Here is a 72089-nt window from a genome sequence, read left to right as displayed (position 1 = left end):
GCAAGGCGTTAAGATGTTTGGTAAAGAGGTTCAGAGATGGGCGTTCATGTATGGTGTTTGGTATTGAGTTCCAGGTATGTGACGTATGGACAGAGAAGGTGGTTTGGCTAAATGTATTCTTTCTGAAGGGAATCACACAGCCACCTCTAGAACCAGCTCTTGTTAATCTGTTGGAGATTTTTTTTACAAATTCCCAAATAAATTTTACAAATATCATTATTATTATTAATAGTAATAATTATTGTAATAAAGCAAATACGGTCAATTCCAAACCGATTTGACCACTGGCTTGCTGTATAATGTAACATAAAAGGGACCCACAATCAAAGGATTCCAAATAATTGCTATATTGAAATAATACTTACAACTAACAACTGACTTGCTAACATGAGGAATATCAGTGAAAGAACTGTACAGTTTCTGAACTTTAGGTCCTTTCATTAGTTTAAAGGATTTGATGTTGAATTCAAATCTTTTTTTAAAAGTCCTCATTCTGATTTTTCTTTTTGTATAAAAATGTGGGTTATCTTTTTTATTTCTCCTTTATTTAACCAGGAAAGTCCCATTGAGATTAAAAACCTCTTTTTGAAGGGAGTCCTGGCCAAGAGGCAGCAAGGGTAAACATATGGGTAAGCATAAAATAACAATAACACAGTTTTTCTGTTTTGTTGTCTAATATTAACCAAAAGTTATTTCATTACTTTAGAAACAACTTGGTGACGATGGATTTTTTTATTTTTTACCATTTTCTAATTTCAACCCAGATGGAATGACATGAGTCACTGGAGAGGAAAACACAGGCATTCCCAAAGAACTGCAGCTGTAGCTGTTATCTTTGATATTACAGCCTAACCTTTGTAATTCTTCAGTTGGGTAGATGTCATTCACTGCTTCATCCATTCTTCATCCATTACAAAACTGTAGTTTTGTAATCCATTACAAAACTGTAGTTTTGTAATGGATTTTTCATCATATTTATTTGTTTGTTTTCATCATGTTATCCAATGTCTTTTCAGTAAGATATTTTCTAATATTGCATTTCCTGTCCAGAGCAGTGAGGGCTATAATTGTATCCACTGATAAATCACTGTGTAACAATGCAGCCTCACGGAGGCATGAGCCGGTGTCTCCTTGAGCCAGCCTCTGGGTGCACAGGCCAGTGTCTCCCTTAGCTGGTTCCAAGCCCAGGTAAATGCAGAGGGTTGCGTCAGGAAGGGCATTCGTCGTTAAACTTTTGCCAAAACTAAACATACGAGTCAACCATAACTATATCATACCGGATCGGTTGAGGACCGGGTTAACAACGACCGCCATTGGAACCGATGACAGGATACCAATGGAAACTGGGTACTGTGGGTCAAAGAAGGAGAGGAATGAAGCGTGTTTCGAAAGCAGAGAGAGAAGAGGAAAGGCAAGAATCTGGGACTGAGAGTAGGGACTTTGAATATTGGGACTATGACAGGAGAAGGTAGGGAGTGGGTCGACGTGATGCAGAGAAGGAAAGTGGATGTACTGTGTGTCCAAAAGACCAGACGGAAAGGTAGTAAGGCCAGAAGCTTAGGAGCAGGCTTTAAGTTGTACTATCATGGTACTGACGAGAAGAGAAATGGAGTAGGAGTTATCTTGAAGGAGGAGTTTGTCAGGAACGTTCTGGAGGTGAAAAGACTGTCAGATAGACTTATGAGTCTGAAACTGGAAACTGAAGATGTAATGCTCAATGCTGTTAGTGGCTATGCCCTGCAGGTGGGATGTGAATCTGAAGAGAAGGAGAAGTTCTGGAATGAGTTAGATGAAGTGATGCAGAATATTCCCAGAGATGAGAGTGGTAATTGGTGCAGATTTCAAGGGACATGTTGTTGCAGCCAATAGAGGAGGTGAAGCAGTGATGGGCAGATTTGGTATACAGGATAGGAATGCAGAGGGACAGATGGTGGCAGATTTTGCAAAATGGATGGAAATAGTTGTAGTGAACAGCTTTATCCAGAAAAAACAGGAACATAGAGTAACTTATAAGAGCAGAGGTAGGAGCACGCAGGTAGACTACATCTGGTATAGACGAGGTAACCTGAAAGATATCAGTGACTGCAAAGTAATTGTAGGTGAGAGCTTAGCCAGACAGCATAGGATGGTGGTTTGTAGAATGACTCTGGTGACAAGGAAGATCAAGAGGACAAAGGCAGAGCAGAGAACAAAGTGGTGGAAGCTGAAAAGGGAGGGGTATTGTATGGTTTTCCAGGAGGAGTTGAGAGAGACTCTGGGTTGTCAGGTAGAGCTTTCAGATGTTTGACAACTACAGCTAGTGTTATCAGGGAGACAGGTAGGAGAGTACTTGGTGTGTCATCTGGAAGGAAAGTAGATAACAAGACTTGGTGGTGGAATGTGGAAGAGCAGGAGTGCAAGAGCTGATGAATGGGGAAAATGAAAGAGAGGCAAGGGTAGGAGAGGTGACCATTGTAGACCACAAAGTCCTGTACTGACTGTATTCTGTCCTGATGATATACCCGTGGAAGTGTGGGAGTGTCTAGGAGAGGCAGCGGTAGAGTTTCTGACTCGATTATTCAACAGGATCTTAGAGAGTGAGAAGATGCCTGAAGAATGGAGACAAAATGTAATGGTGCCTATTCTTAAGAATTAAGGGAATGTGCAGAATTGCTGCAACTATAGAGGGATAAAGTTGATGAGCCATACAATGAAGTTATGGGAAAGAGTAGTGGAAACTAGACTGAGAGCAGAAGTCAGCATTTGTGAACAGCAGTATGGCTTCATGCCTTGAAAGAGTACTACAGATGCAGTATTTGCGTTGAGAATGCTAATAGAGAAGTACAGAGAAGGCCAGAGGGAGTTGCATTGTGTTTTTGTAGACTTAGAAAAAGCATATGACAGGGTGCCAAGAGAGGAGCTCTGGTTTTGTATGAGGAAGTCTGGAGTGGCAGAGAAGTATGTTAGACTGGTGGAGGACATGTATGCTAGCTGTGAGACACTGGTACGGTGTGCTGTAGGGGTAACAGAGAAGTTCAAGGTGGAGGTGGGACTCCATCAGGGATCAGCTCTGAGCCCCTTCTTGTTCGCAATGGTGATGGATAGGCTGACAGATGAGGTTAGACAGGAATCCCCATGGACCATGATGTTTGCAGATTACATTTTGATCTGTAGTGAGAGCAGACAACAGGTAGAGGAAAATCCAGAGAGCTGGAGGAATGTTCTGGAAAGGAGAGGAATGAAAGTTTGTCGCAGCAAGACAGAATATATGTGTGTGAAAGAGGAACTCGGGTGGAACGGTGAGGCAACAGGGAGTGGAGATCAAGAAGCTGGAGGATTTCAGGTACTTGGGGTCAACATTCCAGAGCAACGGAGAGTGTGCAAAAGAGGTGAAGAGACAGGTCCAAGTAGATTAGAATGGGTGGAGAAAAGTGTTGGGGGTACTTTTACTATGTGATAGAAGACTATCAGCCAGAGTGAAAGGAAAGGTGCACAAGACAGGTGTACAAGACAACTGAAGTAGTTCAAGCCTTTCATTATTTTAATATTGATGATTTCGGCAAAAAGTAAAGAAAAAAACAAAAATCCCTATCTCAAAATATTACCATATGTCATCCGACCAATAAAGAAAAGTGTTTTAATAAAAAAAAAAGTCAACCTTCGAATAAAAATGTTCAGTTATGCACTCAATACTTGGTCGGGAATCCTTTTGCAGAAATGACTGCCTCAATGCAGCGTGGCGTGGAGGCAATCAGCCGGTGGCACTGCTGAGGTATAATGAAGGCCCAGGATGCTTTGATGGCAGCCTTAAGCTCATCCACAATGTTGGGTCTGGTGCCTCAACTTCCTCTTCACAATATCCCACAGATTCTCGATGGGGTTCAGGTCAGGAGAGTTGGCAGGCCAGTTGAGCACAGTAATACCATGGTCAGTAAACCATTTATCAGTGGTTTTGGCACCGTGAGCAGGTGTCAGGTTGTGCTGAAAAATGAAATCTCCATCTCCATGAAGCTTTTCAGCAAATGGGAGTATGAAGTACGACAAAATCTCCTGATAATCAGCTGCATTGACCCTGCCCTTGATAATACACGGTGGACTAACACCAGCAGCTGACATGGCACCCCAGAGCATCACTGACTGTGGGTACTTGACACTGGACTTCAGGCATTTTGGCATTTCTTTCTCACCAGTCTTCCTCTAGACTCTGGCACCTTGACTTCCGAATGAAATTCAAAATTTGCTTTCATCTGAAAAAAATACTTTGGACCACTGATCTAAGGTCCAGTAATTCTTCTCTGTAGCCCAGATCAGGCGCTTCTGCCGCTGTGTCTGGTTCAAAAGTGGTTTGACCTGGGGAATGCGGCACCTGTAGCCAATTTCCTGCAGACGCCTGTGCACGGTGGCTCTGGATGTTTTCCACAGATCCCCCAAGGTCTGGAATCGGCCCTTCTCCACAATCTTCCTCAGGGCCTGGTCACCTCTTCTGGTTGTGCAGCGTTTTCTGCCACACGTTTCCCTTCCCACAGACGTCCCTCTGAGGTGCCTTGATACAGCACTCTGGGAATAGCCTATTCGATCACAGGTTTCTTTCTGTGTCTTACCCTCTTGCTTGAGGGTGTCAATGATGGCCTTCTGGACAGCAGTCAGGTTGGCAGTCTTACCCGTGATTGCGGTTTTGAGTAATGAACCAGGCTAGGAGTTTTTAAAAGACTCAAGAATCTTTTCCAGGTGTTTAGAGTTAATTCGTTGATTCAGATGGTTAGGTTAATAGCTTGTTCAGAGTAAACCTTTTCATGATATGCTAATTTTTTGAGATAGGAATTTTGGGTTTTCATGAGCTGTATGCCAAAATCATCAGTATTAAAACAATAAAAGACCTGAAATAATTCAGTTGGTGTGCTATGAATCTAAAATATATGAAAGTTTAATTTTTATCATTACATTATGGAAAATGATGAACTTTATCCCGAAATGCTAATTTTTTGAGAAGGACCTGTAGTCGCTGACTAGAGAAATCGAATCATTATTATTTTTATTATTTACTGACTTATTTATGTATTTTCTTAATAATTATTAATTTGTTTATTTGTTTTTCCATCTTATTCTGTGAAAAAAATAAAAATAAAGAGATTGGAGAAGATTTGAATTTTTTTGACAAAACCTTTTGTCAGGGTTCACAGCTGATCCCCGTTGTAATCTGCGCCAGCTGCAGCAGATGCCGCTAATCGAGATCCCTATAAAGGGCAGCGGCACTCTCTGCCTGGCGCTGGGGGATTGTGGTCTTCATGGACTACTGTGGGACCCTGCCACGACCCGGACTTCACCCTTGCCAACCCGGACCTCACCCCTGCTATGACCGGACCCCAGGTGTGACCTCCTTTCCCTTCCCGAGTCACGGCCGAAACCCAGTTGGCCGGCGTGACCTCTATTCCCTTCCCGAGTCACGTCCGGGCCCAGACGGCCGGCGTGACCTCTGTTCCCTTCCCGAGTCACGGCCGGCGTGACCTCTGTTCCCTTCCCGAGTCACGGCCGGCGTGACCTCTGTTCCCTTCCCGAGTCACGGCCGGCGTGACCTCTGTTCCCTTCCCGAGTCACGGCCGGCGTGACCTCTGTTCCCTTCCCGAGTCACGGCCGGCGTAACCTCTGTTCCCTTCCCGAGTCACGGCCGGGCTCAGACGGCCGGCGTGACCTCTGTTCCCTTCCGCAACCCATACTGTTGAGGCCCAGCCTCTGCCGTTCAGTCTGCAACTCGCCTTGTCCGGTCTGCAACTCGCCTTGTCCGGTCTGCAACTCGCCTTGTCCGGTCTGCAACTCGCCTTGTCCGGTCTGCAACTCGTCCTGTCCGGTCTGCAACTTCAACCAAATAAAAGCGCTTTCCACCCATCTCTGCCCCGAAGTGTGGTTCCCTGCTCGAGTCCGCCCCAGCACATCGTGACACCTTTCTTGTGGAAAACCTGATGTGGCCCAGGGTCACCGAGACTCTGCCTCCAGTGGCCCCCAGGAAAATTGAGTCTGAGACCCCTGCTCTAAACTATATAATATAGTCCTGAAAGTCCACATTCTTCTGGCAGGGCCAAACAAGAATGAACCCTTTCCACTATATTAATTAGTATGTTATAAAGTGTAATGTAATTTGCTGTCACATCTTATGAAATGTCCCCGTCTTGCTTGTGTGCTAGCGTATCAAATCCAATTTCACCATTGGTGTTTCACACAAAAGCAGGAAAATTCTGTAGGGTTTACAATCCTTCTCCAACACCACTTCGGGCTCTTATGCTGATTGATAGCGTGCGTGTGCATCTGCTATTGTTTTGATTAAATATTCCCAGCCCCTGATGCTCAAATTGTGAGTTCTCGTGCTTGTTAACGACCATCATATTATTTTTGTTACAGTTGAATACTGCTTATTAACCTGCGGTTAGTCATGTCCCACAATAAAATCCACTGTTGAAAAAAGGAAGGTGGTGATGGGAGGTCAAGGGGGTAGGGTGGGGAAGTTGCGAAGGAAATAAAAAAAAAAGACTACAGTGCAAGATGTTTCACATTTAAGCTGAGACACACCAGCACATGGGTCAAAGCTTATACAGGCTCTGAAACTGGAGTTTTTTTCACCCTGTCCCATCCTGACCTCCCATTCTTCTTCCAGACTCATTAATAATTCAGCCATTCTTATATCAATTAAAAGGGGGCTGTGTTTTGACAGTGCATTGGATTTTATTTGATATTCATCCTTTTTTTGATTAATTTATTTTCTGCTTTTAACATGTGATGCAATGACAGAGCGACTTGGAAGGGCATGATTGGGAGGAACAGCCCCCCTGATCTGGCCAGTGGGGCTCTGGAGGCAGCTGACAGATATTGGCAGGACAAGCTGCATGCAGCTTTGGTAGTTGCCGAGTAAAAAACTTGGACTCGGTAGGAGTTTTGGGAGACCATGGGCAACTTCCAGTGGGCATCAAGGAGATCCACCATCCAGCGGTTCAGGAGGGGGAAGCAATGCAGTGCAGAGTGGATTGGTAGCAGGAATACTTCTGAGACCTCCTCAATCTCGTCAAAACACCTTCCAATGAGGAAGTAGAGCCAGAGGACTCTGGAGTGGACACACCTATTTCAGGGGCTGAAGTTGCTGAAGCGGTTAAAAAGCTTTTCAGCAGCGGGGCCCTGGGGGTGGATGAGGTCTGCTCTGGGTTCCCTAAGGCTCTGGATTCTGAAGGGCTGTCCTTGCTGACCTGGCTGCAGCATTGCATGGATGTTGGGGACAGAGCTGCTGGACTGGCAGACCAATCCCCCTTTTTAAAAATACAGTAGACCAGTTCTATACCCTCAGCAGGGTCCTTGAGGGGACATGGGAGTTTGCCCAACCAGTCTACATGTGTTTTGTGGATCTGGAGAAGGCATTCGACTGTGTTCTATGGGCAATCACGTTGGGAGTGCTCTGGGAATATGGGGTGATGAGCCCTGTCATACGGGCTGTTTGGTCCGTGTATGATCGCTGTTGGAGCTTGGTCTACATCGCCGGTTGTTAGTCAGACCCATTTCTGTTGAGAGTTGGACTCCGCCAGGGCTGCCCTTTGTCACCAATTCTTATCAGAACTTTTATGGACAGAATTTTAGGTGCAGCCAGGGCGTCAAGGGGATCTTGTTTGGTGGCCGCAGGATCGAGTCTATGCTTTTTGCAGATGATGCAGTTCTGTTGGCTTCATCAGCCCATGATCTCCAGCTCTCACTGGAGTAGTTCACAGCTGAGTGTTAAGCGGCTGGGATGAGGATCAGCACCACCAAATCTGAGACCATGGTGCTCAAGCAGAAGTGGGTGGAGTGCCCACTCCAGGTTGGGAAAGAGGTCCTGCCCCAAGTGGAGGGGTTCAAGTATCTCGGTGTCTTGTTCACAAGTGAGGGAAGGATGGAGAGGGAGATCGACTGGCGGATCGGCGCAGCACCTGCAGTGATGTGGTGAAGAGGGAGCTGAGCCAGAAAGCGGAGCTCTCAATTTACTGGTAGTGACCAAAAGAATTAGATTGCGGAATACATGCCGAAACAAGTTTTTTCCGCAGGGTGGCCAAACTGTCCCTTAGAGATAGGGTGCGAAGTTCGGTCACCTGGGAGGAGCTTGGAGTAGAGTCACTGATCCTCTGCATGGACAGGAGTCATATGATATGGCTCGGGGAACTGGTCTGGATGCCTCCTGGATGTCCCCTTGGGGAGGTATTCTGGGCATGTCCATCTGGAAGGAGGCAACAGTCATGACCCAAGACATGTTACAGAAACTATATCTCCAGGCTGGCCTGCGAACACCTTTGGGTCCCCCCAGGGGAGCAGGACCATGTGGCTGGGGAGAAGGAGGTCTGGGCCTCACTGCTGCGGCTGCTGGCCCTGTGACCCGACTCTGGATAAGTGGTAGAGGATGGATGGATGGATGCTTTTAACAAAACAAGTGATTTTCAGCACCTCCTCTTTTAAAGTTTAAATTTTAGATATTTTAAAAATTCCAAATCTTTCAGTTTTATTGATGGCTGAATATTTTTGCCGTGTTCTGCAATTCTGCCTTTCCTGCATTTAGCAAACTGTGTTAACTACATAAAGGGCATCTACCGATTACATGTGGCTTTCCACAAGGATGACTGACGGATGCTTCAAAGTTCCTCCCCCTTGAATGACAGAAGACCTGCTGTTTCCACTTTTAGGACAACATAAATAAGTCTTAAAGTTACGATACCCAAACATATTGAAAAGCGAAAATAAGATGAACAACCTTGCTGTAATCCTTAATGTATACAAGAATTGGATTATCATAGCAATGTGTCAAACCGATAACCATAAATGTAGCTGTCAGAGTTGTTACCAGCACCAGTTCCAGTGCCAGTACCGTACCAAATCTTATCCCTCCAAATTTCAGATTTAGTCACTGTACTGGCTTAGAATTCTGCTATTATCCCAGAAAATCCCTGACAAAAGTCAGTTCAGATGATTTGTTTAGATCCAAGATGATCCTTGTAGAATTAAAATCAAAGTGTGCTGAAGATTCTTTTTGCCACCTTGTTGCCGAACTTTGGTCCAAAATTCCAGAAGACAAAGGACTAGAAGCAGTGCTGAGAAACTCCAGGTTTCTCTTTGAATCAGGCTATTCCTCTGACATTACCGTTTTCTGGATTTGTGTATTTTATGACTTTCACAATAGCTGTGAGTTGCCCTGTCCAGGGTGAGACAGTGAATAAATAAATAGCTTGCCCCACCATTGAGTCCCAGACCAAGACAACGACTATTTATTTGACATACAGTTAAAATATATGTCTTTTGTGCGATTAGTAATTGGTGGTAGTGTGGGGGGGTTCTCAACCTCACCGAGGTCTTGGTTTTGGCCTCATTGTCTCGTACAAACATGGGAAGGTGTCGGTGTGTCAAATGCGTGGGGCCAGCATGTGGTAATCTGACAATCTGGCAGGCTGGAAATTGAAGAGAATTCACTGATCCACATCTCCCGTTGGCAGGACAACAAAACTGCGGCGGGTGTTTGCACAATACAGTTTTACGAGAAGGGGCAGGGTTGGTGGGGTTTGGCGCAGTGGTGCATGTTGATGTGAACTTAGTGGTGGTGGAAGAATGCAAAAATAAACATGTCAAACAGATTTTTTTCGAATTGCCATTTTCTGATTCTACTCATCTTCACTACCTTGTCCACTCCCCTACTGCTCGTCAGATCATCGCCACACCTTTGTTCAGACTGACAGAATCCCATATTCAGTAGGCTGTGCACTGATGTATGCAGAATGCCACTGTCAAGCTGTCATATGGCCACAGCTCGTCCTTGGAGTGAGATTCGATGAATGGGGTGGGGAAGGGAAGGGGTGCATGAGGAATGCATGCAATTGAATTGCTACAAGATGTAAAACCCTCCCTGTGGATGCACAAGCACATGCATACACATGATCACATATGTAAGCCTGGGGAACACACAGCAACCACAAAGTGCTATTAAGGTGTTATTAAAACAACAGATTACATCAGATGCAACAGGCCCTGGCTTTCTAAGCACATATATTACTGATGAAGCATTTGTTAGAGGCCACTACCCCAAGTTTGTGCTACACTCATCTCTCTTGCCCTCACTGAGCAAAGCGAATACAATCAAACCATATTTGGGTGATTGGAAACCCTGTGAGTTGTATGTCCTTCGAGCGTCTGCAGATGGTCTTACCCAACCTAACGGATGATAGATAACAATAATGCCAAGACGTGCTTGACATCTGCCGTCCAGGGGATGCTCGCCAGGCTTTTTTAGGTCCGGCAAAGCAAAGGAGCGGTAGTGGCTGCACCTGACCTGATCCTCACCCCAGAGCTCCATACCTTTTCATTGTGCCATTACAGTATCATATTTAGCTCTGTTTGATCATCGTATTTTTACTTCTAATGCCATTTCTTGCCTCCAGGAACCGTAAAGAAACTTTGTCTGTTGTGCCGGTTCCAGAAAGAATGGATTTGAAAAAAAATTGTAAGGGATGACCGTAACAATAAATTTTTATGCGTATGGCGAACTGGGATATAGTGACCCTTTGAAAGCTTGGTCCCCTCCTTGGTTGTTATCTGGCCTTTGCAGCAGAATGACATCACAATTTAAAACCTTGGGAAAAGAATGATCTGAAGGAGTACCATGGTGATGATATCTGATGTGATTTCCCAAATTGGGGTTGTGTCTTGCATCCAATGACATCACAGCTATGACCAGTGACAGTTGCCCGGGTCACCGAGGTACAGTTACACCCAGTGATTCCCTCTCAGACATGCTGCAAAGTCACTGTGTTCCAAAAAAACAAACCACAGACTGAAAATATCAGGGAATTTCCAGCAGTGATCCCTGGTTACATTGATTCCCTTAATCCTCCAGGTGATTTACAGCATCTTTCACATTAGAGGCACAGCGGGAGCGCCATAAATCTCAAATGGGAGCCTGGCGATATATAAATAATCTAAATTTATACATAATGTGTAATCAATAAGGAGGTGAGTGAGGGAGAAGTGAATCCTCCTCCTGATGTGAGATACTTGGCCTGGTTCCCCGATGTGAGAGGGTTTTGGCGACAGTTCCAAACCCCAGAGATGTTTATCCCTGCATCTGATTTAGTGCAAAGTGATTGCAGCGGTGCTGTCTGGAGGTGGGGAACCAGCGGTTGGCCAAACTTGGGGCCTTTGATCAGCTCATTTTCTTGTTTGTGATTTACATTATGGCATCCTGTAAGTATGCTGGTGGTGATGTCAGATGACCAGCGTCCCGCGCTGCGTTGGGTCTAAGGTACTGCACCGAGTCCTTGTAACGGTGTGATTTTGCTGTGGCTTGTACATTGTCAAACATTTGTGCTCACAATCATCTGGTGAGGGAGGGGGTATGCTTTGCTAAGATTAACCATGTTGAATCATGAGTTTCTTTTGGTTCTCGGCAGGCCCCCCTGGCCCCTTCCTATAAAGATCTCTTGATTTTTCCCAGCAGCCTGTGAAATTTCACATATTGCTGTATAGGTTCAGGTGCACTCAAACAGTGGTGTTGCTCCCCCTGTTGCATATACCGCTTCCCATTTCAGGCCGAGCCTCTCCAGCTTCACTCTGGGCCTCCCCTACATCAGGTTCTGATGAGCCTAACTGGAAACATGTGCTCCATGCTGCCTGCCCCCAACAGATGGGACAATATCAGATTATTAATGTCAGAGAAAGACACAGACGAGGGGGGTTAGCCCCCCCAAAAAAGGACTGCGCACTGAGCTGCTCCCATGCGACATATGAGGATGTTATTATAGGAAGGCAATATGTGTTTGTAGATGGAATATCCTCTCAATCTGCCACCACATTCGACAGGACTAGATCCGCCTTGTTCCTCCTAAAGCTGCTGAACAGTAGACCTCAAACACACTGTCTTCTGACAATGAAGAAAATTTGTATGAGGCGTACTACAAAAGAAACCGGAAAGACGCTCTGCGCGTTACCTATTTTTTCTCCCTGCCAGAGCTGTTTTGATTTGGGTTCTGCTTAAAAATATGATGGAGGGGACGGTTGTCTGAGATGAGCTCCTTCTAGCTTTGCCTATTGAAGAAAAGGTAAAATAGAAGTGGTTTAAAAACTCCCAGCAGTAAAGTAAATGAAGTTATATCACTAAAACAAGGCTTTTATTTTGACATTCAGGTATTTTTTCTTTCAGGTTTGTTCACATTTTCTTGCCGAGAGTCTCAGAAAAAGTCTTTTAGTTTTTGGCAACGTATCCAAGGAAAATCTTATTTACATTTTCATATACAAACAGATAAACATGTATGTTTCAGGGGGGATACGTTACCATGGGCTGATTTATTTCCATAACTCAGTGGCTCAATGCAAAAAGAAACAAAACTGATGGGATTTTTTTAACTTTGGCACATGAATGTATTTGATACAAGGAAATATATATATATATGTATATATATATACACACACACACACACACACACACACACACACACACACACACACACCTGTGTGTGTGTGTGTGTGTGTGTGTGTGTGTGTGTTTGTGTGTGTGTGTGTGTGTGTGTGTGTGTGTGTGTAATTTACATCTAAATATTACACTTTTCATTAATTTATTTATGTATTTATATAGATTCCAAATCAAAATATTGGGGGAAAAATCTGCCTGGTAGTCACTTAGTGGTCACTTGCTTGTTTTGTATTACAAAAAATGAAAAATTATGAACATGTGTTTACTCACACAACCCCCTCACTCTGTCCTGTTTTGGGTACGGTAGTTGTTAGAAGACTGGCTCTTGCACACCAGTTGCTGAGTGCTTGGGAACCACATGATTGTGGTGGCACAGTAATAGGTCTTTTCTGCCTCAGGTTTAAATGTTTCTTTAGAAAAAGGGGAAAAACACACAAATGGGGAGAATGAGGTGGGGGACGGGGGGTTTCATTGCAGTCCTTCAGCTATCAGTGCTTTTATCCTGGATCAGGAGGGAACCATCCTGGTGCTACAGGCTGAGCAGCTGAAAAATCAGATTCACCTGCACCACATTACAGCTGCAGTCTTGGGCTAAGTCAAAGTCTTCGAAAAATGAACGAGAGTGGTTGGGGGCATCAGGGGCAGACAAGTTTGTTTTCCAGATCATAGGGGGATAAGGGGGGCTGGAGACTTTGAAATGTTGGATAGTGAAGAATATGTACAATCAAGTTCTTAGTAGGAACACAAAAATAATGTCTACATGTTTCCCTACTTCTCCCCATGGCCTATGTAGGTTCAGCCAGGGTCCTGTCTGTGTGGCTTCTCTGGGTTCCCCTACTTAGGTTTTCTCCAGGTCCTCCATCTTTTTACCAACAGTAGATTCACTGAAGACTAAATTGTTCATAAGGGTGACTGAGAGAGTGAATGGTTGGGTGTTACTGTATCTGGATCTGTGATAGACGGGTCAAGGTTACCCCACCTCTTGTTCAACTATGGCTGTGATTAACTACACCCCCCTGACTTCGACCCTGTTTGCAGCAAAATGCATGAATGAATTTATATATTGTCAAAGCATTTATTGTTTTAGATAGAGGTTCCCACAATCGGTCAATCAATCAATATATGGACCTGAGATCATGTAAAATAACATGGGCCGTGTTATTGTATATGTGTATTTATATATACTGTATGTATATGATATAAAAATATGGTGTGTGTACATGTGTGAATGTGTACAGATTCATAAATGTAAAAATGTGAATGTATAATATATATATATATATATATATATATATACCCAAATAGAGAGCGAGAGCAAGAGAGCACTAGAAAAAAGAACAGAGAATTGAGGGATTAAAGCAGATTAGTAACACAACACACAACTTGAGTCACTGAAGTCTCTTGATCTGTACCGACCCTGTCAGTGGCAGCAAACTGAGAATCCAATCTGTGGTCTAATGGCTTTCTCAAACCCTCCACCCCCACCCCGTCTCCAGCCCCCTTGTGCTCCCTCTCCACCACCACTGATTCACTCCATATCAAAGTACAGGAAGTTACATTCAGAGTCACATCACCTGGAGAGGCTGTGTCTCTTTTATTTGACCTCTGTTTCACACACGTGCGCACACACACACACAAACACACACACACACACACACACACACACACACACATCTGTGTGTGTGAACTCAGCTATGTTTTTGTGGCAAATTCGTTTTTAAAATCAATGCGTTTTTTTTTTCCAATATTCTAATTCACGTTCAACTAAGGTATCCTCAGATCCAACTGCTTGTTGAAGTTATACATTTTTTTTTCCTGTTTTGAAAATATTTTACCAAAAGACCTGCAGTGCAGTGTGGTCAGACACTCTGTATGTGAGTGTTGGTGTCTGTTTTCATGTTTGTGACTGGGGCTTTACTGCCCTGTTTGTGAGGCTTTGGCGGACTTAGGCGAACATTGTAGGGCGAGAGAGATGGAAGAAAAGCTAACACTTGTCTATAAGCAGCCTTATTAAAAAGGTGAGAAGTGAGTACAGCGTGGGGGGAGGGTCTGGCTTAATTGTGCTCTTAAAGAGGGACTTCAAAGGGAAGCCCCTCAGGTCCCCACAGTCGGACCTGAGGGGCAGGGAGAGTGAGAGAGGATCAAGAGGCGATACAGTAGGGGATGTTAAAAGCTCATGGTTGGGTAAGCAGGGAGAAGAGTGTGGAGCAGAAGAGTGTGTGTGTGTGTATGTGTGTGTGTGTGTGTGGGGGGGGGGGGGGGTCGGAGGATGGTGATCCTGGGGCCAAAACTTGGTACAAAACTGCCATGTGATGAGGAAGGAAAATTTTTGAGAACATAAGTTGAGGACATGAAGCAACTGGAAGAAGCTTGCTTCCTAAGGATGAGGAACATTTAGCTCACTGAAAATTTTAATTCAATCAAAAAAAAATAAAAATTATAGGCAAGTTGGAGTCCAGTCTAAGATTGTGTTTTTTCATTATTTTTTTGGTGCAACGAAATGGTCACTATAACTGAATCTAAATGTACCACAAATTAATAGAGATTCTATTGAACAGGACATGACATCCAATATCATAATGTCACATCCTGTCCTCATCACCTTGTGTAGTTGTTTAGACTCCTGGACACCGACATCCCCTGAATCAACACAGTGAAATGTTTGGTGGCCTTTGAATACTTGACACTTTGTTGTCATAGCAACTTCCTCTGGCAATGAGTAGAAATATTGGGGCTACAAGCTTATAAAAACAAATGGATGTGGATGACTGCAAGGATTTGGAAGATTTTGGAAAATGTCAGATTTGACCAAAGTGGTCGAAAACCCTGGCTGCCACCAAGTTAACTTTTGGTGCAACCTGACTGTCCGTCATCGGAGACCCTGCTCCCTCTCTGTGAATGGTCGCCTTGCATGTTCGCTCAATTTGCAGGTTATGGCTGATAATAAGAGCTTCCAGCCAGCAGCTGTTGAGCAGATGGTGGGTGACACTCACAGACTAAACAAATCCGGAGCCTCAGACTTAAACACTTTCACTTTGTCTGATATCACTGCTACTGAGAACCCCCACGCCCCAACTCCTGCATAATTTTTCTTACCATTTTGTTACAGTAACGCTAATGGTTAGCTTTTTTTATGCATGAAAAATATTCCTTAAAGAAAGCGGACGTCGGTGAACTTGCTGCAGTTTGGAAGAATCATTCCTGTGCATTTTTTTTTTGTCATACGTCTTCAAGAAAATGTGTTTTCAGAGGTTCTTGCCATAACCCTGTCCACTGGAATATTACTAAAAGAGACTTTTAAACCACAATTACCTCTGAGAACCAGAGGGGGAGTGGAAACTTGCACACTGGATGCCAAAGTTCTTAAGAAAAAGGCAGCGTTCCTATGATATACTGATGATACCATTTATAACATTTTGTTTCAGTTTAGGAAGTATTTTGTTTCAGTTTATAAAGTAGTTCCCCTTCAGCCAGGGCAAGGAGGGGTGGGGGCTTTTGTCCACCATGAAATCGATGCCATTTCTTCTCAACTCAGACTGAATCATCAACAGCACTAATTTCAAAACCATTTTAGTTTGGTCCAAAGTTTATAATAATAGTAGTAAGACCAAGTGGAACCTTGACATATGAGTGAATCAACTTGTGAATTTTCCAAGATACGAGTCATTGCTCGCTAATTTTTTTGCTTTGTGATATGAGCCGAGATCTGAAATATGATCAAGCGGGATAAGTTTTTGAAACCAACGTGGCTGAAGTGACATTCAAAAAGATGGGCCACCCGACACAGGTAGCCCAGCGAAAATCATCAAAAAAAACGAGTGAGGTGTGCATATTGTCAACTTGTCTATGAGGAGATGGAGAAGCTGTTGTTGGTGAGTTACTGTGACAGGTAGTATCATCTGTGAGAAAGGCATGGGTATCTATCGGGGATTTAGTGCAGCAGCAATTGAGGATGATTTGATCATTTTTAGATTCACCACTGGCTAAATTAAGTCTAGCGATGAAGTGAAGCATTGTGTGCAAGTTAAATTTAGCAGAACATTTTAGCTTTAAGTGTGTAGCGAGAAAGTTAAATTAAGCAATAGCACACAAAAAGACAAACTCCCCTAACCTCCCCCAATCTCATCTTCCTCTGATCTTCAGGTGAATACACTTGATAAAATCAGTTGTTTTCTTTACACTCTCATTTTACATTTCACAATACATTTATAATGTATTGTTATTTTTCATACATTATATATTTATACAATATTGTTTTCTTATTTAAAAAGACATGACAAAATGGAGGCACTGGAACAGAATAATAACATTTTAATAAATTTAAATGGGGAATTATTTTAATATATTAGCTAACTGAGTTACAAAGTTACAAGCACTATCACAGAATTAATCAAACACTTATGTCAAGATATTACTGTAATTCCTTTATTCATTTTTTAGCAAGAGGCAGGGTTTAACCAGGACTGGTCACCTGTCAACCCGTACTCACATGTGTCGCATATGGACATCTAAGGACATCAAAGATGGGAGTGCTAACCACAGCAACAGCCGCAAATGATAATAATAATAATCTTCTTCTTCTTCTTTTTCTTCTTTCGGCTTTTCCCCTCAGGGGTCGCCACAGCGAGTCAACTTTCTCCATCTAACCCTATTCTCTGTATCCTCCTCTCTCACACCAACTACCTTCATATCCTCTCTCACTACATCCATAAATCTTCTCTTTGGTCTTCCTCAAGACCTCTTGCCTGGCAGCTCCAATTCCAGCATCCGTCTACCAATATATTCTCTATCCCTCCTCTGTACATGACCTAACCATCTCAGTCTGGCTTCTCTGACCTTCTCTCCAAAACATCTAACATGTGCTGTTCCTCTGATAGACTCATTCCTGATCCTATCTATACTGGTGACTCCCAAAGCCAACCTCAACATCTTCATCTCTGCAACCTCTAGTTCTGCCTGCTGTCTTTTGGTCATTATAACAGTTTCTAGTCCATACAGCATCGCTGGTCTCAGCACTGTCTTGTACACCTTTCCTTTTATTCTGGCTGATAGTCTTCTATCACATAGTACCCCTGACACTTTTCTCCACCCATTCCAACCTGCTTGGACCCGTCTCTTCACCTCTTTTCCACACTCTCCATTGCTCTGGACTGTTGACCCCAAGTACCTGAAATCCTCCAGCCTCTTGATCTCCACTCCCTGTAGCCTCACCGTTCCACCCGAGTTCCTCTTTCACACACATATATTCTGTCTTGCTGCGACAAACTTTCATTCCTCTCCTTTCCAGAACATTCCTCCAGCTCTCTGGATTTTCCTCTACCTGTTGTCTGCTCTCACTGCAGATCACAATGTCATCCGCAAACGTCATGGTCCATGGGGATTCCTGTCTAACCTCATCTGTCAGCCTGTCCATCACCATTGCGAACAAGAAGGGGCTCAGAGCTGATCCCTGATGGAGTCCCACCTCCACTTTGAGCTTCTCTGTTACCCCTACAGCACACCGTACCAGTGTCTCACAGCTAGCATACATGTCCTGCACCAGTCTAACATACTTCTCTGAATAATAATAATAATAATAATAATAATAATAAACTCATACTTATTATACTGACATAACTTAATAATATACTTAATATACTACTTCTACAACCAGCAAAGTTCTTTACAGAGTCAACTGTGTAATGTGGATTACAGTCCCAGGTGTTCAAATGTTCTCCTGCTATGAGTAGTCTTTGACAGAACCTATGTCTTGTTGTCTTGCATTCTTTTTTGTCTCGTCCTTGTTCTCGGTATGCTGCAGAATTGAAATTGCGAAGAAGATTAACAGTTCCCATGTCAAGACTAAAAATGCTGGGACATTTCTTTCTCCAGGCATTCCAATTTCAAAGCTGCATTCAGGTGGTGACACTTTCAGAATATCAAAATATGGACTCATGTTAGTAAGAGATTTCACATTTGAAAAAAAAAAATGGATTGGATGCCTTTCTTAAGTAATTTCAAAGTGTCCATCCAAAACAGATGAATGATAAACAGAATGTTTTCCAGTGATTCGTGGTCCATCCGTGTTATTTCACCTGACACTGATTGCTTTTTCCTCTTTTACGGATGACTCCAAATGCCGCACCACGAAAAGACAGAGAATGAAAATAACGGGGCTAAAAAATGTGGCATGTAGATCAGACTTTCTCCTGTCTCTGAAAACAGAAGTACATCACTTTTTTAGCCCGTTTTCATTAGCAGCTGCTGTTAATTGATGTTCAATGAACTATTTCATAGTATGACTGTAATAATTTCTTTTCAGGTGTAAATTTTCCATTGCAGACACCTTTGCCATCACAGGCAACACAATCACTGACTCACTAATACACATCATTCCAGGATGTAACATGTGCCAGTGCTAATGTGACGCTGATCCCCGTCTGAGTGCAATTACAATGATTCATTTTGATTTTTTACTGAGCTGACTTCTCTCTTTCCCTCTTTCCCTCTTTTGCGCTCTTTCTCTCTCTGAATGTGTCTCGACCCCCCGGGGAGCCTCTGGTGTCTCCTACACAATGTGTCTCTTTAATTACCAGTGCAAACAACGCACATATGTTCTGGTTTTAGAGTGATAAACAGAGACACTGATGTGTTGAAAAAAAAAACAAAACGAGACAAAAAAAGGAAAAAAACTGACATTGGTGTCATGTGGGAGGATAACCAAATTTATATTTGGTTCTCTAGTTATATTATCCCGTGGATCTGGTCCCCCATCTTCTGTCCTGTTGAGAGCAATCATCATTGCTGTTTGTCTCGTAATCTAATCTGCCGACCCACCTTTGATCTGCTAACGTTGCTGAGGCAATAAATCTACATGTACTTACAGTAATGAATTAAACCTCCAGAATCTGGCCCCCGGCCCCGGGGCCTCATCAGGGCCTTGCCGCGTATTGGCCATGTGTTTCTGATCTGCAGGATTAATCGCCTTTTATCTTGAGACGGTATGAACGTAAGAGAGAGAGAAAAAAACCCCACCACCTCCAAAATCTTTTCCTCAATACCATACTCTTTGTCTCAGTCACCTGGCTGGGGAAGAGGCTCAGATTGCATACCGACTCCAGAGCCTTGGCCCTCTGCCCCCTTTGGACAGTGTCATTACTTGGGCTGATGTTGCACTGATTGCTCATGAATGGATCATCCTGAATAGAACAAAAAAGATTGAATGCATATTAAATAATGTTTCTCGGCGGCACTGAAACCCTGGGGGACATGGATTTAGCAAAATGTCAGTCGTGATACCCCCTGCCCCCCCCAAAATATGAATCCCATTTAATTTTTGGACCCTTTTGAGGTGAAATAAATTCATTTATGAGGTATATACTGACACTCACCTGAACAATGTCCTAAATTTAGTCCCTTTGGCCTCCCTTTTGCCCAAAACACATAGCTGTTGGGACATGACTCCCTGTCTCCCTGGAAGCCTTCTAACAAAAATGGTTAAGACAACTTGAGAGAATATATAGATTTATTAAAAAACAAAGTTGTAGTTTAAATCCCAGCCAAAAAAAACGTTTTTGGTGTGTGTCTTTGCCGTAAATCCCTGGCCCCCAAACTGCGGCCCACGGGCCATACTTGGCCCACTTCCACATTTTGCTATACAATACCCTGAACAATACCAAAGATGCATTATGATATTTTTTTTCATTCTGACCACGTAATCGTGATTTGTACGTGCATAGAACGTACTATTCTATTCCACCTTTCTGCAGTCTGTGCCTCATCTGACACCCCCTCCCCAAAAAAAAAATCCAGGACACACCCCTTTCAAATAACACGGAATAATGGCGAAAAGATTAGGTAAGAGGAAAATAGATTCGGAATGCAGGGTATTTAACCTGCAGTGGACAAATGATTATTTTTTGTTCAATTCAAAGAAAAGGCTGTCTGTCTCATCTGTCAAGAGACGGTGGCTATATTCAAAAAATACAATCTGCGCCGACACAATGAATCCCATCTGAAAGATAAGAAGCTTGCTAGGGCAAATGTGATCAGACAAACTCTCGAAGCTAAAAAGTGGAGTGGCTCAGCGGAGCGTATTTGTACGCCAAGCTCAGCTGAACCAGTCCTATGTTCGGGCGAGCTTTTGGGTTACTCATCTGATAGCGAGCAGCGGTAAACCTTTCACGAATGGAGAAATTGTCAAGAAATGTTTGAATGCTGTTTGGGGTGGAGGTGTTTCCCGAGAAGAAAGATGTCTTTAATGTCATGAGTCTGTCGGCGACTACAATCACAAGACGCATTGAAGAAATTGGGGGTAATATATATGCCCAGCTGCAGCAGAAAACGGAAGAATTCGCCTTTTTTTCATAAGCACTGGATGAGAGCACAGATGCGCAGCTGCTAATTTTTATTTGTGGAGTTCAAACTTTGAAATGTGCGAGGATCTGGCAGCCTCTCCAAAGTCTCAAGAGGACTACGACGGGGGAGAATATTTTTGGCAAAGTTACCGAACCATGGAAGAGTTGAACCTGGACTGGTCAAAGCTTGCTAGCATCACAACCGATGGAGCTCCTAGTATGGTGGGTGCATCTTGCAGTCTAATCGGGCTCGTGAACCGGGAGATTGAAGAACGGGGTTTACTGCCCCGCTACAAGTCCACTGCCTTACTCACCAGCAAGCACTGTGCTGCAAAGTGTTGATGCAGGATTCTGTCATGAAGGTTGTGGTGTCGTGCATAAACTTCATGAGAGCAAAGGGACTGAAATACAGGCAGTTCCAACAATTACTGTCTGAACTGGAGTCTGCGCAATCCAATGTGCTGTACTACACAGAGGTCCGATGGTTGAGCCGCTGCAGAGTTTTGAGGTGTTTTTACGAGCTGCTACCTGAGATAAACGCTTTTCTTCATTCAAAAGACAAAACGGTCCCCGAGCTGATCGATCCAGAATGGAAATGGCACCTCGCATTTATAACAGATGTGACAGAAATACTGAACAGCCTTAACTTGCAGCTACAAGGTCAAGGGAAACTAATTTGCAACATGTATTCCCACATAAAAGCATTTGAGGTAGAACTAGCGCTGCTTTTGGAATAAGTGAAAAAGAACAACCTCATCCATCTTCTTGCTACCCGAAACCTCTCTGCAGTGAACCCAGTGGTCCTGTTCCCAGCTGAAACTTGTGTGGAAGCGCTGAAAATGCTGAAGGCGGAGTTCAATGTGCGATTCTGTGAACTACATTTTAATGCAAAAGATATATGCCCTTTTTCCAGAACCCCTTTTTTCCAACATTGATGAAGTCGAGCCTTCTTATCAGTTTGAGTTGGCCGAGTTACAGAACTATGATGTGCTGAAAGATGCATTCAAGCCCAACAGTTAACAGTGACTTCTATTAAACATCAAAAAACATGCAATGAAGATGTCCACACGTTTTGGCAGCATTTATATCTGTAAGCAAACCTTTTCACGCATGAAACACCTGAAAACACAGATGAGATCAAGAATGACAGATGAACATCTCCATCAGCGTTTGAGACTTGCTGTGACTAAAGTAGAACCTGACATTGAACTTCTCACCAGTCAGATCCAGGCCCACAGTTCACACTGATGAACATATATTGGTAGCTTACTATTCTGACTTGAATGAGCCATTCTGAGTACAAATAAATATAATCATAATGAAATCTACAGGGATAAAATCCATTCTACAGCCATACTGGTAGTGAAATGTGTTGTGTTGGTAGGTGTTGGCATCAGTTCGGTTTCATAGCCTGCTTGTTTTCTGGTTTTCATAGTGAATTTGATATGAGAAAGCTGCAAATAGTTGTGTCTACAGGAAAGTTAATGTTCTTTGGTCTGTTTTTCTGTGAAAAATTTGAAAAGGGTTATTTGGTTATTACTTATTTCATAAATAGTGTTATTTATTTCATTAATAATGTTATCATTTATTTTCTGATTTTTTTTTCCTGTCAAGATTCCAGAGAGGGTTCCTTTTTTGGTTGAGTGACTTTCTGGACTACAATAAATGTTAACGTTTAGACACCTTTGCGATCGTCACACTTTTTGTTACAAACTGGCCCGGCCCCCCGACAGAGAAGGGAAAAGTTATTTGGCCCTCACAGGAAAAAGTTTGGGGACCCCTGCCGTAAATCTTGGATATCCAGATCGATAAATCATCTGTTGTCAAGCACCTGACCTTAATGTTCAGTTCTGCTTCTACACTCCTACTCTTTCTAAAGAATAAATCTTCTTGAATTCGGTGAGTTAATATTCCTCATCATGTCCGCAATAAGTCACATGTGAAACAGCTGTGTCAGTATCGCAAAGTTGGTAAACACAGCATACTGGTAAAATCATTTCAAAAATAACGTCTATGTTTTAAAAAAAAAAAACGTTTTGTTTTACAGGTCGGTAAAAACCTTGAGGCAGGATATATTCCTTTTTTTTCTTCGATTGACTCTGGAATCCCAAACTAACCAGTGCAATCCCAAGCGGAGGGGTTCCTGTGGCTTCCACCTCTTTCTCACCTCCAGACATTCAGTGGTTTCCTCTGGATTTCATGGTTTTGGCTGGAGAGATTCTGGAGGTGAGGTAGAGGGGGAGAGAGAGAGAGCAAGTATATGACTCTGTCCCCACTGAGAGATTCATCACTGCATCTCCTGGTTCAACAACAAAACCTTTGAGCTGCTTGGCTGTTGCCTGATTTCAGATATTCAGTTTATAGAATAAACTAGGCCTGAGGAGATGGTTTTAGTGAACATCTGCTCTTGGTGATGTAGTTTCCAGAGAGAAGCAGAGAATGAAAAAGCAACCACAAGAGGCCACAGGAGGAAGGTTGATGTATGAGGAAGAAAAAAGAAATAAAACAGAGGCCTCTCCTATTAGGTGCCAACACCACTAGCATGTTCCTCAGTTGATCCTGGGCTGGAACGAACTGGACCGGCTCAAATGGGCTGCATTCCAAAAGCATCCATCCATCTATGCATCAGTTGAGAGCAACAGATCTGCGCATTTGCCACAGAATGGCAGAGAACTCCAGTCTTTCAAGTCTCTGATCAAGCAATTCTCCCTCATCTTTTGACCTCCTCAATGCAGAAAACACAGCTCAGAACATTCCATACCTTAAGCTACTACAGATGACTCTCCTCAAAGGCTCCTCAAAGGCTCCTCAAAGGCTCCTTGCTACTGCAGAGGGTCTTGTCCACCTCACTTACCTCAACTGGGGATATGGGTGAAGCGAGATGAAGATGTGGATCTTCCATCCCTCAGATAGGGCCGCAGCTCCAGTCTGCCACATCGATAATGGAAACACGGAACATGGCCCATTCGGACTCAATGTTCCCCGCCTTCCTCAGGACGTGGTTGTAGTTCTGCCGAAGGTGGGAGTTGAAACTTCTTCTGACAGGGACTCTGCTAGAAATTGTTTCCCAGTACAATGGAATTCTTACTTCGCTGTCCCCAGTGCATTTGGATATGAATTGAAAATAAATAGGTAATGTAAACCATCCATCCATCCATCCATCCATTTCCTTCCGCTTATCCTGCTCTCAGGGTCACAGGGGATGCTGGAGCCTATCCCAGCTGGCATCAGGCGAGAGACGGTGCACACCCTGGACTGGTCACTACATATATAGACAAACAAACATTCAGTCACTTATTCAGTCCAATTTTCCCAATTAACCTGTATTTTTTTGTACTGTGGGAGAAATCCCATGCTGGCATGGGGAGAACATGCAAACTCCACAAAGAAAGGTCCCCTTGTTAGAATTGAACCAGGGCCCTTTGTGCTGTGGGCACCTTGAAACCGAAGGTCTTCGAGATGGGAGTGGGAGAGGGAGTAGTGGAGGATGGCGGCCATGGTGTCTGAGGTGGCCCTGTTCGGCTGGTATGCAAATTGCAGGGGGTCTAGGGTTTCCAGAATGTTGCTCTGAATGTGGGCAAGCACCACTCTCTCAAATCCCTTCATAATGATTGGAGTGAGTGCTACTGGCCTGTAGTCATTCAGGCAGGTGGGTGGACTCTTCTTGGGGAGGGGGGCTGATGGTTGTGTTCTTGAAGGTGGGGATGGTGGGGATGGTGCTCTGGCTGAGGGAAAAGTTGAATATGGTGGTGACAGCATCAGCCAGCACAAATTCTGAGGGTTCTGCCTGGGTCTAGCTGTTGATTCTTCTCAGCACTTGGTGTACCTGGCCTGATTATACTGTTGGGAATGAGGAGGAGTGAGAGGGGGGTCGAAGGGCTGATTGTGTGTGTGACTCCCCTCTGTGTTGTGGCCAGGGTTCTCGAAGCGGATGTAGAGGATTTTGAGATCGTCTGTCAGGCTGTTCGCGGAGATGTCAAAGCTGGTGGTGGACTTGTAGTCCGTGATGTCCTGCCGGCCTTGCCACATATGCCAAGGGTCAGCAGTGGAGCAGAAGCCAACCAGCTTCTCTCTGCTCTGCCTCTTGGCTGTACTGATGGATTTCTTCTGTCTGCATTTACCAGCTTTGTACTCCATGTCATTGCCGGACCTAAATGCATGAGAGTGGGCATGCAGCATGTGGCATAACTGATTGTTCAGCCAAGGCCTCTGGTTGGGGAACTTCCTGAGTCGTATGGTGGGCACAATGTTGTCAACACAAGTGCTGATGTACACAGTCACATACTTAGCGTACTCGTGTACACTGACAGAAGAGTCCTCCTGTGTGGCTGCCGATCTTGAACACATCCCAGTTATAGCAAAACAGTCCTGCAGATTGCCCTCTGAGTTTAATTTCTCTGGTTACAGCGTTGGTCTGTTTCAGTCTCTGTCTGCATGTAGGGTACAGAAACAAGGAGATGTGTTCTGAGTGCCCAAAATGGGGGCGGGTGTGGCCCTGTACATGAAGCAGATGTAGCTGTACATGTGGTCCAGGGTGTTCTTGTCCCCATGAGGAGTACAATCCACAAGCTGCACTGGTTGAAGTTGCCAGCTGGGGTTACAATGGCATCAGGGTGCGCCGTCTGCAAAGCACTGATGACATCATGGAGCTTGGCCAGCGCTGCCGTGGAGTTAGCCCAAAGTGGGATGTAAAAACACAGCAGTGAATTCCCTTTGTAGATGATAGCCTTTAGCCTTACCGATGCAGCCTCAGGGCGGCCCTTGCCCATGTCTCTCCAAGCCTGCCTTGGGGGGCACAGAGCAGTGTCTCCCTGTGCCGGTCCCAAGCCTGGATAAATGCAGAGGGTTGTGTCAGGAAGGGCATCCGGCGTAAAACTTTTGCCAAAACCAAAAAGAAGAAAGAAGAAGAAGAAGAAGGAGCCTTTAGCCTTACAGAGGCTGTGGTTCAGTCCCCTCAGTGTTAGGAGTGGAACTGCAGCTGGACTTTGTCCAAGAGCCAGGTCTCAGTGAAATGCTTGGATCATGTCAATCCAAGCACGGATGCACTTGCTCTGAGGAATCCTGATTTCTCACTTGGAGCAAGAAGGAAGAGGATTGAGCTATTATAGCAATTGGCACCATTGTTTTCAGACAGAATTTTCAACGTTCTTGGGATCAAGCTCTCAGGCACAAGTCAAAGAACACAGTTGTTTTGTTTTTGTTGTATTTTGCACTCCGAGGCCAATTTCCAGTCATCGTGAGACGAATAGCTGCAGAGAAGAAGTCACAACATGTTTTGGGGAAAACTAAAGACAAATCACAGTGTTTGGCATAATTTGAAACTTAATGACTTACAAAAGAAATCGATTAGGATCTGCCACGCAGATTATGAAATATCTCTGATGTAATGCCTGGCCAAACACTACCATGTGTGTTTACACGTGCGATATTTCTCTCGCTGGAAGTTCCTCTTTGACATACTTTGACCAGATTAGCAGAAGAAAACCTCTAAACCTCTCTGTGTGTAAAGTTCATTCTCACGCTGTTGAGTTTTGGGATCCACTTGCTTCTGTTAGTCATTAAGCTCCAATTTGTACCAAACACCATGTCATCCTTCAACCCATAAGTGCCTGCATTTCCTCCCCAAAACCTCAAATAAACATCACTTGTCAAAGAATATGTTTCTTGAAATGAAAAATTTGTTTGCTTTCACCCTGCGTTGCATTTCTTGCCAATGATGCCGTGGACCCCCTCGGGAAAAGAAGCTGAGTTTTCACAGCAGCTTTTCAAGTTGTGTTTGATCCGCAAGCCAAAAAGACGAACAATAAAAAAAAAAAATTCATGCAATGTGTTACTTCAAAATATAGGGTTGATATAAAATATTTTGAAAACACAGAAAAAAAAAACTTTTCTCTGGTGAGTCAAAGGACAAAAGGAGACAGAGGACCACAAAAACTGCATATTTTAATGGGAATATCACAAAAAAATAATTACAAGCATTACCACATGACTGAAGAAATTAAATTGCATGATGAAGCACAAAAAGCAGAGGCGTGAGGGTGTTCATACATTGTTACTAAAAACGGAAACAAAGCAACACATTTTGAGTTCGAGTGGTGGAAATCTTTGTTTTGATTGTAGGTTCATACCTTCATTCATTCTCTATATTGCACTTAGTGACGCTGTGGGGTTGGAGCCTATCTTACCTGTCACTGGCCAATAGGCAGGTTTTAAAGGGGCAGTTCACCTGTCCATCAAAGAGTTATTCCTCAATCTAAAGGCCAGATGTAGCAACCCCTGACCATTCATGTTGTTTTTGGGCTGTGGGTAGAAGATGGGAAGCCCGGAGAACCCATACTGAGGGAACAAAGGCAGAGTTCCTGCTCTTCTTGTTTGTCACCATTAGTCAGGATCCGTGTGTGAGTATGTGTGTGTGTGTGTGTGTGTGTAGAAAATAGACATGCGAAGGAGGCGAAACCCTCAACATCCTCATTACCAGCAACAGCCGGCTGTGATGAAGTGTGATGACTCCTTTAATGTGAGGCCGAGACTCATGTCTAATTACAGCCGAGCATAAACAAGAGAAAACAGATGCGGGATCAGAACCGGAGAACATCTTTGTTCTGGTTTCATGTGCAGATTCACCTTCAATATAATGATATTAAAAATAGTAATTATTCATATTAACTCTTAATGCAGCCCCAGGGCCAGTGTCTCCCCGAGTAGGCCTCGGGGGGGCACAGGCCAGTGTGTTCCAAGCCTGGATAAATGCAGGGTTTCCTCAGAGGGGGCATTCAGCATAAAACATTTGCCAAACCCAAACTTGCAATTCAACCATAATAACCAGATCATACCGGATCGGTCGAGGCCCAGGTTAACAACGACTGCCATTGGTACCAATGACCTACAGGGAACCAATGGAAACTGGGCTACTGTAGGTCAAAGGAGAGGAGGAAGGCATGTTCAGAAGCAGAGAGAGAATAGGAAAGGCAAGAGTCTGAGACCGAAAGGAGGGACTTTGAACACTGGGACTATGACAGGAAAATACTGTGTGTCTAGGACCAGGTGGAAATGTAGTAAGGCTAGAAGCTTAGGAGCAGGCTTTAAGTTGTACTATTATGGTACTGACGACAAGAGGAGAAATGGAGTAGGAGTTATTTTGAAGGAGGAGTTTGTCAGGAATGTTCTGGAGGTGAAAAGAATGTCAGATAGACTCATAAGTCTGAAACTTGAAATTGAAGGTGTGATGCTCAATGCTGTTAGTGGCTATGCCCCGCAGATGGGATGTGAGTTTGAAGAGAAGTTCTTGAATAAGTTAGATGAAGTAATGCAGAATATTCCCAGAAATGAGAGAGTGCTAATTGGTGCAGAAGTCAATGGACATGTTGGTGAAGGCAATAGAGGTAGGAGCATACAGGTAGACTACATCTTGTATAGACGAGGCAACCTAAAAGAGATCAGCGACTGCAAAGTAGTTGTAGGTGCGAGTGTAGCCAGACAGCATAGGATGATGGTTTGTAGGATGACTCTGGTGACAAGGAAGATGAAGAGGACAAAGGCAGAGCAGAGGACAAAGTGGTGAAAGCTGAAAAGGGAGGAGTGTTGTATGGTTTTCAGGGAGGAGTTGAGAAAGGCTCTGGGGGTCCAGGGAGAGCTTCACGATGAATGGACAACAACAGCTTGTGTTATCAGGGAGACAGATAGAAGAGTACTTGGTGTGTCATCTGGGAGGAAATTAGATAAGGAGACTTGGTGGTGGAGTGAGGAAGTGCAGGAGTATATACAGAGAAAGCGGTTGGCAAAGAAGAAGTGGGATACTGAGAGGACTGAAGAGAACAGACAGGAGTACAGGGAGATACAAAGTGAGGGGAAGATAGAGGTAGCGAAGGCAAAACAAAGGCCGTACGATGACCTGTATGCTCGGTTGGACAGTAAGGCGAGAATGATCTATACAGGTTGGTGAAACAGAGAGCTAGAGATTGAAAGGATGTACAACAGCTGATTAAGGAAAGAGAGAGAAATGTATTGACAGATGCTAGAAGAGTGATGGGAAGATGGAAAGAGTTCTTTGAAGAGCTATTCTTTGATTAGAGCTTCTATGACAATGTACTGTACCTCTCCCTTCCAGCTAGCAAATCTGAGACAGGGATTTTTAATACAAGGCTCCATGTCTGGGAAAAAAAACAAGCAGTGCCTGTGACTTGCTGTACTAGCAGCTTGCCTGACGATGGTCGGACAATTTCGCCACATCACAGGGTTGTGTATGCTTTCATTTGTTCTCATTAGAGAGCAGACCAGACATAATTGCCTTCCAACTCCTGTTGCCAACTCTTCTCCTATTGCATGATGGAGGGGGGGAGGTCCATCCCTGCTGTGTGTAAACAGACATGTCCAGGATATTTTGTACGCCTGCTGTGTATGCCCATGTGCGGGAAGTGACCAGGAAACAAAAATGGAGGGAGTGTAACTGACTCACTTGACTCACTTGGACATGACACCTGTACATTACACCTGTAAGTACATATTAAAAGTTAATAACTTAAACAGGACACATTTGAAGGAAAACTTTGCATGTCCAAAAAAAACTACACACACACACAATAGTACACTGCTCAAAAAATAAAGTGAACATTTAAACAACACATCCCAGATCACAATGAAGGAGGCATTCTGGTTAATAATGTATATTATTTACATGATGGAATGAGTTGGAAACAAAATACTATGTGCATCAGAAGGAAGGGTAATTAGACATATTAGACATGGACAATTTGAAATAACGGATATATTTTGGAAATAGAAATTTTGTTGTTTGTTTAGCCTTTTGAGGCAATGTCATACTTGTTTGAAATTAATCTTAGATGAGAAATTTGCTGGTCACAGTAGCTCTCTAAACAAGCAGAAGACACTTACGTAGTATAGGGGTAGAACTTATATTCATTTGCTCATTATCATTTCAAATTGGCTCCAAGCCTGCATGTGCTGGTTCCATTTATTGTTGTTCAAAGGTTCTATAAATGCATGAATAGAATTGTTCTTTACCTATTCATCAGCGTTTCTATTTTATATGTGCATATGTTTATGTTTACGAAGGATTAAATTTTGATACCCAGAGTTTTGTTCTGTATTACAAGAAGAATAATAAGGTTTGTTGGGTGTTCATAACTATTCTTGATATGGTTTTGGTTTCCAATAAGAAAATCTGGAATTTACAGTATATTCTCTGTTAATGAAACCTTTGAATAGTGTACTGATGGTAATTGCTAAGAAGTGCTACTAGGCTAATACAGTGATACTGTGGCGTTTCGAGCGATGAACGATGGCGGAGGCGTTGCAGGAATTTTAACGTTTATTGAAACACCAACACATTACAAACTGGAACTTGAACATCCGGGATCATCTATATCAGGGGTGGGCAATTATTTTGGCTGGTGGGCCGCATGTCTTATTTCATTTTTATGCGCGGGCCAACTCGGTGCCATGTAAATCGAACAAAATGAAAATTTCATTTTAATTATTTACATTTTTTGGCATTTTATTTCTTTTTTTACTTTAAAATCATGAATGATCATGTAAATGTACCGACATTATTTTATATGTAATCATCCATACAAAATTAAACAAAGGGGAAAAATAAGGAGTTTCTAAATTCAATATTGATTGAAAATACTTCTTAAAATACCGTACTTTCACGACCATAAGGCGCACATAAAAGTCAAAGATTTTCTTCAAAACGTGCGGTGCGCCCTATCGTTCAGTGCGCCGTGTGTGTGTGTGTGTGTGTGTGTGTGTGTGTGTGTGTGTGTGTGTTGTTGTAAGGCGGACGTAGTAGAGAACACAATGAGAATGTTAAAGGGGGAAGTGTGGGCGTGGATTGTACGGTATATAAAAACGCGGGTATGGAGACCAGGTGTTTTTTTTTCCACGCATCACCATCGTTGTCGATCTGTGACTATGCGTGCTCATCTCACAGCCGATGTGAAAAAACAAGTGAAGCAAACGAACTCTGAGCTTGCTATCATTCCGGGCCGGAACCGGCCGTTCAAAGTAAGGCTGCGAGCGGCGTGGGAGTGATGGATGACCGATGGAGACTACTCTTTTACGAAGAGTGGAAGACAGCGCCGGGCGAGTTACGCCACAATTTGCGAATGGATTGTAGACGCTTGGGCTAATGTGTCTGCTGGCGCTGTTGTTCGAGCTTTCGCAAAAGCCGGCATCATTTCCGAGGAGCCGCACGGCACGGAAAGTGACTCTGACAGTGAAGAAAGTATGTTTGATGGAGATTTAGCGCAGATGTTCAAATCACAAACCGAGGATGAAGACTTCGATGGGTTTGATTAATGAGTTACTACTTTGTAATCAATACTTAAATAAAGCACAACCAAACTCAGTTTTGCTCCCGCTCTATTTTTAAATACGTACACTTGTATGCATGTGTGTGTGTGTGTTGTTGTTGTTGTAAGGCGGAAGTAGTAGAGGACACCATGAGAACGTTAAAGGGGGAAGCGTGGCCGTGGATTGTATATAAAACCCGCGCCCTATCATTTGATACGCCTTATGTGTGTGTTAAATACAATAATGGCACACATAACCGAGATTGCGCCTTTTGGTAAGGTGCGCCTTATGGTCGTGAAAATACGGTATTAAAAGAAAATAGTTTTGCGGGCCGTATAAAAAAGGTAAACGGGCCGGATGTGGCCCGCGGGCCGTAAAATGCCCAGGTCTGATCTATATACTCCCGGCTTAACCACGCCCCTCGACCCCTAGTTCCGTGCGGTGAGAGACCACACCCCTTTGTGTCCGCCACACAGCGCCCCCCCCCCCCCCCCCCCCCGAACACCCAGCAGGGACTCAGGAAACAGTACTAGCCCCGCACGGGAGTCCTGATGAGTCTGCCGAAACGGCTCCGACGTCCCCCGGGCACGTCAACAGAAGGGGCCGGACGCTGGGTTTGCATGGGCGGCACCGCAGGCTTGGACGGGGGGCGGCCCCGGCGGGGTACCTGGAAAGGAGACACATCTTCACCTGCCACTCTGTGCGCCGGTTTCAACCTATCCAGCGTGATGCGCTCCCTACGCCCGCACATGTCTAAAACAAAACCCTTGGGTTGCCCGTTTTGATAACCCGTCAGATATTACTTCGGACAGGAGTCCACAGTTCGTGTCGTCGCTCTGGACAAGAACGCCTGCAACGCCGCCTTCATCGTTCTTCGCTCGAAACACCACATTACAGACTGGAACTTGAACATCCGGGATCATCTATATACTCCCGGCTTAACCACGCCCCTCGACCCCTAGTCCCGTGCGGTGAGAGACCACACCCCTTTGTGTCCGCCACAATGCTGATAATAGGTTTAGCTTTTACAAATAGTTAAAGTAAAATAAAATACAATTAACAAACAAATAAACTATGCTTTAGAATTGTTATTACATAATGCACCATGTTATTACATTTCCAAGAGAATAAAAAAGTTGCAAGTGCATTTTGTAATAATCTTCTCAATATGTAATAACTTATCACATAATGCGGCAAAATTTATTACAAACTGCGTTGCGGCTTTATTACTAAATGAAATGAAAAAAAATTATTACATTTTGGACATTTATTACAAAATGCACTGTTATCACAAAATGCGGCTCAACAAATGTGCTGCTCTGCAAAGTTCTCCCGATGTCTCATGTATCAATCTCACCTGTATCCTTGTGATGGCCTGTTTTGCCAGAGCGTGCTTGTGAGTGTGACTGGAAGCACAGACAAGTCTTTACAACACAAACAATTTTGATGCATTTATTCAAAAATGGGGACTGCATCGTGTTTAGCACTTACCCAGAACTCAGAACTGAAGAAACCTCTTGGATGAGTGGTGAAATATCTTTAAGTGAAGAAGTTCAAGTCCAGTTGCCACGACAAGAAAATTTCAACCTGTTGTCCTACGTAGGTTTCCTACAGGTTCTGTGCTATCCTCCCACAGTCCAAAAACCTGCAGTAGCTTAATTAGAGACCCTAAATTGCCAATACATATAAATGAAAAACTGAATGGTTGTATGTGTCTATGTGAGGTATGAATCAGAAAGTTAATGATTGTATGTCTATATGTCGCACAGTGAAAGACGGGCTGCTCGTCCAGGGTGAAACCCGCCTCTCGCCCTGTGACAGTTTGAATGGGCACCCTGGCAACTGCAGGATAATGGATGAAGGAGTGAGTAATTTTACATGGGGATACAATGCATTGTTTCCTCAAATTTTCATATGTCTGGGCATACAGGGAACCTCGCTGAGCACACTAAGGATCGCTGTGAGCATTAGATGTGCATGCTGTGGCCTCACGTCAGTATGACACCAGGGATCATAGCACCTATTTAGCCATATTTTTCCATCGGAAAACTCGCTTACTACTTTAGCTTTGCTGCATGAAAAATAGAAAAATCTAACCCAGTTTCACCGCTTGTTCTTCTATTTGCACATACTCTGACAGCAGTTCCAACTGACAAGATTTCAAGAACTGCATTTCTTTTTACTTTGGGTTAGTGAGTGGACATATGGCATTCACGGGCTCGTTTCGCCACGGCTCGTTTCGCCATGGCTCGTTTCGCCATGATAAGGAGTTAGCATTAGCTTAACTCTGCCACACTGTTATTATTGTTATATAGCGTGTATGGGCAGAGCACATGCGCAAGTACTGTCAATGCCGTGATTGGCTGCGTAGCGTAATTGCATCATATCGTATGATTGGCAGGACACCTGTTACTCACTGAGTTGCATAGCAAAATGACCCAGAAAAAAATGGGTCCTCCCAAATGAGATTATATTATTTGGCCCTGCCAAATATGATTATATTTGGCCCTGCGATCGGCTTGTGAACACTATAGGATGAACCCTGGCTCCCACCCTATGACAGCTGACATAAGCTCCAGCATTCCTGCGACCCTGAGTGCAGGATAAGGGGTATAGATAATGAATGGATGGATAGATGCATGGATGGATGCATAGATGGATGCGTGGATAAATCCCAACATGCAAGTCAAAGACAATTACATTATGCCAGTGCAGCTGAGCAAAGCTAACATAAGTTGGATTTATTAGCATTGGTAGCTTGATTACATAGATACTCTGTTTTTTGTCCTTTGGGGGGGGGGGCACAGGAATGATCCTGAGGAATATTATTAAGAAAGAGGACACCAGTGTAGACCTGATCAAATTTTATCTGCATTGCATTTTTGCATCAAAATCTGGACAGTAATCCTAAAAAGTCGTGTTTCTGTTCCTTAAATTTATGACCTGTTCACTGCTTTCCCTTAAAAATAAGCCTGAGGCTTCAGGTTACACCTTTAAATTAATATCCATGAATAGATAATTAAGTTGCAATTAAGGCATTTAACGTACTCATTAAAACATCATGCACAGCATTAAGTTAAAAAGTCATGAGTTATTGATTAGATTACATAATAGTTTGGGGCTCCTATAACAGTTTAATCCGTTAGTGAATCTCTACATGGAAAATATGAAAAGGTAAAAAAGCATGCAAATAAAAGTTTAATTTCATGTCAGGAGTGCCAGAATCATGCGTAGGCCTCCGTGCCATGTCAAGTGGGAAAAAACAAAATGAACGGAGACAGTTGGAAAAAAGGATAATACCAGGCCAATTACAATGTAATTGTTGATATTGTTTTGTTATCATGTGTTATTCAGGAGTAAAATCCTGCTGATGAGTTTACAGTGTGCTTCGGGCAATTATAGATGGAGTTATTAACCATATATAAATGAAAAAAACAACAAAAAGTCTGATGAAGTCGAGCCATGAACGATTTGACAGGTTTCACCTTTCCAATGACGTTCTCCCAAAAGATCAACATGTGATTGGTTTTGGCACTGATCCCGCCCTCTAATAATGACTGCTGATTGGTCACAGGAATGCGGCACTCTCCACTTCCTATCTGATGAAATATACAAGGGAGGTCTAGAGAATCATCAATCATCAAAGACAATTACTCCGTTTCCCCTCCCCCTGTCCACCAGCCCTCCGCACCCAACCCCACACTGGCATAGTACTCTCAACCCCTTTTTTTTCGTCCTCCTTTAGCCGCATCCACGTCTGGACTCTGACAGATGTGCCAGTTTTTCTGAACGTCAAACTTCATTACGGTCATATGGGACCACTCACTCCCCACCCGCCTCCTGGGACATTTTAAATCAGACCTGGTGGAGCTTGTTCTGTTCCTGTCACTGAATGTGCATTCATTGCAACCACACTTTCAGGAAAACTGGCACAACAAAAGGTGTTCAGCAATGTTTTTGGTCTTATTTTGATTCTTTTAGAAGAAAAAGTTTGTTCAAGTTCTTGACTAAATTCATTTCTGTCCAAATATGACAACAAAATCTCAGCAGTAGGTGCCAAAAATTATTAAAAAGACAGACTCAGCTCCACAAGTGTGGATGGAACAGGGATCACTAATTTATCATCCGTTCACCATTTTTCTCTGAAATCGGATCCGACACACCTGTTTCAGAATTCACCTGGAACCAACCCCCCCAATCCCCCTGCCCCTCCAAATGGGCCCGCATCAATATTTTAGTGGAGGTCAGGCAGCTAAAGAAGATCTGGAGATTTTTTTTTCTTCCAAAGGAGCACAGTATAGTTACAGTACCTCTGTTATTACTTAGTTATTATTTGTTTCATGACCGGTATTGCTGATGATGCACAACAATGGCATGGCATTGTTCTCCAAAATATCACATCTGCCCCGAAAAAAAGAGAAAAATGTTTTCATCCTTAAAGTCTAACTCATTTTGATTTGCAGCTGCGTTTTTAATCTTTCAGTGGGAGATAGCTTCTCAGATTTGCTGAGCAGGTTTATAACATAATTGGTTTCATTTAACTATGAAGAGAAAGAGAGAGAGAGAGCAGCTTACTGATTTAATTTCATTCAGACACAGGAAAAAAAAGGCTGCCAATAAGTATCTGCTGGCAAAGTGTTGGAAATGAGCATGACTTTGCTTCACGAATTGCAGAAACACGATTTATTCCCACAACATATGTATCATCAGAATTTAGCAGCTTGGCAAATAACATTCAAAATTCTACCCTTTTTCAGAGGTAGGGGTGAAATGAAAGGATTTAACTAAAACGCTGACCGGCATCTGAGGGTGGTCCTGAGGGAGGCAATGCACTACATCTGGAGATGGTCAATGAACAACAGTTACGTGGTACAACAGTGTACCATCATTTGGGGGTGAACCAATAGAGCCACTTGGGCTCTGGCCTTTCAAATAACATGTTTTCTATTTTCTATTTTTAATCTTATATAACAAGAAAATATTTACTTTTCTTTGGACCTTTCCCTTAGGGGGCACCACAACGAATCAGCTCCCCCATCTAATCCTCTTCTCCATACCCTCTTTTCTCAAATCAATTAACTTCATGGCCTCTTTCACGACATCCGTAATCTCTATGGTCTTCCTCTGGGCCTCCTTGCAGTTCCTCAGTATCCTCCTCCCAATATATTCACTATCCCTCTTCTGTACAAGACCAAACGTCTCATTCTAGCTTCTCTGACCTTATCTGAGACGTACCCCACAACCAAACACTGACGTCTGAAAAATGTAGGACCAGCTGTCTTTCCACTCTTCATTCTTTTCAATTCCCTCCTTGCCTCACCTTTACTAATCTCTGTTACTTTGTGGTCAACTATAGCCAGCTCTGCTACCCTTCCCTCTCTTTCATTTTCCTCATTCATCAGGTCTTCAAAGTGTTCTTCATATCTTTGCATCACCCCTCTAGCATCTGTCAATACATTTCCCACTCTATCCTTTATCACCCAAACCTGCTTTACATCCTTTCCATCTCTTTCTGTCTGTTTTGCCTGTATAATCCATCCTCTCCTTCCTTACTGTCCAACCTAACATACAAGTCATTGTACGCCCTTTGTTTGGCCTTTGCTACCTCTACCTTTACCTTATGTTGCACCTCCCTGTTCTCCTGTCTGCTCCCTCCATTCCCCTCAGTGTCTTTCTTGTTTGCTAACCTCGTTCTCTGTATATACTTATGCACTTCTTCATTGCTTCTCCTCACCATCAAATCTTCTTATGTATATTCCTTGTAGACAACACACCAAGGACTCTCTGACCAGTTTTTTCTGATCACATTGGCTGTAGTTGTTTTTGTCTCATTTCCTGTCATTACGCCGTGGCACAGTTCAGGATTCATATTTTGACCATAACTGACCTATAGCTAATGACAAACACCGACCTGCTCATTGTCAGTGGCTGACTCAGTTTAAAATGGAAGTTCTGTGAAAATGACCTTATTGTCAATAAAGTCGTACAGACTTAAATGAAGAAGAAAGCATATAAGAGAAAGAAAGAGAGGTAGGAAAGGAAGATTCAGAAGAAGTATGAACCACCTGCAGATGATGTTTGTACCTCCGGAAGTCATGGGAGGAGATGAAAGAGGAGGAGGCCACCAAGGGAGGCTGCAGAGTTTGAGGACCTTGAAACTTCCTGTCCTCTTGTTCCCGTCTGACCTCAGCTGACTCCCAGGTCTCCCTTATGCGTCAGTGGGTGCCAAACACACCTATCAGTGTCCAGGATGTGGGGAGAGCGACAACCCATATCAGAGCAAGAATTGTTTTGTTTTTCAATGCTCTTCAATGCTGACATGTGAGATGATTCCTGAATACAAACAAAGATTGCTGTGTATCTCAGAGCCATAAACTCCTCTTTCCTCTTTTAAGTCCATAAGTGCTTTAATGTGTGTGTAATTACACTTAAGTGCCAGGGCCATTTCAGCTGAGGTGGTTTGAAGACCACATTGCGTTCAAAGACATGGCTGCAATGAAGCAATTAGAATCACTGAGTATAACTGCTGGTCCCCTAATGGCCTTCTCCTCCCAGGCATAAGCAATCAAGGTGTGTCCACAGCATGACCAGCCAAGCCTGCCCCCCCCCCCTCAAAAAGGGGAGGGGTATAAAACTGAGAACCAAAAAGTTCTTATTTTTTTCCCCAAATTTTTGCCCTGCAGGACTGTGAATGCCTCACCACCAACTTACAGTCCAAAACCACAAGACAATGAGACTTGGAACGTTTCCTGAGATTTGATGGAAATGTTCCATATTTCATCCCCCGACTTTCAGCCCTACAGATGAGTTTCAGGAAAATTGAATGGGTGTTTTTTCGTGTAATCTCCCTGAGATTTTAAAAAAGAAGGTGGTTTGGGGGATTTCTTTTCTTTTTGTTTTGTCTTTGCTACCTCTATATTTACCTTACATTGTATCTTCCAGCACTCCTGTCCTTTTCTTTTCAGTTCTCTCAGAATCCCACTTCATCTTTGCTAATCGCTTTCTCTGTTTATACTCCTGCACTTCCTCATTCCACCACCATGTCTCCTTATTTACTTTCCTTCCAGTTGACACACCAAGTACTCTCCTACCTGTCTCCCTGATAACCCTAGCTGTTGTTGTCCAATCATCTGGAAGCTCTCCCTGACCCCCCAGAGCCTTTCTCAACTACTCCCTGAAAACCATACAACACTCCTCCCTTTTCAGCTTCCACCACTTTGTCCTCTGCTCTGCCTTTGTCCTCTTGATCTTCTTTTTCAACCAAGACATCCTTGAAAAACCAACATTCTATGCTGTCTGGCAACACTCTCACCTAAAACTACTTTACAGTCACTGATCTCTTTCAGGTTACCTTGTTTATAAAAGATGTCGTCTACCTGCGTGCTCCAACCTCTGCTCTTATAAGTTACCCTATGGTCCTGTATTTTCTCGAAAAACTTGTTCACCACAGACATTTCCATCCTTTTTATAAAATCTACCACCATCTGTCCCTCTGCATTCCTATCCTGTATACCAAATCTGCCCATCACTTCTTCATCCCCTCTTTTTCCTTCACCAACATGTCCAATGAAGTCTGTACCAATTAGCACTCCCTCATTTTTGGGGATATTCTCCATCACTTCATCTAACTCATTCCAGAACTTCTTCTTCTCTTCAAATTCACATCCCACCTGCTGGGCATAGCTAGAACAACATTGAGCATCACACCTTCAGTTTCCAGTTTCAGACTCGTGAGTCTATCTGACATTCTTTTCACCTCCAGTAAGTTCCTGACAAACTCCTCCTTCAGGATAACTCCTGCTCCATTTCTCTTCTTGTCATCAGTACCATGATACTACAACTTGAAGCCTGCTCCTAAGCTCCTAAGCCTTACTACCTTTCCACCTGGTCTCCTGGACACCCAGTTTATCCACTTTTCTTCTCTGAATTATGCTGATCAACTCTCTAGCTGTTCCTCTCATCGTCCCAATATTCAAAGTGCCTACTCTCAGTCCCAGGCTCTTTCCTGTCCTTGTCTCTCTCTGCTTTCGAACATGCCTTCCTCTCCTCCTTCTTTGACCTATAGTAGCCCAGTTTCCATTGGTTCCCCGTAGCTCATCAGAACCAATGGCGGTTGTTGTTAACCCGGTCCTCAACTGATCCGGTATGATCTGATTATTGTGGTCAATTCGCATGTTTGGGCTTTGGCAAAAGTTTTACCCCAGATGCCCTTCCTTCCTTGACTGCGCCGTGCCCCCCAAGGCTGAGACACCGGCCAGTGACGCCCTGGGGGATTTCTTAAACAAATATCCTTTTTCCTTTATTTCGACCCGTCAATACAACCCTTCCTGATCCTGGTCCCATCATCCCTTAGATTAAACCTTCAACATCCTCAGTATTAAAATCGTCTCCTTTATTTTTAGGCTACAAACAGATGACAACACATTTATCAATTATTTAAAAAACTATCGTGTGGGTTAGATATTGGGGAGAAAATATTAGTGTTTTTTTTTAAATAAAGAAATACCTTTACTGTCACACAGCAAAAATTGGCCACTGCATTTAACCCATCACCGATGATCCATGAGCAGTAGACAACTATTTAGCAGCACCAGCCAAACAGTTAGAGGTTCAGTGTCTTGCTCAATAGCACTTCAAAATAGCTGGGGAGAGTGTGGAAATTGAACCAGGAATGTTAGGTTCCAGGGACAACCCCTTCAAACTCATGAACTATGCTACCCCTTTAGTTTGATGGTCTGATTTTTTCAAGCATTCATTATTGTCATTTCACTCTGGTGAGCATAGAACAAAATTTGTTTCTTGAGGCCCAGTAGACAGCCATTAGCAGCAAAAATAGAATTATAACATTTGTATAAAAAATGCACAATAGACATGGGTACTATACAAACAAAATGTAGAAAAATAAACATGAATATCAGCATTATAAATAAGCATGAGCATAGTAAAACAATTTTGAGGAGGTTGTACAAAAATCAGATCATTACCAAGAACAGTGAAAAAAAAAACAAGTTACTGCTATTAATTCAAAGCACTGCCCATCCCCATACATATCAGCTGATTAATGATCACTGACTGATAATCTGCTACATGGGGATTCTTGGGTGTGATTTTCAGAACAGGTCAAAGTTCAGGTGTTCAGAGGTGGGTATGTGTGTGTGTATTGTTGTTCTGCATCTAAACTTCAGCCCAATGGAACCACCAGAATGGCCTGTTGCTCCTCCATTCCCGGCCTCTTCCTCCACGATGGATCCTCTTCAATTGTCTACTGATTAGTTAGCCGTCAGCAATTGTGAGTGACATTTAGCTACTATAGCCAGTTGAACTTTAATCAACTGTCTTGATGTTTCATCAACAGTTCATTAACGTTCTCCTTTGGCGTAGGGCAGACAACTCAGTTGACCTCTGTGACCCTCCGGGGTTTGCCTCGCCAGGGACTCTCCCTGGTGCTGACTTACATCAGCTAAAGGAAGAAAAGGTAAAAAACTCCCATTTTTCTCCAGTGTCTCAGTCAGGAAGGACTGCTTTGGCAATGCAATGAATTTGTGAGCTGAATTATGGAATGACAGTGGCTGAAATTGGATGAATTGTTGTGAATTGCTATGCAGCCTCAGGTCCCTGGGGCCTTGGACAGCCTGTAGCTGCTCCCCCCTGTGGCCCCTGACAGGAAGTACAGCCTGACAGTTGACATGAGGGACAGGTTGAATAATCCCTACACCAGAGAAAATTAGGAGAGGAGAAGAAGAGAGGAGACAAGAAGAGAGGAGACAAGAGGAGAGGAGTGGATGAGAGGACAGGAGGACAGGAGGAGAGGAGATATGGCTGTTGTCTAGAAATGTGCAGAGGAAATGAAACAATACTGAAACCAGACATGAGACCCAGATTCTTGAGGGTCGTCATTTTTACTCCCTTTACTCCTGGTGACCTGGTCCTCTAAGGGTCCGAGTTCCAGAACTGCTGGATGGAAAGACACCTTTGTCTCCACTCAAATGGCTGCGTCGGGTCTACTGCTGGAGGGAGAAAGAGGAGCATAGAGATGATGTGAACATCAACGGAATCCCCTGTTATCAAGCGTTTATTGTCATGTTTGATAAATATTTGTACCAGCTACATAAAAGCAATAATAAAATCATTCAACATATCGTGGTTTTTATAAAATTGTATATAAATACCTGCTGTCTGGGTGGTGATGTCATAAGGTTGACCTGGACTGACCTGTCCCATCCATTTTATCCAGTGGTGCAAAATCATGTCATCTGTGCAACCCGTCCCAGAGAGAGACATCAGAGAGGAGGATAATGCTGAAGACAGAAGTCCAAATGAGCCTCAAAATGAAGACAAACAAGCCAGGAAGTACAAAAGTCGCTGGTGTGTAAGTGGCAATTGCATTGCTATGCTAACAAAGAGAGAATCTCTTTTGTACGGAACTCCACTTTTTGATGAGATGAGATGAGATGAGATGAGATGAGATGAGATGAGATGAGATGAGATGAGATGAGATGAGATGAGATGAGATGAGATGAGATGAGATGAGATGAGATGAGAACAACTTTATTTATCCTGAAGGAAATTGTTTTTTTTTTTTGTTTTGTTTTTTGTTTTTTTTTGTCATTGCTCTTCTCTGTAGACTAATGGACTACTGTGTTTGGTGACCAGGCTACTTGTCATCAGCTTCCTCCATGATCATGGCAGTGCTTTTGTCATCAGATACTACTGCTGTAGCGGGTTGTTGACATCCTTGCAGGTGAACATCCAGCGTCTATTGCATGCGGTGTTTCTTTGAGCAGGCTTTACTCGTTTTCGAAGGACTTTTGCATGAAAGAAAACTGTTTGCACAGTGTTTGGCTTTAGTGTCCGTTCAAAATTTGCAGCATCTGTGAGCTCTTTCAGCAGCTTAGCTTGGCTGAATGCATCAAATGCATCCAGAGAAGCGGTGAGAATATCACCACACATACTTAAGAAGCTGTGTACATCCACAAGCAGGTTCCCACTCCTTTCTCCTCTTCTTGTCCCTTGGAAAGCTGTGCAGACTAGCATATTTCCCTTTTTTTCTCTTGGACTGGGAATTACACGCAGAGGCAGCACAATGTGGCATTATCACTATATGTACTGTGCTGTACTGATCAAAAGATAAAACTTGCAGTAAGCCGAAGTCAATACGAGCAACCTGTATACATTATCAATGCCATCAACGTGGGCGATTTTTAAATACATCACTAGTCTTCGTGCTTTTTAACCATCACATTCCAGTATGAGACAAACATTAAAGAATATTTATGCGAATTAATAAAATAAATAAAATCAAACAAGAAACAATGGAATAGTCATTCTTTGTTAAATCAACATCAGTAGAAACTTCACACAGGAAGCAGTAGAGTGTGTGTGTGTGTGTGTGTGTGTGTGTGTGTGTGTGTGTGTGTGTGTGTGTGTGTGTGGATCAGGTGATCAAAGCCTGCTGCTGGCCTCTAATTAGATGAGGTTAGATGATGCTCAGCAAGAAGTCTGTTCTGTGTCCTGACAGAAGCTTTTATTTTGTAGGGGACCTCACTCGGCTTGGTGACTTCATCAAGCTCAGTTACATCCCTTAGAGAGAGTAACATGAACCCCAAATGAAAAGGTGGCGTTCAGTACCTGGTCCGATGTATAACATCAGCCCACAGTGTGGATTTAATTCCTCCCGCCTGGTTTCTCTTCAGGTTCTCCATTTTTCTCCAACACATTCCAAAATCTGTCAGCGGGGTCATTTTTGGACAATGTTTTCCAATGAGGGGGTGAATGGCTGGGTATCTGGTGATTGACATGCAACCCATCCAGGTTAACCTCTGCCTCTTGCCCCATTGACAGCCAGCCCCCTCCATGACCCTGACTTTAGAATAAGTGGTGAGGAATACTATGAACATTTTTTTGATTCTGAAAAGAAAAAAAATCAAGGAAAATAAAAAAAGTCACCTGTACAAAAATTATTTAAAAATTGATCATATGGGGAACATGGTTGTGATGCATCAGCTAACGTACGGTCATTGGTAATAAATGTATTATAAGAGGCTGTATTAGGGGCTTATTACACATCAATTATTGCTAATACAAAACACAATGATTGAATCATAAGCCCACCCAATTGCGGGGATAGGCTTTTGAAAAGAAAAAATAGAGGAAGGGACAGTGATAAAAAGGAAATGTTTTCTTTACTTCTAACTGCACAACTGGTAGGGTTTGGTTTGCGAAGGGGAGGAGACAGAATAACCGGGGAGAGAGAAGGAAAGAGAAAACGGGGGTGTGACATATCAACCCCCAAATACACATACACACACTCACGCACGCGCATGCACACACGCAAAACTGCACACAGCTCTTGGAAGCCAAGTGGGTTCTAAAGAAAAGCCAGTTACAGCAAGAGGTGACATCTGGGGAAACTGCAGCAGGTAAATAAGGTGAGGGAAGGAACACTTGGTCACCTCGGAGACACTCCAGATAACCAGCGCTGATAGAGAGGAAAGAGGGGTGGAGGGTGCGGGGGGCGGGTGGGGTGGAGAGGGAGGGGGCCGAAAAGGAGAGGGAGCCACACACGGGAGGGATGAAGAGAGGCAACCCGCCGCTGGGGCGCTCAGACGAGCTTGGAGCGCCAAAGACTGAGGAAGAGACAGATCGCAGGTAGTGAGGGACGGGGGGGGGGACGAAAGACGAGAACCCCCGGTGCTCAGTTACACACTCTGGTTACCGGAGAGCAGCTCCGACCGGGCAGGAGGATCAAAGAGGCGGAGGGAGAGAAAGAACACAGAGGAGGAAGAAAGTTTGGACTATACTCTTATTTTTTGCCTTTGGATTTTTCCGGACTTTTAGCAGGAAGCTGTTTTATTGTTTCGTTTGTTATGATCATATAATATATTATAATTAAATTATTATTTTTATTATTATTATATATTATTGTATCAATAATTCGTATTTATTAATTATATACGGAACTGGTGTAGCATCTTTAACCTCCAACACCCCCCCCCCCCAAAAAAAAACAAACAAACAAACAAAACTAATAGTACTATATAGGATAACTGCTTTGGGGACGCGGGTGTATGTGTGTGCGCCTGTGAGAGTGACTGTCCCGAGGGAGGAGACCCGAGGGACGAGACCCCCACTCGCATCCACCCTCTCACCCCGGTTGTTCATATCAAGGTGATCTGAGTTATGGATGTTGACGCGATCCTGCGGAACCACTGAGGAGTAACGACACCCGGGGGAGGGAGAAGAAGAAGAGGAGGAGGAGGAGGAGGAAGAGAAGGAGGAGGAGGAGGAGGAGGAAGAGGAGAAGGAGGAGAAGAGGGAGGTCAAGCTGAGGGTCCGGCTCGGGGTTTTCATCTCGCAGTTTCACTGACATCTTCATCCCTCGGTTCCGCCTCCGCTGACCTGCGGGTTTGAAAAGCCGACGTCCCGGTGAGGGCTGCGGCTCCCCAGAGAGAGGAGGTGCACCCGGTGGGTCAGGGGGGTTCCTCCCGCTCGTGTCCCCTTTCCCGGCACGTGGCTCAGCATGCCCCAGCCCCCGAGCACCTCCTCAGCCCTCCCAGCCCCACTACCATGCGTAGATGGACAGTGACACAAGGTGCACCGGTCGCCTGCTTCTCCATCTCCCACCCCAGCCGCACACCTCCGCAGACACCCCTCCCCTTCCTCTTCCTCCCCCCTCTCCTCGTCCTCCTCCTCCTCCTACCCGGGCCTTGCTCTCTATCACCGCTATCCGCCTCGCCGCCAGCCGGCGGCCGCCGCCATGCGCGGGCACCCGGCGCCCTCATGCTGCCGCCCGCCTCTCCATTGCCGCTGCACGCTTCCTCCGCCCGGTTGCCACGGGCGACCGACCTGTCATCGTCCTCGGCGGCCAACGTGGGGCGGCACGCGCGCAGCAGCTACAACCACCTCCAGGGGGACGTGCGGCGCCGAAAGCTCTTCTCCTACCAAAAGTTCTTCCTGCGGATCGACCGGAAGGGGAAGGTCAACGGCACCAAGAGCGAGGACGACCCGTACAGTGAGTCCCTGTTCTTCTACCCTCGTCGCGTAGTAGCTGCTTTCCCCTCATTGCGGCCGAGAGACGCGCTGGGTGTGGTTGGGTGGGGGTGATGTAACCGGGTTGGTAGGGAGAATGTCGGTCCGCTGGAACCAATTAGAACATGCCTAGAGAAAGTTGTTCCTCCTTGAGGAAATATCTAAAAACGCCGCTATTACCGACCTCCTCCTCCTCCCTGGGGGAAGACTGTCAAGCCCGCGTTGCAGCAGTAGCCACGTGTGAGGTTCGATGCGAAAGTTCCAGCTCCCTTCAGTTCCATTTACATTTTGATTTGTTCTCTTCCAGATGTGAATCCCTGCATGTAGTGTCGGCGCGTTCCCCTCAGTTGTACCCGGATTTTATATTAATAAATAATATCAATAATATTAATAATGACAATAGTCCCAATAATCCTAGAACAGAAGTCGCAGGGACTTATATCAAATGGTTCCAGCAGTTTTTTGGGACCGAACAGAATCAAGGGTTGACTGAGGGCAGAAAATCAATTCCACAGCTTCACCATCCGGTTACCAACCAACCAACAACCCTACCTGTCCCTGCAACACACAGGGCCGTCAAAGTAACAGCGACGGTGCGTCTCACTGTGTGCGTTTGAGTCTGTGGAGTACCTGCATGTGTGTGTGGCGTGTGTGTGTGTGTGTGTGTGCCCATGTGCAAGTGAATGCATAATTTTAATTAATCTTTATCACCCGTGAACCCTCATACGCATGTATTACGTGTTCTGTCTGCGGTGGTGTATGAGCTTATTCCGCTAAGGATTCGGGCACACACACACACACACTAACACACACTTGCACACACTCCAGTACAGAGGGGCCAGTCTTGCACATGGCCTCCATATGGCAGAGACCATTTTTATTAGGGCCAAGGCTAGTGTGAATATATGAGTGTGAGTGTATGTTTGAGTGCCTGCCCACATAACGTTCGTGTGTGTATGTTTGTGTGTTTGTGTGTGTTTGTGTGTGTGTGTGTGTGTGTGTGTGTGTGTGTGTGTGTGTGTGTGTGTGTGTGTGTGTGTGAGTGGGTGTGTATGTGTATGTGTGTGCCACTCAGACACCAAGGCTCTGCCAGACATGGCTGAAGGAATTTCAATTAGGGTCTCTTCCTCCCTCCTGTTGCCTGCTGTCCTGTTCACACACACGTGCGCATGTGTTCACATGTGCATCTGCATGCACGCGCGTGCCCACACACTCAGGCATGCTTTTACACACATTCATATAAAGAGCTCAAGTATAAAGGGGCAACATGTCACTTACTATAATGGCATCAGGTCATGGCATTAGAGGGATCATCCATCACTTTCAGCAGCTCGACTGTGGCGGGAATTCAGATAGAAGTTTCCAGAAGGAGGATCCAGAGGAGTAAACATGTCTTGGCATCATGAACGTGAGGGGAAAAAACAGTGACGGTTGGATTCTGCGGGTCGATGTACATGCTCTGCAGCTGGTTCAGGTCTGCCTCCCCTTGTTCTTGGTGTCCGAGTCAGTCGTCGGGTGGACAAAGAATACCTTTCAATTTAAAGTGCAGCCAGAATTCCTTCCCGAGACCAGCACAAGGATTAGGTGCTGTGGTTTTCTCAGGATGTTGCGTGTGTTTGTGCACATATGTGTGCGTGTGTGAGTGTGTGTGTGTGTGTGTGTGTGTGTGTGTGTGTGTGTGTGTGTGTGTGTGTGAGTGCATGTGTGTGTGTGTGTGTGTGTGTGTGCGTGTATGTGTGTGTTGTCAAGTTCAACTTCTATTGATTAATTAGTGGATTTATACTGTATAGATTGAGGGTTGAGCTCATCCTGCATGCATTGTAAACAAACTTTGATGTACATTTCTGCTGTTTTAATCTGCGGATTAAAAACACATGGCGTGTGGGATTTTGCAAGGGTTAGCGCACTCGCACTGATGTCCGATAGTACAGAGTGAATCACACATTTATAAACCAGATTTTAACAAAACAATAATTCCCTGAGGGAAATGTTGAGCTAATTAAGCGGGAAAGTGTTTGTCACGGAGTTTTAATCTGGTAATGTTCAGGAGGTCAGTTTTTGCAAATGAGCAGCATTAGGTGGTGTCAGAGGTGACAAGGACATCTTTGACCCCCCCCCCCCCCCCAACACACACACACACACACGCACCCACACACACACACACACACACGCACCCACCCACACACACACACACACACGCACCCACACACACACCCACTCCACCCCCAGGCCCCTTGCTCTTTGGGGGTCAGGCCTCTTCACTGCCTTTTCCAATCAAGTTGTCAAACCTTAAGCCCGTTTATCATCTGTGGTCCTTTAGCTCTTCAATCGCGCCGTTATGTCTCATCTGTCTGTCTCACCCCATACGTTGTCCAGAACACGAGTCAGGATTCCATTGCCTACTACCCCCACCACCAACATGAGTGGCTCATTCTTGCTGTTGAAGACTGCTTGTTTTACAAATGATTAAATTAACTGGCAGAGCACAGGAGGATGTATTTGTCACTGCTGGCCTGTGGTTGCAGGTTCCCTAGTTGCACTGAACGAGGGAACCTGCAACCAAGCCCCCCCTCCAGTGCAGGTGGCATGGGGCATGCTGTGTGCAGTTACTACCAAAATGAATCAGAGGATGAACCCAATATGGCAGGATTGATGGACTGTCTTTGCAGCATCCTGATTTAATGCACATGTTTCATGTCCAGCTTAATTGCACACATCTTACTCCCCCCATCCTCCATTCCCCAGCCTCAACCTCGACCCCTACCTCTTGACCCCAGTCAGAAAGATTTGTTAATGGAAAAGTCACGGTGGTTTTCACAACTAAGTCAACTGGGATACAAATGGCGCTCAGCTCAGATTGGACTAATGAGATTATTTTTGGCATGCTAGGCCTTGCTAATCCACCGCCAAAACAACACGACTAGCTCGACTATTCACTCTCTCTTTTTTTCTCTCTCTTGATTTGTGAAAGATTTCCAGTAGCATTTGCTTTTCAATACAGAATTGACAATGTCTTGCCATGATGTTCTGGCATTTCCAAGGTCACCTTTGCCTCCATTAACCACCCAGGGTTATATATACGTTTGTGTATATATATATATATTTTTTTTTTTATTTTATTTTGTACATTTTGCGTGTCACGTCATCCCACTCTCTCTCCTTCTCTCCCGGGATGGACAGCCAGCATATTTAGGGTTCTCGTGGGAAATGGTATCAGCCTGGCTCATAAAAGAGTTATGAGGAGGCAGGAGATGCGGTGGAGGGTTAGTGTCTGTGCGGCGTTACATTCCGACCGGCTCTGACATCTTCATGGGATGCGCTCCTCGTAAATAATAGATGTGTCCAGATGCCACTGTGGCCCAGGCGTCATCGTAAAATACGCACTGGGTTGAACAACTGTGCTCCGAAAATGTGGAGGTCCTTCACACAGCAACCTCATCTGATATGCCGTCCTATCTGCTCACCAAGATCTGCTCGTGGTTATGTAATCAGATTTTCCTCATTCCTCCTTCTATATCATCTCAGAAGTTAAGTTGGATTGTGTTGACCAATACCATACCTTTTCTGAGACCTGAGACTTATATCGTGTTAGTGAAAGAAAAAGTAATTTACTGGGAGAAAAAAAGAACATGAGGCTGGCGGCCATCTGCCTCAACCAATGTTGTGAGACTGAAATAAGTCAGGTTTTTTGACAGAAAGTGACTGATCTTCACACATCTTTTTGTATTCAGGATTCAATAAGGCTAAATGTATTCCAATTTTTTCTTTAGTTAAAAAAGGTGCTTGGACTCTAACAAAAGTTTGTGTTGCCCAATCAGATTCCGGGGAGTGGCCTGTGGGTAATGGATGTCGTTAGAGACCAGTCACTGGGCAGCTTTGTTATTGAACCCAGTAATATTGATTTAAAAAAAATAGCTCATACTGTTGCAGCCCCCCCCCCCCCCCCCCCCCACACACACACACACACACACAAACACACACATATACACATACAGACTCCCCTCAGCAGTGTTTTCAGGATACCTTCATCACTGGACACAGGAGTCCAGAAGTCCAGATGTATGAGTCCCCTTTGACCCTGTTACTGCTTGTGTGGGGTCATTTAACGTTCACAGAAGAGTTCAGACTTTCCGACATCATGGGAATGTCGACTGGCTTTGTGCGGCGTCAAGAATGAGATCCAACATACACACACATGCACATACACTCACACACACACACAAACATACGTAATCCCTCCCCTACTAAGATTCGACTTAATTGATAAACTGGCTCCAATAAAACATATCCTCTGTCTCATCCTTCAATCCCCACCATTTTCCAGCCGGCTCCATCCGCTGAGGCCCAATCAGAGTTCTGAACCTGCCACGAATCCAAAAACAGACCCAAACCTGGAGAGCTGGTTATTTTTTACGAAGGGAAAAGCTTCCCCTTTGATGGATGGCCCTTTTCGCTTGTTTATGTTCTGCGTAGGATTCCTACAGAGAACAATCATGCTTATCTTGGAGGGAAGGCGGAGGAGTGGGGAGGACCACTATGTACGCTAGTTCCGTATTCTCAACCCACCCCTCCCCCCGATGGATCATCCGCTTTGCATCTGACACACATGTGTGAGAAGAATCCTATTTCTGATACAGTTTAGTCCTCTTGAGAAAAATGGCGCTGCCTCTTTGGACCAACCCCAGTGCCACCATGCTGTTGACGTGGAACAAGCTAATCACTACAGTCAAAATGTGCGCAGAACAATGCCACCGTCTTTTCGGTGGTGTTAACATCGCTTGCTGTTAAGAAGGGGAAAATGTGCAATATCAGCAGCAGGATTCTCTGGAGGCTTCGTGTTGTACAGTTGAATAATCTTAGCAACATCGCGGGGGGGTCAATCCCCCGCTTCACCAAAATAAATGAAAGCCATGTGAAATATGAATCAATGTCAAACGTGACAGTCTCCTGGGGAGCTCCATCGGGTTTCCCTTCCTGCAGCAGGAGGTCTCGTGACCTGGCGCTTGCTTGAGAATCCTCGGCTTTACGGGGGGAATCACTGCATGCCGTTTCAACAGTACTGACTTTTATAGGATGAAATGACAGATGCAGAGTCTTTCTGGCGTCTGAGGGATTTTGGGTTATGGTAACAATATTTTGGAGCTCCTTTTTACATTTTCATCATCATCAGAATATTTGGCCAAGTTGATGTCCGCATCCCAGTCCTAATCCAGAAATGATACATTTGCTTTGTTGCCAGACTGTCGGACATGTCAAACTGGTGTTGCTGGGGAAATAAAAAGGACAAATCCTTGACACTGTAAGTGTCACTTTGGTGTTAAATTGGTTCTTGTGAACAGGCGGAATTAATAGCCGACACAGCCAGTAAAAGCAGTGGGAGCTGAGGATAGCATCTGTAATGGATAATGTCCAGGGCTGCTGCCATATAGACACCACGTGCTTCCTGCTCAAACACACAACATGCTGCATGAAAGTGAGGCTCTTAACAGAGTCATCAAAGGTAGAGCTGAAGGCTGAGAGGTTGGGTCCAGGGAGGCATCTGGACAGCATGGCTGTTTGAACAGAGCAGGCAGGAATGCTAGCTAATTACCCTGAGTGTGTGTGTGTGTGTGTGTGTGTGTGTGTGTGTGTGTGTGTGTGTGTGTGTGTGTGTGTGTGTGTGTGTGTGTGTATGTGTGTGTGTGTGTGTGTGTGTGTGTGTGTGTGTCTGCGTGCGTGCAAGTAAGACTCCAAACGGATGTTTAAGCTGTAACAATAAAGGTTAAAGCAGAGACAGCAAAAGCGAGAGAGTTTACAGAAACCCGCTCAAAAGGGAGATCCTCAGCATTTGGGTTCAACACAGACACTTTGCTCTCGGGGCAATTTCACGCTGATGGTTGACGTGCACGTGAAAAAGAAAATGTGTGAAATATGACCGGCCATCACAGCACATTACCTGAGAGTGTAAATCCCAGAGTGTTAGCGCCGTGAAAATATTTTGACAGAAACTGGCAGTGCCGGCACTTTATCATGTTACAAAGTCAACTGCGTTAAAGGAATCACAATATCTACAGTAGTTATGCTTTTTCAACCCGCCCCATACCCCCCCCCCCCGTTGCGTTGCTCCTCCTCCCCTTGATCAAATCGCTATTAACATCGCAGTGAATTTGTTTTTGTTTCCTCCCAGCTGCTCTTAAACTGGGGTGACATAACCCACTGCGGTCGGGGAAAGTGATTCCAAATTATAATATAGAGTGGCGGGGATGGTTGTTGCACAGATGAAACCTAACACTATCTGTCCCCCGGACCGACATGCCTCTGGTATGATGGGAGGGGTGTCGCCCAGGTATTTTTTTTTCTTGATATTGAAATAATTCAAATTTGTTTTTTTTTTTCTTTGATGACTGCCAGAACTGAAACCCCACAGACTCCTGAGAGCAGGCAAACAGTGATGCAAGCTATTTTGACAGGAGAGGAAAAAAATAATTTGGGTCAAGAATGAATGAAAATAATACAGTGAGGTCTGATCAAATAGAACAATTCTGCTCATAAAAACACAAAGCAAGTCTTCAGAAGAAACCAGCTCGTTGAACAACACAAAAGACACACTATTTCTGTCTGATATGATTTACAAGCCCAAAAATCTGTGCAAATTACATTCTGGAAACAAATGCAATGCCAGAATTTCTATTTACGCAAAAATATAGGAAGTATTGAAACTCTAATCCAGGCCTGAGGTTTTTTTGTTTTGTTTTTTTTTTCCTTAGTCTGGGTCAAAACCAGCCAGACAGTTGTTGGGGACAAAACCACTCCGTGTGAAATCCAGAATACACGAGTGACTGGAACGCAGGTCAGCGTCCAGGACTCGTCAACAGGTCAAGTGTAGAGTACGTAAATGGTGCAAAGCGGAAAGGTGGGCTAGCTGGCAGCAGGGCGGTCACACATTCTCACCAGAGCAGCAATGAAACTCAGTGTTTCACCTAACCAATGCAACTCAGTTTGTTAAATATTTTGAACTCCCTTGGATGGGATGAAATATCTTCAAAAAAAAGTCTTGTTGCCATGACAATCTGAAGAGTCAAGTACTGCATGGACTTAGTTCTACCAGTTCTACCATTCTACCAGGTGTTTCTGCACTACAAACCAAATCAACCTGTTTAGGATCAGATGAAATGTCAAATGTCCAAATCCATCCTATGAGGTTTTTGGTTGGGGGGCGGAAGCAAAAAAAAAAGTGCGGTGTGGACATCTGATAGAGCCATAATGAAACTCAGAATGCAAAGGAAATGATGCTGTCTGAAAAACTGCAGCCGCCATATTTTATTTGTATTTATGGTTGGAGCAGGGCTTTGTGTTTTCAGTTAAAGGACTATTTAGGCTAGTTGACCGCATTTGTTTTTTTTTCCTGAAGTTCTTGCATGGATATGAACATAACATGGTGTCAGTCATTCTGTTTCCCAGAGGAAAAAAACCCAAAATAAAACATCTTGGTGTTTAGACCTAAGTTAATGCAAATCAGATATCAGATCTAAAAAAAGAAAGAAAGAAAGAACACAGGGTCGTTTTTGTTTCAAAACAATGCTTGTTAGATTTGACAAAGGAATTCAGCGGAACCCCCCCCAAAAAAAGTTCTATTATCTCTGACATTTCCTCTTCTCACCAAGAGAGGTTCATGACAGGAGTGAGGCCCATCTGCGGGGGTGCAGATGGGCGCACCATCGCTGTGGGTCTTGACAGATGACAGCAACGCCATTTTGAAAGTGAAAAAAAGAGAATAAAAACCCTTGAGTAAACTCTGGTCCGCTCTCCCTCGATGTTCTTGATGAGGGCCGTCACCTCCAATTGAACCACAATGGTTCGCTCCAGACATTCAATGGAGTGAGAAGGCTATATGTCAAGCACTGGATCTTTTGGCATCACAAATCCATTATTGTTAGTAAAGATGGATGATGCTAGAGGGAGCGGGGCTTAAACCTGACAATCAATCAAGCAAAATCATTTGCTGATGACTAAACAGGTACCGGGATGGTGAACGCTTTTGAGACAGAAAAAATTATATAGAAAAAAATATGAGAATAAAGTTTATAAATTGTATATAGATTTTGAATTCACATATTTAAAAAAAAGTTGAATTATTTATAATGCTCAGACTGTCTAATGTGAGTGTCGCCTTAGAAGAACCTGAGCTTTTGTCTATTACACATTTTTAATTTACTCTTGTAATTCGGTAATCTAGCATTAAAAGGACCAAAAAGAAAAATACAAGATGAGTAACAACAAGATAAATAAATGGACGTCATTATTTTCAGCAGGTTTTAATGACTCCTCATCATCTTAGGTTTGCTATGGATTACGTAAGTAAGGTTTGAACTTGCGTCCACCTAAGAATTTGCACCACCAAGGGTTCATTTCCACGATATTCTTTTAACTGGAAAGATTTTTTTTTGCGCTGATCTTCAGAAAAATCACAAATCAGCACCACATCTGTATGGAAACCTGGCTGGTGATGTCGAAGAATTACCCCAGGCGCTAAGTGGAGGTTAGAAAACAGCGATTTGCCCTAATCGCTCCAAAGTATCCCCTGAATGTGATGTCGCTCATTGTTATGAAGAAGCAGGGTGAGCATTTTTGAAAAATACAAGCCTTTTCAAAATGAAAACTCGGATCGTTTCAACCTACAACATATTGCAGCTCCCAGGCTGGGAATTTCCAATGTTCGACTCAGGTAATACATAGAACAAAATTAACCCTGTCAGGTTGACACCTGGGCAAAGTTCTCAACCTACACTTTGAATTCTGCCATATTTTTACTTTGATTGTACCAATACAAAAAAAAAACAATCAAATTCCCACCTTTGAATGGCTGATCGTGGGGATGTGGGAGAACAGGATTATGGATGCAACAGCCGCAGTTCCAGGTCCTGGAGTTGGCGCTGGAATGGACGAAACTCCAAACCAGTTGGGGATTTCACCTTAGAATGGGGTTCCCATGTGAAATGCTGACCTCAAGCTGTGGCTCTCCCATTACTGATGGGACAGTCCAATGTTATGCTCTGGGGTTTGGGGTAGGGACTGTGTCAACGATTACATGATGAGAATTGTCACTCAATGAAATGATAAGGAGGCAGAAGCAGCTGGAAGATTATGTCATATTAGCATAGTTGGTTAGCATCGCAATGAGAATCCATTTCAAAGCCCATCTTTCTTTGAAAATGATGGCATGCTGTCAATCAAAAGCCCAATTTCCTCGACTTTGTGAAACATATGAAACAAACAAGGTATTTTAATGGTAACCTGAAGCCTCTTTGCATGTGCATTCCTGCATCTGTGTGTGTGTGAGAGTGTGTGTCTGCTTCCCACCGTCCACTTGCCATAAACTCAGTCGCTGCAATATAAGCCTTTTGTTGCGGCACGGCCTTTCAACTGGCGGGCAAACAGCCTGCTTCTGCTAACCCGCTTAAAAGGCCATAAAAAAGGGCCCCTTTTTTTTTTTTGACAAACCACATCAAGTGGGAAGCGACACAGTTCCAGCAGGTGGATCCCCCCCCACCCATTCCCTTGTTATGACGAACGGCAGCTCGGAAATGTCAACCGCTGGTGCGGTGGCGATGAAACAGTGCTCCGCCTGAGAGATTAGCGCCATGTTGCGGTTCAGCCACTGCTTTTTATATGCTCATCTGCGACTTGCCATAACAAGCTGCTTTTAAGAGCCGCGAGAAGAACAAGAAAAGCTTCCTCTTGAAGTTTTTTCGGTACAGACTCTTTACTTGACCCCAGGGAGGGACCTGTGAGGGAGGCGCCGCCGTCACCACACTTCAAAGAGCGAACTCTGGTGCAAATCTGACAAACCTTATTTCAGCAACGCTTCTCTGACTTTTTCTGTCTTTTTCTTTCCAGTTAATTCCAAAACATAAGAATGACGAAGGTTTCCTTGTTTCAAATCCCAAGGGAACCATGATCGGCACAAGGTTGGCAGAAATAATTTCAAAATAAAAGTTGTGGTATTTTGCATTGGGTCTCGAACATTTTCAAATTTACAAAATTAGCGACAAAAGCTTTGTAGCCCCACTGCTTATGTTGGAAGAGGAAGCGCAAGATGTAAACGTGGATCCGAGCTCCTGAGAGGGTGGGGGAAGACTGACATACTTCAGAAAGAAAAGGAGGATAAAAGGGATGAGTCAATTTCTTGATCTGAAAAAAATCCTGAATTGAATTGAATTGATCTGATTGATTGATTGATTGATTGATTGATTGATTGATTGATTGATTGATTGATTGATTGATTTTAAATCAAACCTTACAAAACTGGAGGTAATTGAAAGGTGAAATGATTTATCAAACCCAGAGCGTTGACTCCCCTTTATTGCTCCTCCACCTTGCATTACCCCCCGGCCCTCTTTGCGGCTAATCCCCTCAAAGCCTCAAAGATAGTTTTATGGTCTAGACCAAGAAAAAGTCTTGAGACCGCAGCTTAAACCAATAATTGATTCGGGTTTGAAAACCGATATAGGCGCTGTGACCCGCTGCCAGGCTGGCAGCCAACGGGACTGCTCTCTGTCCTGTCCATGCCCCCCACCAGCCCCCCTCCTCAGGTCAGAAAAACAAACACAGAACGGAGAAATGTTTTTTTCCTGGCTTACACCTCAGTCTCAGGGCATCCAGCCAACTGGCAACTAAACAGAGGGTCGGGGGGGCCAGTCTGAGGTCCGACTATCACATGGCGGAGGGATACAAGACTGGGGCTCACTTGTCAGGATGAAACTGGGAACGTTTGGGTCTCTCCAAATTTTAGAAAAGCTTTGCTCCAACAACATCCGAGACAAGGCCCTCACTAACATTTTAGAGTCATAAAGTCCCCTCATCCCCCCAACCCCTGGTCCCACAACTCCCCAATAAAAACACTTTCAACAAGACCCACAACATCAGGAAAGTATCACTCTGCTATTTTAATAATCAGTTATTAGCTTGGCCAAGGACCTGCGTCGGCCAGTTTGTTTGTCTGTTGGGGCTAATTTTCACAGCGTGAGAGGTGGAGGGGGGTTCTAGCACAGGCCAAGGTGGAACCCTTTGCAGTACCTCTGGACGTTTTTTACTCATGTCTGGTTGAATTTCACCTGGACTTCGAGTGGGGCTAAGCGCAGCTCCCAGTCGTTATTGACCTTGCACGTTTCGGCACAGGAGGCAATGTTGTCTCCCTGAAAACAATAAACCTGGGGGCCTCTATGTTTTTGACTGCAGTGAGGGACTAAAATTGCCTCACTTCATCAATGTCCCTTGGGATTATCACAGATTATCTGCTGACGTACACATGTGTTGCAGGTATCTTGGAGATCAAGTCAGTGGACGTCGGTGTCGTGGCCATCAGAGGACTCAGCAGCAACTACTACCTGGCCATCAGCAAGAAGGGAGAGCTGTATGGAGCGGTGAGTACACCCACCTGCCCCATCTGCCACCTATCTCCTCCACCTTTACTCTCTCCCCATTCCTAAAAAATCAGCCCTGGTAAGTGTATTTTAAAGGTGTGGGCGAAAGCAGCTGGTTTCCTGTCCTCCGCGCTCCATTCACAAACAGGAAACACAATCCCGATCATTCCTCCATTTTGACCCAGCCTTCCTCAGGAGAGAATCTCTCGTTTTCATCTCTCTCTCCTTCTCTCTCACCCTTCCTTCATCTCATTCTCTATCCACTCCTCCCATCCCCTCCTGTGAAAGCCCGACTTTCACCGTGTCTCCCTCGGAGCCACAACGCAGATGAAATGACACACGGCCGAAAGACAGACGGGCTTTCTGTGGCGCCCTTTCCCCTCTCCCCTCTCAACTCCTCCCAAACCGAATTCCCATGACGTCTTGTTGCTCGTTGCAACACAAGCCGTGGCAGCACAGAGCTGAAGGGCCCAGCATCCGATTACAGTTGATGGCTTTTACACAGTGACTTCTTTATCCCTGCAGTAAATGGGATACAATCATTATTTGGTTTACATCAGGTAGGATGTCCTGCAACAGTTTCTGTCTTTTTTTAAATATATAAATATATCAAATATTTCTCTATTCAAGATCTTAATTTTTGTTTTTTATTCCAGCTGAATATCTGTGTAGGGGATACAAGGGGAATATTCAGTTTTACTTCTGGAACCAATTTGAACAGCTGTGGCCAGAGAACCGAGTCAGTTTTTCATTGTGTACGTGCACATAAGCGTTTGTGTGTCTGTGTCTGTGTCTGTGTCTGTGTCTGTGTCTGTGTCTGTGTCTGTGTCTGTGTCTGTGTCTGTGTCTGTGTCTGTATGTGTGTGTGTGTGTGTGTGTGTTGGGGCAAGTACTTTTTAGCTTGTGAATATCAACTGCATCCACTTAACCAGCTGCTGAGGTGACACTGGCCTGAAGCAGGAGAGCATCTTCCCAGTAAACAGACAAACACTGGTCTCTCAGATCAACCGCTCTCAGTTGGTGAGGTTTTGAGTTGGTGGTGGGTGCAGGGGTGGGGTGTTGGGTGGCTAGGCGGTGACTGGGAGGGTTGTGGTCACTGCATGCATTAAGAGTCACCACCCCAATGTCATGATGCTCTTTGCTGGCAATGTGCCCCAATCTTTAAGGCATTTGATCACATGCCTACCCGTGCAACCCCTCTACCTCCTCCCCCTTCTCCCCCACCACCACCCAGGATGTACAAACATTGTTTTTCAGCATATGATTTTCATTTTGTTTTTTTTATCATAAAGACTGAAGCACCTGTGATGAACAACCTCAACTGGCACAGACATAAAAACCCTCAAAACACCACACCCCCCATCCCCAAACTGGGGGCACATTGTGAGGGTTCCCACCGGGATCTCCTGCCTGGATTCTCCCCATGTTATCTCTTCTTCTCCCGCAGTCCCAAAGACAGTCAGTAGGTCAGAAACGTCATTGTCCGCAAAAGGAATGGTTGGACATCCCTATCTGTGGCCCTGTGATTGACAGCTGACAGTTAAACCCCACCTCTCGCCCCACTGAAACTTGTGTGGCTCAGTTAGTGGTGCTATAAACATGATTTGAAACATGTTTGCTTCAGAACAGAAGTAAAAACAGAAGTACAGAGATAGTACAGAAGTACAGAAGTCCATAAGAATAGAAGTATTCTATACCCAGTTATAACTAGTTATAACTAGAACGTTGTTATATAAGGAGGAGGAGGAAGACCTAAACCCTAAGAATATTATTTGCATTCAATTGTTCTAGGTCAAATATATCGAGTATCGTCAGATAGGTTTTGTCCGATACATGTGAAGTCACCAGCCGCAGCAGGAAGACACAAAGGCTCATGGGAGTTGGTAATGTAGCCCCACAAGTATGCAGACACTGGCATACTTGTGGAGTATGCCAACAGTAGAGACAGCAAACCTTCAACACAAATGAGGTCACAAGCAGGAAACAAAATGCATGGCCGCCAGAACACACACACACGCTACTGCCCGTCTTAACTGGTTCACCTTCTGCCCTCAGACATAGGTCATGTTCACTACGAGAAGAAAATGAAAAATGGCTGACAGCAGCAATGCATTAGCTAAAGTCAAATTATTACATTTCCCAGATTTTGTGACTTGACAAACCCATGCTCTAACACTTTCTCTTCCTCCTCCGCAGAGGGACTACGGCCCCGACTGTCGCCTGATTGAGCGCATCGAGGAGAACAAGTATAATACCTACGCCTCAGCTGAGTGGCGCAACAAGAAGAAGCATATGTTTGTGGGACTCAACGCCAATGGCAAGCCGATGAGGGGCAAGAAGACCAGGAGGAAGAACACCACCACCCACTTCTTGCCCATTGTGGTTCAGCCATGGTGATGGAGGTTGGAGGGGTTTAGAGGTGACCTGCTTGGTGGAAGTAGGTTGAAGGCGACATTGGACAGATCTGAATCAGACCTGAATGATGCACTGAGGACAAGGAGGAAGAGGACCTAAAGACTTTTTTTCTATTTTTAAAGAAAGAAATAAGATATATTGTTACACAATGTGTATGTTATTTTTCTGTCTTAAGTTATAAAGTACAGCGGCACGGTAGGAAATATGAAAAGAGATGACTGGTGCCAAAAATGTCTTTAGGAAACTCACATGTCTAGATTTTCTGTCTGACTCGGGAGGGGGGAAAAAGAAAGAATAAAATAGAGGGGATGGGAGCGGAAAAGACGAGGAAATGCAGACCGGAACAAACAGCGAGGCTGACTCTCGGGAGCTTTCTTTGAATTTATTTATTTTCTTTAATATTTAACATAAAAAAAGAACCAAAAAACACACAAACACAAAAAAAGACAACTTCCTGTGTTTTTATTTTTACCATTTATGCTTTTCTTTTTGAATACTAATCATATAAACCTGAATAAATATAAAATATATTTGTCTTTATCTTGCTTGTTTGCCTTGAATTCTTTAAGTATTTATGAATATGTATATGTTTATTGCATGTAGTGATTGTCAGTAAAGGTTAACATTTAAGTAGCAGGGAGACACTTCAGTCTGAGTTTCAAAGTTGGTGGAAAATTACAAATTTCTTGTTCATTTTGGCCTTTTCCAGATTTTCTTTTTCTTAGTTTTTTTTTTTGTTTTTGTTCCCCTCCGCCCCTGTTAGGTTTGACATTTTAAAAGTATTTGGCAACTTTCTTGCGGCAGCAAAATCCTTTTTAATCAGTAAACAGCGGCATGTATCAAACAGGGGTGCGGATTACCTTTGAGACCTGAGGAGAATGTTGCAAATCTGCCGGAGATTAGACATCTTTTGTTTTTTTCTGAGCAATGGCCCGGCAGGAAGGGCCCTGGCTGATGAGTTCAGGGGGCTTCATCTCCCTGCTACATGACCCCACACCCACCCCACCCGCCCTTTTACTGCAAGTACACATGTACTCCTGCAGGATAAATACTGTCTTTTATGTGATAACAACAAAGACTAAACAGGCATGAGAAAAAAAATAAAAAGGCCCCAGCTCGCTCGTGTACGCGCTCTGAGAGGGGGTGTGTGCTCAAGTGTGGTCTAGCAGCTGGGAAAAGCCTCCTCCTTGACCTCACTTGTCTGAAACCTGTTGCCTCCCCCCCACTATCCCCCTGGGACATATAGACACATGGAGCAGGGCATGTGGTATAAAATAAATATCACTCCCCTGTTTATCACCTGATTCTAATTAACTATGATGTCATGTTTTCTTATTCTCCTCTTTGCTCCTGCCTCTCTCTTTCCCCTTCACTCCTTCCCTCCTGTGGTCACTCGTCTGGGTTCTGCCATTTCTCTCCTTCACGTTCGCACTTTTCAAAAGAAAAATTTTCACACCGACTTTTTGTCATGTTTTGGGTGGAATATAAGAAAAAAAAAAAAGTAAGACAGACTCCAGCAATTAGTGGGATCAGGACCTAAGAGCAAGGTTATCCCACACAGGCAGGCAGGCCTTCACGCATTCACACACACATGCACATGCACACACAAATAATAATATGCACTGCTGGGTTGAAATTTGCTCATCGCATCCATCATTTTCGCCTCCCTGCCATTTGATCCTCCACGTGTGCTTGCATGTGTGTTGCATGCGGATCTTTATGCATGTGTGTTTGTGTGTCGCTTTGAAGCTAATTTCACCATTTGATGGAATCCACTGGACGCACATTGTCCTGCTGTGTTTATGACTTTAAAAAAGGTCTCCTCTTGTTTTCAGGAATTCTCAGTGTCAGAACGTGAGTAAGTATGATGCACAGGGGGGTCAAATTTCCTTTCATCCTCCCGGGGCACCTAGTCCTTTGTTTAGATGATTACTTGGGTGTTCTGTAAACGACATATCGAGTACAATTACTCTGAAATGTGTTCAAGGCACCCCCCTCCCTCCCCTCCCCCCCCGCCTCCTCCTCTGCCTCGTAAAGTTCAAGGGCTAGCATTCCTATGCCAAGATGTCTTCATTAAATTCAGTGGAACCTCAAAGGTGTGTTCAAGTTTGGAACCTCAAACTTGAAGCCCTCAGTAGAACCTTATCCCTTAGTCCTCTGCCTCCAACTCATTGGGTAGGGACTAAGGATGACCCAGGTTTGCGAGCCAAAGGTGACTTAGTTGTTGCCCTCCCTCTGAGACCAGGATCTGCAGCCACACTGTTGAAGTTTAGAGGCTCCCCGCCGCTGGTTGACATCTTAGGTTGGGAATGACTTAAGTGGCGTTACCGCAAAGTGTTTCTAAAAAAATCTTTTGGTGAGGGTTTGGTTTGCAGAGGCAATCTTTTGGTGAGGGTTAGGTTTGCGGCGCGGCGCAATGTGGGCCAGTGCGCGGTTTCTGTTTTGACCAAGCGGGGATCCGTCGGACCGATGTGTCTCACCTCAGGTGAAACGTAAAACGTCGGCCTCGCATGTTCGCAACTCCACTGTTTGCTCAGAGAGGCTTGCGGCCGCCTCATCCGACCGCAGCGGCAGCTGTGAATATTTTACATCCTGGGGAGAGAAAGAGAGAGAGGAGGGGAACATGGTAGAAGGGATGACGATTGTAGGCCCCTGAACGAGGGAGTGAGAGACATGTGGGTTTGGAGGAGAGGTGTGTTAGTGAAAAAAACACAGTGTTGGGGGAATTTGGCGTTAGCTGAGAGGGCACGGATGGAGGGACTGGATGCCAGAAGGTGAGGATGGGTGGAGGGTTGGGGAGGTTGAAGACCTTGCCAGAAAAATTGTGGGCTGATGATGGTGGGGTAACTTGAAGGGGTGTTTGCAGAAGTGAGTTTTTTTTTGTTTGTTTATTTTTTGTTTTTTTTTGTATGGGGGGGGGGGTCAATTTGCTTGGGGTTGGAAGGAGACCAAGGGAGTTCTTGGAACCCAAGAGGTGAACCAAGAGTTCTGCTTAATTGCATGACTCCTTCTTCTTCTTCTTCTTCTTCTTCTTCTTCTTCTTCTTCTTCTTCTTCTTCTTCTTCTTCTTCTTCTAAAATCTTGTAAAATATTATAAAATCTTGAAATCCATCCAGTTCTGCTGATCTATCGTTGCACAGGGTCCCAAACCCTTTTAGCTCTGTTGAATAAGACAGTATTGACTATCAGTGAAGCCGCAGCTCGTCCTTACGAGAGGGTGCCTTGAAGTGGCTATGCACACTGTTTAGTTTTTCTATCCTACATTCCCTGGACAAAATTTGCAATCCTTCGGTAAACAAGTAATTACAGTGTAGTAATCTTAGCAGAATCTTAGCTTGCGTTTGTTTAAAAACTTATCAGAATCCGAGTAAATATCAATCAACGTTTCTTTTCCAAAATGTGTTTTATTTCTCAGCATAAAGTCAGAGGAGTTAAAAAAATGAAGTTTAAATTTAGAAAAAAGGGGGGCAGAAGTAATTCTCAATTACATATTTTTTCTTCCACAGTCCCTTTCACATCATCCCCCAGCATGGCTTTTGACAAACACACACACACACACACACACACACACACACACACACACACTCAAGTCTCAGCGTTTTCTGTCCCTTCTCTCTGTTCTACTACCTGGAGCGAAGCCTCCGCTCCGTCTCCATCTTCGCATCTCCTGAGGGCTTCAAGTTTCCTGCAACAGGTGGCTCAAACATTTGCCTTGGCCAGCACTGAGGTGAGGCCTCTGTTTATCGATTCGGAAGGGGGGAGGGAGAGACAGAAAAAAAAAAAGGGCCCAGCAAAAGAGAAGTTACTCTGACACGGCAGCCTCCTAAAGTGCGAGTCACTCGAGCGCAGTGGGTTTCGTCCAAATGCGTTTTTCGAGACGGAGATAAAAACTAGGAATGTAAACAAGAATTTTGTCCTGATGTTTCAGTGAAAAGGTTTGATAAACTTGCTCAAACATTTTCCAGAGCCGGAGCCAGAGAAGTACCAAATTAGTCATTTCTCCCCCAAATGCGTTTTTATTATTATTATTATTATTTGATTTTCTCCATATCAGCGCTCACTTAATTCATCCAGCTTTTCCATTCTCTCCCCCCCGGCTCTGCTTTACCTCTCCACTGCTGTCCTCACCTCCGCTCCAAATCCAAACCAACCCTCCGGAGAAATATGCCTGCAGTCTAAATGAAAATATATTTGTTGTTTTGCTTGGACCTCTCGGTCCTCTGACTCTGCTGGCGTGATTCAGCCCGGGATCCAGGGTCGCTGGAGGCGGCTGCCACAGCAGAAAGCCTCTATTAGTCCTTGATCACTGGCTGCCTGACAGCAAAGGCAACACGCGGAGCATTAGGGCCTGACATGGGATCAAATAAAGACTAATTTATTGGCTGCCCGAATGCAGTATAACAACATTAACTCTTCCCTCTCCTGCGTTATGTGCGAACATACAAATAATAAAAGTAGTCCAAATTAATAGAAACTGCATTAGAGATGTCGACAAATGATGACAAATACAGATGCATATATCAAATGTTTATTTTTTTATAGAATTGGCAAATATGAGAAAGAGCAGAAGTAGTCAAAGTAACCAATATGATGAAATATTAATATTTTTATAAATATCAAATTTAGCAGCCGTGCTAAAGTGCATGATTTGATGGAAGAATATTAAGTCAACCACCAGACGTTTCACACCTGTGTCCATTGGGACTGAGGGTGCATTCAAACTCTCCATCCAGCAACTGGACCTTCTTCCTCCTCATCATCACCATAATCATTTACTCCCCGTGCTTTTCTTTTTTTATTTTTCTTAATCCACAGCTTTATAATGCTTGTTTTTCCAAAGCTGCCTGGAAAAGGAACTTTTTTCAGTTGAATCATGCCGCATCCCGCCTCGATTACAATCTGACTTGACTTGCATCCCTTTTTTAAAACTTAAAGGTTATAGAGTTTTTTCCTCAGCTTACCAAAAAAATACTCCAAAAAAAGGGCAGTATTTCAAAAAAAAAAAAATGAAATAGGACACACAACTCTGTTTCATCCTCCTCTTACCATGGTGATAGGCTGAAGGGAATATATTTTCCTGAACCATCATGGGGTAAATAAAAATGGCACTAAAGCTACGTTTTGGGTAGATTTGAACAGGGAGGTCATTGATGCCCCTGCACCGAAATGCTGGCTCTCCCTCAAAGTTCAGAAAGATTTAAAAACACTCAGACATCCCTGACCATGAACCGTTCACCCTCTCATTCACATCTACGTACAATCTAGAGTCTTCAATTAGCCTGCTGCCAGTGATTTTGACTGTATGAGGGAGACAGAGAACCTGGAGCGAAAAGAAGGCAGGTATGGAGGGAACAGATAAAGAACCCTTTTGGAGAGGGAATTCAAACCATGAAGACTGTCAGAGTCAGGTCACACTACCATACCACTGCCCCGAATCAACGCTAGATTTGCTATCATTGCAATCAGTTGCTAATCAAGCTAATAAACTGAACATAAACTGATATCCTGTTGATATTAAATTCTCAAATTAGGTTTCGCAGGAAGATTCTGATATCTAAAAAAAAAATTGCTGTGTGACATGAAAAAAAGTCACGCAGTGCAAAGAATAAGACATCAAGGATTCACTGTTTAGCACCATGACAATAAGGAGTGAAAGAAAGGAACCACCAACTTGACTATACATTCATCTAATGGACTTGGATTCTGTCTTGTCAGTCATCTATTAATACAATATAATCTCCTTGAACCTGAAGAGAAATCCTTCCTGGCTGAAGTTGTAACAACTGTGATCAGATTTTTAGGCAACATAGAAACTGATGAACGCCCCTAATCAGCACTATAGATCCTACCTTTTTGTGATTATTTGTCTGTCCAGGTGAAGGTGTGGTTGACAAAAATACTAGCAGAGCTCAGCACCAACTTTCTTTTTTCTTCTTTTGTCAGGAATTGTTTGGAGGAGCAGCGATCCAGTTTATTTAAAGCAGGATTGTTAATTTTCCAATATTTACAGAAATTAATGAACTGTGAATGTCAGGCGATCGCTTTGTTTGGTCAAACACATCAGCGGTGGCCAGCAACTCTCAAATAAAGAATAAAAAAACGGTGGGGGAAACAGTTAATGAATTCAGGTGTTTGGCCGTGCCAGAAGTCAAGCTCAAAATAAAAGGAGAGAATATCAGTATTTGTCCTTGAAGGAGGGATGTACTTTGAATTAGGTCAAGCCCAGTCTAGTTGTTTCAGCCAGAATGGATCAAACCATAAAACCTAATGGAACAAACCAAAAACAAAATAGAGCAAATTTTGATCTTTCTTCACTCCTTCTTTCAAACCTTCCCTCATCCGGTCCATTATTTCCAGCTTTCTATGAAAACAGATGGCTTCCCTTTTGAACAGCAGCAATAGTAATACCATATTTCACATAGAACTAGTCGGTTCTCTGAAAGGGTGCAGCTTGTTGATGTTTATTTGGTTAACTTCACTATGGACACAAAATAAAAAGGATCCGTTGACTGCAGGAAGTGTCCAGATCAGTGTTTGTTGTATGACCAAATATGAAACATAAAATATAAGGATATCATTTGCTAATTATTACATCATGCCTGTGAGAGTGGGAGCGATTAAAAGTGATCAGTGGACACTGGCTCTTCTTACCACTGAGCTCATTTTCTTTGTCTATGTTATGATGCACCAGCCAAGAAAATCAACAAACAACATGAAAAAAACAAAGCAAAAGAGTCCAAAAGGCTGTCAAACACAATGGCCATCAGGTGTCATGGTTAAGAGGTCAGATGTGACAGTTTTGTGCATCTGCAGGCATGGACTCCAGGGGGTTTTCAGATGGTTTGATATGTCACTATGGATGAGTGGCGCTGAATCCCCACAAAGTGATTTTTTGGCAGATGTTTGGCACAGTTTCTTCACAATAATCGTTCACGAAACACAATAAAACCCGGCAAACTACTTGACTGAAGTTTGTTTTTGAGTCCAGGGGCCGGAGCAGGAGTGGAATCGGGTTCCACGGCGAAAATATTGTTGATTGTTATTGTTATTATTAACGACGCTGGGGGAGGGAGTCCGGCGGCGGTCTGGTCTGCATAGTTAGCATCATGGTGTAGGGGTTAAAGATACAGCAAGGGTCACAATTGCATCTTGAGATCATCACCGCTCTTTGGCCATTCGGCAGGCAGAGTCTGGCAGCTCTGCTAGTAGATTAGCAGACAATGGTGGAAGTAGCGAGTGCTAATTCTGAGCCAATCCAGGAAATCAGAGCTGTGAAGCCCAGTTAGCTTGGCAATTAACAGCAGCTTCATCACTTGCTACTCTTGAACAGGGCCACTTAGAGTTTCTCATAAAATGATTAGTCAAGGGTTTTTGGGGAAAAAAAAACAGCGTTTCAGAGCCCAGACAGTGCAAAAGAGCATCAATAAAACATGATGAAATTATATATTTTTTTTAAAAATGATCTTGTTAAAAACAGAAAGGGCTTCATATAAAACAAATTTATCCCAGTATCGGAATTCCTTTTATTATTGATTGCCCTTTTTGAGTATTGACTCCTCATCAATATAAAACATGGGACAAGATCAAATTACATTGTGCATTCATCTATTCATTCATTCATTGCTCTTGTCCTTCAGTCAAGCTGAGGGGGCTAAGCAGGGACTGGAGCCAATCCCTGCTGTCTTTGGCGAGAGGTGGAGTGTAATCTGGATCGATCAACTGTCAATCACAGGTCCACTAGTAGAGACTCCAAACCATTCACATTGCCATTGGACAATTCGGAATCTTCAAATAACCCGTAGACTGTTTTAAGACTGTGGGCAGTGAACATTGAGAGAAACCAAATGGAGAGAACCCAGGCATGATGGCCAAAGGTGCAAATTAACCAACCGGGACAGTTTCTGTCAAAAAAACAATTAAATGTCTAAGCATTGTTTACATGATGGTAATTCAGAAGCAGCAACTTTCCCCTCTCTATTTTTCTCACCCGTGCATTCCATTGCTCTCATTGGTTGCTGTCACTTGTTCCCTCACTCTGATTGCCCATTTCAAGGTGGGACGCCCCTGTGTCAACAGGTCCAAATGCATGTCCCAAAGAGCGGCCTTGATGTTCTCTGTGTCACGCTCTCTGTGTTTACTCCTCCCCCCTGGTGCTCTCTCACTTGCATCGCTCAGAAATAACACCCGCTTTGAGCTTACTGCACCACTCCTGCTGGCCCTCATAAAAAATGCTAATCATGGACATCATGGAGAGGATGAGTCCTGTGATGGTTAGCTTGTGGCGTATGTGCACGCGGACGCACACATGCACGTTTACACACATATGTGGTCCGATCAGCATAGAACCGCAGAACCTTGATGAGGTTTTTCAGTGATGCGCTTTGCCTTTCAACACGTTGGAGGATGTCCCATTGATGTCATGTTCTGCAGTGCTCCATGCCAGGGTATCATCACCAGCCCACAAAGACCGTCCTCCTCTGATTGTCCTTGAAGATCCAGGTCCTTCATGGTGGAAGCACTGATCAGTGGCCTTCAGATATGTATAAAATGCTTCTTTTTTTCCAAATCAAGAACAACAGTCCATCATATTCTGTCAATATAGAGGAATATATCATCCCAACAAAGGAAAACGTGAACAGACAAAAAAGTCAGATCAAATCAAAGACCCCTCCTTTACGCCCATTTCCTGTTTAGAAACCAGAGGAGCACTTTGACTGAAAAAAAGAGAATCTGCAGGTTATTCTTAGTATTAGATAACTCTGGCGTGATGATCTCTCAAGGTAAGAGGACCGTGAGCGAATACACTGGAACGTAAAAAAGAAAAGAAAAAAAATCCCAGAAAATGCGAAACACATGTTGGCTCCATATGAAAGCAATAAACAGCTTCTGGCCCTGTGTCCCCGATTCCAGCCGTCATATGGGGCGAGTGCAGATAATAGCAATGCCGACTCGCCCAAAACACATTTATTGCACTTATTTATATATTTGTTATGGTCCTTTCAGGCCCTCAAGGTTGAACTATACGCAATTGTTTTCTATTAATTGCAGTTCGAAAGCATAATCGGAGTCATGTGCAAGAACTTGGCATTACCTTGACAACGCCTCAGCTCTACGACTGTCGAAAACTGCATATCCCGCTTATAATCAGATAAACTGAGGGTGTGAAATGAATTAAATCACATATCAGGCGTCAAAATCAATTTCATTAGCGGATTATTTCAAGCATTCATTCATTCATGATCTATACCGCTTATCCTGCACTCAGGGTCGCAGGAAGGCTGGAATTTGGAATTAAATATATCTCCAACTGCATTTGTCCATCACTGTCAGTTGCTGTAAATGATCAATGGGACAGAAGCCACTGTCTGATGGATCTTACATCAGATCTGACATCAGTGTCTGCTGCTTTGTGTGTTTGCTTGTGTGTGAAGTTGGGTCAGCAGGGATTTTCCCCAGGGAACCCCTTAGGCTTCTGATGCTCCGTTGCATTAGTGGCTATCTCTCTTAGCTAATATACCAATGGCTGCTGAAACAGGTTCATTATATCTGCTATACTTTGATTACTTAATTGTACTTTTACTTTCATCCATCCATCTTCTACCGCTTATCCTGCACTCAGGGTCGGAGGGGAAGCTTGAGCCTATCCCAGCTAATATCAGGAGAGAGGCGGGATATACCCTGGAATGCTCGCCAGGCAATAGTAGGGCCACATATTGAGATATACAATGATTCACACTGTAATTCATGTGTCTGATTTAGCCTTTTTGGGATTCTGGGGGGAAACCGTAAAACCAGGAGAAAACAAGGATATTCAAACTCCATACAGAAAGGTCTGATTGGAATCAAACCAGGGACCTTCTTGCTGTCAGGCAGAAGCGCCAACCACTAATACATAAACATGTACATAGTTTTTACTTATCTATTTTTTTGTAATATACCATCATTGTATGGTCTCTGTATGATAATACAACATTTTCCATCTGACATCTCAGTCCAGGCAGTCAAAGCAGGTAGGGATAGATATATGTGGCATTTGATTAGATATTGGGATTGCTGGGGGAATATAGACAAGATTCATGAATCTTAATCATTCTTCCTTTTTTTCTTCTGCATCAGTCTACTGGACTGATGGCATTTGTGGGGTATGGCAGAGGGAAATGATGTGTCGAAAAAAAAAAATTGAAACGGTGAATCTGACTGTAAATTTGAAAAGCAAATTAGGGGCAGTGCTGCTTACTGAGTAGATGCTAAAGTGAAGGTGCTTAGAAGACACAGGCTAAGTGGCACACATATGCACACATACACACACATACATTAACAAATCAACAAAACTGCACCATTTTCGGGCAAAGTTTTTTTGCGCTCACAATGCCTAATAATCACACAACAGCTCAGTAACACCCCCCTCCCACCACCACCACCACAACCCCAGTCACCTACAGATCCAGATGTTCGATGGCTTGTAACCCACGGTGACGCGTTTGGTTAGGACCTCCAGCAGTTCAAAGTGTTCCGACACTGCAGCTGCTGGATTTGGCGGGAAGTGCTAGTTTGCTGGAATTAGTTAACCTCCGTTGTGCTTGTGTGTGTAAGTCAAAGTTTTTTTTCTGTTTTTTTAATCTTGTGTGTATGTGTGTGTTTGGAGAGGCTGAGGGTTGCAGAAGGGTTGTGTGTGTGTGTTTTTGTGTGTTCCAGTAAGGTTGTCAGGCTGTTTCATAAAGGGATCCTAAACGTTGTGCGGCTGTTTATTTTGAGACAAAACATCCTTATCTTTGATTCACCCTGTTCACTGTCCAATAGCCTCAATGACTGTGTGTGGGTGGGTGTGTGTGTTAGTGTGCGCAACCTGCATTCACAAAAGTCTACTTTTGCTCAGTTTCACAGAAACAGTCTCCATATGGTGGACATTATAATGCGACTTTTCTTGCAAGACACTTGAAGGGATAAAAAAACGATGACAGCTTGATACATTTCCAGAGTTCCAGGACTTTCTAGGTACTTTACGCCTTTATTTACCGAGTCATATTGATGAATTCTTATTATTGGAGGAAAAGGACATCAAGCGTATCATGAGTCATAACCCCATCACTTCTTGTGGGTGTTGTGTATGTGTGATTGTGTGCCACTTGAGCTTTTTTTCAAGTTGAAAAAAAACTAAAGATATTACATCACAAATAAAGCTCTATCACAAATTCGGAAAATAAGAAAAACACATTGTTTCCTGCGCTTCTAATCCATAACCACAGTTATCAGTTAAATTTGTCTGATATCAACATCTCTTCACAAAGATCTAATCTCAGATCAGGAATGCAAATGATATGGGAGACATGATTGCAAAATCTTTTCCACCAATTTACTCCAGCATCCCAGCGTCCTGTCATTTTGTTGTTTTTATTTTATCTTCCTCCCCAAACTCCTGCTTCTCCTGCCTTGCCCTCATGCTGACATCACACGGGCTGTTTCCTCTTTTCCTCTCTCCTGTTTTTTCACCAGATGGACTTGATGGTTGGCGTTTATCTTACCTTGGCTTTAAAAAACCTCAAGTCCCCAGCATGATTACAAAAAGAAAAGAGTCAGGGACTGAGACTATACTTCATAACAGGGGTGGACGATGGAGGGCTGGAAGAAGGAAGGATGACAGGGGAAACTGCAGAACAATCTATCAACGGTATGACATGTTGACACTGAGGTCAGCCAATAAATAAGTCAGAATGAACTTGATTGACAGTTGATTACAGGAGAAGCTTGAATACAATCAAACTTTACTTTTTCACAGCAACAGCAGCTTGACCCAGTGGAAGACTGAAAAGGGACAGAAACAAAAAGACTTTTAGGAAGTTCTCCTCGCCCTATCCTCGAGCTGCCATCTCATTGTGGTGGAGGGGTTTGCGCTTCCCAGGGATCCTAGGAGAGATGTTGTTGAGGGCTGTATGCCCCCTTGAAGGGTCACATAATTCAAACTGCCAGGGGAGTGACCAGACAAAGTGGGGCTCAGATGATCCTCAGTCCAGAAATGGACCCAGTTTTCAGGAAACAGATCACAGGCCCTGGGGCGGGAACCAATAGTGAGCACCTGGTCGCCAGGATGGCACCCACTGGACTTGGGTTAGGGTGGCTGCCTTTGGGTCAGGGGACAGGTTTTGACTGTTATTTGTGGCTATGCACCCAACAGCAGTTCAGCCTACCCACAACTTTTGGGGTCCCTAGAGGGGCTACTAGAAAGCACTTCTACCAGGGACTCCCTTGTTTGACTGGTAGACTTTAATGCTCACGTGGAAGCAACAGTGAATCCTAGAGCGCCTCATTGGGAGGAATGGCGCCCCAGATACGAAATGTAGTGATGTTTTGTTACTGGACTTCTGTGCTTGTTATGGACTGTCTGTAACAAACAGGGGCTACAATTTGCTGATCAACTGATTGTGGTCATGTCTTGTGGCTCAGAGGGTGAGGGGGGATGCCAGTCAGACCTGGCAGACCCAAGCATATTGTTAGGGTCTGTTGGGAATGTCTGGCAGAGACCTTGTCAGAAAGAGTTTCAACTTCCAACTCTGACAGAGCTTCAATTATGTCCTGGGGGATGTGAGGGACATTGAGTCTGAGTGGGCCATGTTCCGTGTTACCATAGAACTCTACCTGGTTGAAGATTATCAGACAGACTGATACTACGTCATTAGTGATGTGGACAGTCTGTCATAGAGAGAAAGAAAGAGTTGAGTCAAAGGCAAAGCGCTCAACTTACCGGTCAAGCTATGTTCCCACCGTCACCTACGGCCATGAGCCATGGGTCATGACAAATAGAGTAAGATCATTGATCCAAGCAACTGAATAGAGTTTTCTCAGCATGGTGTCCAGCCTCTCCTTAGAAGATAGGGTGAGGAGTGTTGCCATTCGGGATGCTCCTCTGCATTGAGATGAATCAGATGAGGTGGCTTGGGCATCTGGTCAGGATGCCTCCTGGACACCTCCCCGATGAGATTTTCTTGGCATGTCCAACCTGGAGGAGGCCCCCAGGAAGACCCAGGACTTGCTAGAAAGACTGTGGGTCTTGGCTGGCATGGGAATGCCTTGCAATCCCCCTGGAGGAGCTGGACGAAGTTGCCAGGGAGAGGGAAGTATGGGGCTCCCCACTTCAGCAGCTGCCCCTGCGACCCAACCCCAGAT

At 44.0% G+C, this 72089-nt stretch overlaps 1 protein-coding gene across 1 annotated transcript; it reads left to right on the top strand.

Annotated features, from left to right (window-relative positions):
• Positions 1 to 43933: 43933 nt before the first annotated feature.
• On the top strand, positions 43934 to 59437 carry fgf10a (fibroblast growth factor 10a). Its single transcript, XM_086153116.1, has 3 exons — positions 43934 to 45094; positions 56410 to 56513; positions 58710 to 59437. Exons 1-3 carry the CDS (start codon positions 44650 to 44652, stop codon positions 58908 to 58910), a joined length of 750 nt encoding a protein of 249 aa, XP_086009242.1. The 5' UTR covers positions 43934 to 44649; the 3' UTR covers positions 58911 to 59437.
• Positions 59438 to 72089: the final 12652 nt, after the last annotated feature.

The sequence above is a fragment of the Fistularia commersonii genome, chromosome 9, assembly GCF_037954325.1.
Source record: "Fistularia commersonii isolate RoL2024-O1a breed Wild chromosome 9, RoL_Fcom_v1.0, whole genome shotgun sequence".
NCBI classification, from domain to species: domain Eukaryota; kingdom Metazoa; phylum Chordata; class Actinopteri; order Syngnathiformes; family Fistulariidae; genus Fistularia; species Fistularia commersonii.
This window is presented reverse-complemented; position numbering and strand designations above follow the sequence as displayed.

Coding starts and splice junctions, on each gene's coding strand:
- fgf10a (XM_086153116.1), top strand. CDS start 44,650: ATGCGTAGATGGACAGTGACACAAGGTGCACCGGTCGCCTGCTTCTCC. Junction 45,095..56,409: donor GAGCGAGGACGACCCGTACA/GTGAGTCCCTGT, acceptor CATGTGTTGCAG/GTATCTTGGAGATCAAGTCA. Junction 56,514..58,709: donor AGGGAGAGCTGTATGGAGCG/GTGAGTACACCC, acceptor CCTCCTCCGCAG/AGGGACTACGGCCCCGACTG.